General features: G+C 32.5%; 1 protein-coding gene across 1 annotated transcript; it reads right to left on the reverse strand.

The window, feature by feature from the left end:
* Nucleotides 1-18173: 18173 nt before the first annotated feature.
* LOC137399660 (putative cuticle collagen 145) lies at nt 18174-38725 on the reverse strand. The gene is made up of 8 exons (XM_068085844.1): nt 38491-38725; nt 37162-37311; nt 34674-34949; nt 33257-33444; nt 23205-23388; nt 21795-21917; nt 19552-19794; nt 18174-18376 (listed from the first exon to the last, which is right to left on the reverse strand). Exons 1-8 carry the CDS (start codon nt 38723-38725, stop codon nt 18174-18176), a joined length of 1602 nt encoding a protein of 533 aa, XP_067941945.1.
* Nucleotides 38726-72089: the final 33364 nt, after the last annotated feature.

The raw sequence follows: 72089 nt of genomic DNA on the forward strand, positions 1-72089 counted from the left end.
ACTAAAACTAATCACATGAGTGCTCATGTGTTTGAGTTAATGCAGGAATTAACTCAAACATTACATGGTGTTTGAATTAATGCAGGAAGTTTGGACTTATGCGGGAGTTGCCCTACATTAGGCTAACAACTCTAGTGTTACTAACATATTGAGTAAAGGCAGGTACTCTACATGTCAACTCAATGTTGACATGTTTTGCCAACGTGGTAATGTATATATATTTAGTATATATATTTGTATATATAAATATATATATATTTATGTACATTTATTTTGATTATTGATATACAACATTTTATTTGACATTGAGTTATTATTAGAATTCTTCTTTGACCAGTCCGGTCACAAAAGAACTCTAATATTTTGTTTGACTATACTATAATATAACATACAGTACTATACTATACTATATCATACTATATATAATATATCATACATTATATATATATATATATATATACATATATATATAAAAAAAGAAAATTGTTTCCTCACCCCGGATACCCCGTATGGTTGGTAAATTCTGCTCTAACTCGGGTCTCCTACCAGAGACCTGGGAGTTTGAGCACTCGCCTCAAGATCTTAGCTGTTCCCAATAGCGCACTTTTCTGCAACTCACCTGAGTTGATTGTTGTCGGTATTTGGGCAAGCCACATTTTATGCGCACATTTTATTATATATATATATATACTGATGAAGAAGAAGGTTGCATACATATATATATATATATATGTATGCAACCTTATACATATACATATAATACATATATATATATATATATATATGTATGTATATATATATATATATATATATATATATATAAATTGTTTCCTCACCCCGGATACCCCGTATGGGTGGTAAATTCTGCTCTAACTCGGGTCTCCTACCAGAGACCTGGGAGTTTGAGCACTCGTCTCAAGATCTTAGCTGTTCCCAATAGCGCACTTTTCTGCAACTCACCTGAGTTGATTGTTGTTGGTATTTGGGCAAGCCACATTTTATGCGCCGGTGTTATTGCGCCCAGTGCCCCAATCACTACTGGGATTACGGTTGTTCTTACATTCCAGCATTTTTCAGTTTCTTCTCCAAGAGGGAGATATTTTTCTACCTTTTCTTTTTCTTTGCTGGCTATATTGTAGTCATTGGGTACTGCTATATCTATTATAGTAGCCCTCTTGTTCTCCTTGTCTACCACCACTATATCTGGTTGGTTTGCTAGGACATGCTTGTCAGTTTGGATGTAGAAGTCCCAGAGGATCTTAGCGCGGTCATTTTCATTGACCATACCAGGAGCTTCCCACTAGTGTTGTGGTTTATTAAGGCCATACTCATCACATAGACTTCTATACACAATACCTGCGACATGATTATGCCGCTCAGTGTATGCGTTCCCTGCTAGCTGTCTGCATCCACTGATGATGTGTTGGATGGTCTCAGGTGCATCTTTGCACAGTCTGCATCTAGGATCGTCTCTAGTGTGATAGATTTTCGTTTGGAGTTGCCTTGTTGGGAGCACTTGCTCCTGGGCTGCCATGATTAGCGACTCTGTATTGGCCGTTAGATTTCCTTTGTTCAGCCACATATATGTCTGGTGAAGATCGCCAACCTTAGATATTTGTTGGTGGTAAGCACCATGAAGAGGTTTTTTATGCCAGTCAATTCCCTCATCATCAGGGCATAGGTCCGTTGTAAGAGCAGCCGATTGAAATTCAGCTAGCAAATTATCTGAGATGGCCATGGAGGCTGCATATGCTTTGATGCTTCGCTCCTCCTCTTTCACTGTCTGCTGTACACTTTTGAGTCCCCTACCGCCATCTTTCCTATCAAGATACAATCTAATAGTATCAGATTTTGGGTGGAGTACTCCATGCATGGTCAGCAGTTTACGAGTTGCTATATCTGTTTCTTTGATGGCTTCCTCAGTCCACTTTATTATGCCTGCTGGATATCTTATTACTGGCAGTGCGTAGGTATTTATTGCCATGATTTGGTTCTTGGCATTGAGCTGGCTCCGTAAGACCTGCCGAAGGCGTTTCTTGTATTCGGAAATGGCTTTGTGACGTACCTCGGCTTCGTGGTTGATGTTGCTTTGCATAATCCCCAAGTACTTGTACCCTTCTTCTATATCTTTGATGGTACCATTTGGCATTCTTAGGCCATCTGTGAGCATAGAATGGCCTTTCTTAATAATTAGCCTTCCACATTTCTCAATACCGAAGGTCATTCCGATGTCCTTGCTGTATACCTGAGTGAGGTGTATTAGCGAATCAATGTCCCTTTCTTTGTTAGCGTACAGCTTGATGTCATCCATGTAGAAGAGGTGGTTTATCTTAGTGCCACTCTTAAACTGGTACCCATATTGAGTCTCCTCCAGCATATTGCTTAGAGGGTTTAGGCATATGCAGAAGAGCAGCGGTGATAAGGAGTCACCTTGATAGATGCCTCGCTTAATTTGTACACTCGCCAGCTTTTTGCCATTAGCCTCCAGTTCCGTTTTCCATTTGGTCATTGACATCTTGATGAATGCCACAAGAGCAGGGTGAACATTGTACATACTGAGGCACTCAAGTATCCAACTATGGGGAATTGAGTCATAGGCCTTTCTGTAGTCAATCCAAGCCATGGCAAGATTGGTTTGCCTTCTCCTGCTGTCTTGACAGACCGTCCGATCCACCAGTAACTGATGTTTAGCTCCTCGGGTGTTGCGCCCAATTCCTTTCTGAGCACTGGTCATATAGTGACTCATGTGCTCTTCCAGTTTGTCTGCAACTATTCCTGAGAGCAGTTTCCAAGTGGTGGGCAGGCACGTTATTGGTCGATAGTTTTTGGGAATCGGCCCCTGCTTTGGATCTTTTATCAGAAGCACAGTTTGTCCTTTGGTCAGCCATTCTGGATGGTCACCTTGTTCTATTAGGTATTCCATCTGCTTAGCCATTCTAGTGTGAAGTGATGTCAATTTCTTTAACCAGAAGGCTTGAATCATGTCATGGCCTATATATATATATATATATATATATATATATATATATATATATATATATATATATATATATATATATATATATATATAACAAGGCAACTCCAAACGAAAATCTATCACACTAGAGACGATCCTAGATGCAGACTGTGCAAAGATGCACCTGAGACCATCCAACACATCATCAGTGGATGCAGACAGCTAGCAGGGAACGCATACACTGAGCGGCATAATCATGTCGCAGGTATTGTGTATAGAAGTCTATGTGATGAGTATGGCCTTAATAAACCACAACACTGGTGGGAAGCTCCTGGTAAGGTCAATGAAAATGACCACGCTAAGATCCTCTGGGACTTCTACATCCAAACTGACAAGCATGTCCTAGCAAACCAACCAGATATAGTGGTGGTAGACAAGGAGAACAAGAGGGCTACTATAATAGATATAGCAGTACCCAATGATTACAATATAGCCAGCAAAGAAAAGGAAAAGGTAGAAAAATATCTCCCTCTTGGAGAAGAAATTGAAAAATGCTGGAATGTAAGAACAACCGTAATCCCAGTAGTGATTGGGGCACTGGGCGCAATAACACCGGCGCATAAAATGTGGCTTGCCCAAATACCAACAACAATCAACTCAGGTGAGTTGCAGAAAAGTGCGCTATTGGGAACAGCTAAGATCTTGAGACGAGTGCTCAAACTCCCAGGTCTCTGGTAGGAGACCCGAGTTAGAGCAGAATTTACCACCCATACGGGGTATCCGGGGTGAGGAAACAATTTTTTTATATATATATATACACATATATATACATATATATATATATCTATGAATAATATAATAATATAAAGGTGTGTATACCTGTGTCTATACATATGTATTTATAAGCATACATACATATTTACATATTTATATTTACATATTTGTAGTTAAATATTTTTACAGTAGGAGCTCTCACAATGTGAGTAAAATGCTACAGGAAAGTTGACGGTATCAGGATTTTACATTTAGGAAGAGTAAAAGATACTTAAATCGCCTAATCAATGCCAAAAATTTTCCAAACTCAACCCTTTAGCCTTACAAAATAGAAAAAACTTCACCTGACTTTTTTAATTTGTGAGCTGTACTTCAACTAGTGTAGCATTGGGTTGCATCGACAACTTCTCTCTTTTTTGTGATCAAGCTCACTGATTTTATAAACCATATTGTGATAATTTCACGATAGTTCGAAGGGAACCTCACATTTTATACTCTTATTTACAAATATAGGCTTGTTTTTTCTATACAGCCAAGTCTATTCTGCAAAGTAAAACTGATAATAATTAGTTTATATGTCTACAACAAAGCAAAATAACAAAATATATTTACTATAAAAAGTAGTTCTACTTGTTTGCCATCATAACTTCTGCGCACAGTGAACAAGCAAAATGTACACCTTCTAACAAAAGTGTCAATGTACACCAAAATAATTATGGTGAGTTTGAAATGATATGCTAACCACACTTAGCAATGGTACTAACTGCTTACAAAAAAAAATAAACGGACATCAAAATATTATTAACAAAGGCATTGAATTAATAATTAAAGCTAGCCAAACCACACAATATTATGAAATAGAATTTGACTTAAAATACTATAATAAACCGGCTTGCAACAAAAAACAGCAGAAGAATTTTAGAAAAGACTAACAAAAATTATATTGAAGCTAAATATTTATGTTGCAGATATGTTCAAACGCGTACTTCATACTGCAAACTTCCAAATATTTTCTTCCAATAAAATTTTATACTCAACTTTGAGATTTTCATTTGAAATTTCAAATAATGCAGGACGATTACTTGTAATTTTTTTTCTCTTTGCTATAGATGCAGTTTCTTTTAAAACTAGATTTACACCAATGCTTATTTAAAACAACAAACAATTTAGCATATCTCAACTTGATGATGTCATGAATTATTAAACTTTGTCCCTCAAACTCTGATAAGCTTACAAAACAATTATAAGATAAAAACTGAATATTTAAATTAAAAAAAGACCAAATATTGTTTAAATGAATAAATACCATGAATAAAATGCAAAGAGTTAATTTCAACATTGACTACACAGTAATATAAACAGTGATAGATCTGCAGGAATATTTGTGAATGAATAACTTTCTAAATAGAACTGCTCAGTTTTTTTCTAGTTTTATCTGTTGTCAATTGTTATTAGCAGTGAACTTTATTGCTCCAACAGGTATATAGAACTATGTATTAAATTTCATTTAACTTTATAACTCATTAGGCGATTTTGTATACATTGGTATAACCTTTACAACTATAAAAATCATTTGTTGTTTATACTTTCAGCAAACCTTGAGTATTATTTGATCAAGCCTTCATGGTTTAATTTTGGTATCAATAAGTGAAATTTAAAAAAAAAGTTTTCACAAGAGAGTGTAAAAATTCTTCCCAAAATTGTATAAGAATGAAAAAACTTTCAAAAAGCCGCTTTATGCCATTTTATGCATTAAAGCTGACAAATAAATCTTACTGTAAGTGTTTCTAAATATTTGAGTTTTTGCTAGTACTAAAAGTTTTAAAGTTTATTAGAACAATGCACATTCAGGAACTTCTATGACCAAGATGGCACAACTCCAGTCAAAGATGTATATACGTATTGATACACTTTTGCTTGCTTTAGTCTCTCATTTTCCAAAACTGAAGGAGCTGAATCAATTTAATCACCACCTCCCAAATTTGACCAATAAACGTATTAAGAAAGCTGGTAGAAAGATGCATGGTTATAATTGTTAAGCTATAAACTCTACCCTTTAAAGAGTTCATTAATATTAATGGAAATTTGTAGAGAAGTAGCTGATTCGGTAGGTTTCCTTTTTGCTACCACTTTTACCACATTCTTTTGCTAAAGTATGAGTTTTTTTGTCAGCAAGTAATAAAATAAATATAGTTTTAAGTTGCTCTAAATATACTAATATGCACAAAAAACTTTCTAAGACGTTTTAAACTTTGTCTGGGCATAAAGGCACGCAAATTCACAACTCTACACTTTTGATGTTAAGCTCTAGTTATTGTAAGTTATTTTTGGTATTGAGCTGTTCAGATTCATTCAGTCGAAAACATCTGATCTCTGTGTAACTCCACAGTCAAGAGTTTGTTTAAAATTGATTCCAAATCTATATTTAAAATTTCCAATCTGCCCCCATTTTATGCAACATAAATATTATATTAAATTATTTATTTGACCTTTATAATTTTTATATTATAATTTTAGAAAGTCAACAACAAGTAGATAATTTATTTTATATGTTATGCAATGTGAACTGCAAAAATTAAAGTTGTATTTAGAAATTAAATTAGTAACCAGTATGTAACTTAAGGGCAACACTGTCTACAAATATTAAATGTTAAACGTGCGACTCGGAGTTGGCTGGCTTTGATTCTGGTATTTTGTTAAATTATTTTGTGCCCTACACTTTGCTTGTTATTTTATTTTACATACTAGAATGATGCGAACTATACATATAATCATTGCATATATTTAGATTTTACTGACATCCTAAAAACACAAAATGTAATTTTATGAGACTACTTTTTTGTACATAAGATGTTTTAAAATGAGACAAATACTAGAATCAGGCAAGGTCATTATGGTGAAAGTTCAAGGTCAACATAGGAAGGTTCAAGCTTTTTTTATTATATTCTTTAAGGTTATTAAGATTTTTAAATTTTGTTTGTTATTTAATATTATATGATAAAAACTTTTTGCATGGTACATGCAAATAATTATGCTTGGCTTTTTAATTATTGGATGAGAGAAAACCATTTTTTTTAATTAAACAGATTAGCTACCAATTATTTGAAACTATTGTTTAAAAATTGTAGCTAGCCGATAAACTAAAATCTATTGGTAATGGCCATTGACATATAATACTCTTCATTCGTTTTGGCTTTAGTATTAACAGCCGCTTTTGCATTATAAACTTTGGTTACGAGATAAGAATCGTAGCCTCTAAAATTGTGAAATGCAACTACAACTTTATTGAAAGTTTCAGATTACACTTGAAGTGTGCCGGTTCTCAGTACAGACCAGACACGTGATCATGGTCTTTAACTTTATCATCGAAGAAAAACGTTATATATATCCAACAGTGAATAGCTTTTTTAAATCTTTGTTGCGGAGTTATTATAATAAGGGTTTTTTTGGTATGGATTTTACTTGATGATCAATTTCATTTAGTTCTTTATTAAATTGTTTCATAGTCTTTTCCTCTGTGAAGTTGAAATTGCAAAGATTTACCTTGTGAGCATATTGAATGAATCACAAACCCGTAAGGTACGTGAGCATTATCTTTTATAATATACTCAACATCTGAATATACTACATAAAAACCTTTTCCATGTTTGTATATTTTGAAAATTTCAATACGGAACAAATGGGGGCATTTTAGTTTTGCATTTACCGTCGTTTAGCTTTAAGCATCTTATTATGTGATCTTGTAATGCTCTGTCAAAAGTAAAATGGTATAAACATCTCAAACAGTAATATTGTTTTGCTTTGTGATTAGTTTGTTTATAAAACAATGCTGATGCACTTTTAATCCAGATGTAATGCTCTCTATGCCATAAAAAGTTTACAACCAGTAATTCTTCCTTATGAAGCTTGCTAGTAATATACAAATCATTCAGTTCATATTTTCCTTCTTCGAGTTCATCGTTGAGTTCCTTTTTATTTTCATTCCACTCAGAGAAATTTATAACTAAAGATTTTTTGTCCGCAAAATTTTGGCTGATGCCTTCCTTTTTATACTATAAGATATGCAAATTAGTGGAACATAAGGCCAGCCCATGAGGGCGTGGCTAATAGGGAAAAACGTTATTTAGGCCCTACTTGGTGGCAAATCCACCACACTACGCCATAAAAATTCACAACCGGTAATTCTTCCTTATGAAGCATGCTAGTAATATACAAATCATTCAGTTCATGTTTTCCTTCTTTGAGTTCATTGTTGAGTTCTTTTTTCTTTTCTAGTCAGGGAAATTTACAACTAAATAGTTTTTGTCTACAATTTTTGTATTTTATTTATTTTAACGGGCTATTAAACTCTGAGAGACTTAAACTAGTTTCATAAAGTTTATATTTACTCACATGAGTGTGATTGTATTTTATTTCATTGTGATACAAACAAGATAAAACAGCTCACAAAAATCATTTGATAACATCATTTTGTACATTAATTATCGCTTTTTTACCAGCTAGCATTTAGGGTATCGGAACATACGAAGCACTTTTGAGAGGTAGAGGTGGAATGAGACAGGTTTTTAAGTTTGAGACGAGACTCAAGTCACCAATTTTTAAAAATTCGCGACTCGAGAAACAACACAGTAAAATAAGGAGTATTTGGTGATGATTTCACTACACAATGAGTAGCGCATGTCATATATGAAAAGGATAAACCTCTTTTTAAATTGAATTTTCTCCTGATGTAAACAATGTAAATACAATATTTTAATAACAATATGCATGTATTTTTTGTAAACAAAAGTGACACAAACAGCTCTAAAATAGCGAAACTATATATTTCTAAAAAATTTTGAGCTTAAGTTTCTTAAGGTTTATATTTACTCACTCGAGTGTGATTGTATTTTATGTGATTGTGATATGAACAGGATAAAACAGCTCACAAAAATCATTTGATAACATCATTTTGTACATTAATTACCGCTTTTTTACCAGCTAGCGTTTTGAGTATCGGAACATACAAAGCACCTTTAAAAGGTAGAGGTGGAACGAGAAAGGTTTTTTAAGTTTGAGGCGAGACTCGAGACACTGTCTTGTAAAAATTCAAGACTCGAGACGTGAGACACGAGACAGTAAAATATTGAGCAATTGGTGATGATTTGACTACACAAGGACTAGTGCACTTGATATATAAAGTTGATAAACCTCTTTTTAAACTGAATTTTCTCCTGGTGTAAACAATGTAAATAAAACATTTTAATAACAATATGCATGTATTTTTGTAATCAAAAGTGACACAAACAGCTCTAAAATAGCGAAGTTATATATATCTAAAATTTTTTGACCCAGATTGATAACAATTATTGTAAACATATCGCTTTGTACATGTTTATTTTACCATCTATTGAATAGGTCTAATTTTTTATTGTAATGAAATGTGTAATTAAACCTATAGCTGTCGATCTACAAAGTACCGTAACTAAAAGAACACACGATGACACTTTCATTCTTATTGTTTCATTTATGCTAAGTTTTGTTTTGCGTAATAATAAAAGTACGTGAATTATAGTTAATTTGTACTCATGAAATTATATGAATTACCGTATATATTCTTATATTGAACTAACAATGTTGTTGTTCCCCGGAACACAGACTATGGTCAACGCAACCTTTAGTTCGTTTCTCCGCGTCCGGGAAAGTTTTACCAGAAACTGGTAGTATATGAAAGAGTCCCAAATTTTATGAAGGGCAGTTGGTATTTGGACACGATACAATAAAATACAAATATTTTACTCGCAACAGTCTTTTTTTATTATATCGGATTATTCGGAGAGTAATTAGATTCGATCCGGTATTTGTTTTAAGGACACAGAACCGGACTACAATATATTAACAGGGCCGTTATCTAGACTACATGATTAGACTCGGTGGCCAACATAATCAGCTAGAAATTCCCCTGTTATACAGCCCACGACCAAAGTGATAGTGGAAAAAAGAAAGGGTACTGATGGTTGAGAAATACAATATTAGCAGTCAAATGGCACTGCAGTGCATTAGGATAACTGCAATGGTAGCTGTAATGTCTTGGTGTTATTATGTACAACAAGCAGCAATAATGAAAGAAAAAGATTATATGTTTATATCTTTCCCCCTGCAATAGGATAAATGCAATATTAAAAGTAAAATGCACTGATATTATTAGAATAACCAATATTATTATTATAGTGAAGCAGTAATAATGGAAAACCAATGCACAATTTTGTTTACATTTCAAAACGTCATAGCTAACAATATCAAGCAGTTTTGATACTTTTCTAGATTTTTAGAAAATATATCTAGAAAAATTATTTAGAAAAAATAATAACAGTAACATATTGCCCAACATATACTTCAATCTTGTAAATCAGAATGTTGTTCTTATAATTAAGTCTTTTAAAGTTGAGTAATTATTCTTAGAATTAAATATTTTAATTATCTTATAAGAATCTTTAAAAAAATATCATCATCATTTCTTTTACTTTCACTGCTTTGGACATCAGTTGGAATACCAAAGCACTCATTATCAGCGACTAAAATGTCAGTTACTTTGAAATCGGCAAAAAAGAACGATTACTTTTCAGTATTTCTACGTTAGTTACAGAAACCTTCGGCAGTTGGACAATGTCATAGACTGGTGAAATGTGCATGTTTTTATCATGGAATGCGCATGACTTAATGGTTCTACTCTCTGTCGCACGGCCTTATCGGCCTTTCGTCGGCCGGTATTCATTTTGATTAAAAAAGACTTGTCAAAAATTTAATAGCGATTTTAGGCCAAATTAACATGTCTATTTATGTATAATCTAATCAGATAGGTGACGTTTATGATATTATCTACAAATTTCAAACACTTGGTAGCATTCATTATTTAAATAGGTTTATATGGGTTTGGTGTCATTATTATACTTAAACGACTCTATTGAAAAATGGTTACATTTGTTGAGGATATTTTGGTATGAGAGTGTGCGAAGGCCGTTGATGAATAATTTTTGTGAGTTATGTGCACATATGCATTTATCATAAAGCTCCCTAACAATTATTGCTTCACTCGTGTTTGGTCCTGGGATAACAACAGATAGTAATGACTAGGCATAACTTTAAAGACAGTTGCCCGCAATCCATCACAATATATGGAGTTGTTGTTAACGCGAGAAACCATGTTTTAACAGCCGTGCGCAGGCGCTTTAGTTCTATTTCCTGTCTCGAGTTTGGCAATAGCTAGGTCGAGACGAGATTGATCCGAGACGAGACAGGGTGATACTCGAGATGTCTCGTGTCTCGTTCCACCTCTATTGAGAGGTTGATAATTATAAAATTCCCTATACACATGGATTCTCAAAATCTGTAAGATAGTCCAACAAGAGCCATTATTCGTATACGTATGTACTCCGCGCTTAATCGTGTCTTATTGACGATTTATAAGCATACCAATATCTACAGATTTTTGTAAGATTACTTCAGGGCCTCCATTTGTACCCCAAAAGTCACTAACCTTTATATGAACATTTTCTCAAATAAATTTTATTTCATTACTCATTTTAAACTTGTTGTCTATACAATGTACCTATCCGAGCTATAGTAATTGTGATCAGTTGTGGGCGTATCGATTGTACTATTAATACATCAATATCACTCGTACAGAGAGATCTCACATCTAGTGTTAACTTTGTACCGATATCTAGTAACATTTCTTAATAACTACTTACTGCGGGCCTCGATCAAAACTATCAGTTGCTTGGAGAATAGCGTTTATCAACTCTTGTTTTTGCATTTTACGAGGTTTAATATCAAAATCGCTAGCTATCAATTTCACCACACATACTGTTTTCCTTTCTAATGTCAAAGGTAGCAGTACAGAATTATTGTTAACAATATCTTGTAGTTCAGCTTTATTTAATCTACTGCATCCGCGGATGCCCAAGCTTTTAGCACTTTTTAGTAAATCTCTCGATAGTACCTTCACATTGGATGGTGCCATTTATATGAGAGATTTATTTAATACTTTAAAAGTCAATTTTTGTTATCGTAGATATTTATCTCACTTTGAGGATTTGCGGTGACAAAGGTAGCTAGTTTAAAAGTGAGTAACGAAAACTTTATTCACAACACTCTAAACTAACGATTTATGTATACCATGCTCTCAAGTCGCCATCAGAGTTCGAGAAACAAGATTTATTAAAAAATCTCGTTTGCAATAAATCTAAATCTTGTTTTGCGAGAATTTCAGCAAGTCAAATCTCATTTCGGGAAATTTTCAACAAATCTAAATCTCATGTCGCGAAATTTTCAAAATAGATATAACGTGTCTCTGTTATATCTATACTTAATAACATCATTTAAAATTGACAAATTTACTTACAAAAGGTACCCAACAATCAATATCGAGCATTTAGCTAGCAATAATGATAAAATGGACAACTATACAACATACCCTCAATGATTTTGTACCGCTACCTTCGACATTCTTTAGTGCTAGTATAGTAGGAAAATTTGTTCGTCGCACTTGATGCTATATTCTAACAACATCAATGCTATACACATTCTCAAATATATTGACTAGCCGATATGGCCAATATAGAAAAAGCAATTGCAGGGTTTCTATCACAAGAAGCTCCAGCTACAAATTTGAGCATAGATTCTTTAGAATTGTGTAGAGCTGAAAAGAAAGCCCAACTCAGGAAGAAACATGCTTTTATAGCAAAAAGCTATGTATCTGAACTAAAATCTCTAAAAGGAGAACAGTCAGATCTACTGGCTGAAGAAAAGAGTATAGAATCTGCTATACACTCATGTGTGACGGAGGAAATGAATTTGAATGTAATATATGATTGATTGCTGCTATGACCTATTAATAATAACAATAGATCATAACAAATTTTGTCAACTCAGCATTTAGCCCGCAATACAGAGTGATAAGCGTGTCCACTGCTATCGATATTTGTTGCAAGCCGTTGTATACAAATCTCGTGCCAGGTTTAGCGTTATCAGCTATATATTTTGGCATTAAAGACTTTTAGTCTTTCATTAGTATCAGCATGAAAAATTGTGACTATATATGAGTTGTATTTAGTTGGCTTGGGGTTGACTGATCTGATAGTATAAAGAGTTGTTTGATTTAATGTAGCTAGCTTGCTTATTGACTGGTGGTTGCTTTAAATTCTGTACCATTTACAAACGTGCTATTCATGCTTATTTATTACAAGATTTGTTTAATATAAACATTGGCTAGAGTAATATGCTATAGGGGGTTGGCTTATATCATGGTTAGTCCTCCATCTCGCATATCCCGTAACTTATATTATTTTATTTTTTCATGATCTGAATAAACATTGGGGTCATTGAGTGCAAAGTTGGTTGAGTGCAAAGTGAGCCAGAACCCCTGTATAGCGTACTACTCGCTAGACAGGTGTACAAAACATAGTTTTTGGGCGAATAAATTGCTGAGTACACAAACAAATAAAATCCTCTAAATCTCATTTATGGTATTTTTATTTGCAAAGTTACAACTGAAAGTGTGAGTGTTACTCTATGTTTTGTTACCAACAGGCAATCAATCAAATAAATTGCTCTCTTAATCTGTTTGCTAAATTTCATTGGAAATCTTTTGGACTCGGAATGCGTATATTATCATCACAGTAGACTCCAGGGTAAAGGAATTTATCTCATTGGTTAGGCAGGGTTATCACTGACTAAGTAGGTTTCAGGATAATATTGATAAGGTTCTATGATTCTCCATAGGATGACATAGCAGGACTCGGAGTTGTCTTCTTTGGCATCAACAATGGTAGAAAAGTCCATTTTGTGTTTTAATGAGTGTAGTATATGATTGGTTTAAACCAAGCAAGCATACCTATGAGCACCTCTGTTCATCTTCATGTAGCTTAGATATTAATGTTTGTTATCGCATTCCTCTTAAGTGCCAACATAGGAACTCATATCAAGTAATGTGGTATTTTTTATTCTTATTTTTCAATAAAATGATAAAATATGTCAAAGTCTGGCAAGGATGTCATCGCTTTTTTGTGTGAAAGCCATGATATCCTTGCTAGATTTTTCATTTAGATTATTAAAGACATCGTATGACGTGGTACCAACAATTGGTGGGGCAGCTACTTATTTCATCATATTTTTGCTCGAGAGAAACAATGCTATGCGATAACGATTAAAATCATCTGAATACAAAATTTATTTGAGTTGCTAGAACAAATCTAACTTGAAAAATCTTCAGGTTTCAATAGATATAGTTACCTATGAAAATATTTGACAAGTTTTATAAAAATTTCCACTCTGTACCAGCAACCTTCCCGTATTTGTAAAAAGTGAGAATGCTTTTGTCCGTCTATAAACCGTTTATTTGCGGGAAGCTATGTCATCATATGCTGATAGCGAAACCTCAAATAAAATCAAGTTGTGCTGAAATATTGTTAAAATTAATTATAATAATAGTAATAATAATAATAAACAAACCTAATTAGTTCTTTTGTTGTTTTTGTTCGAATGGAAATCAGATTTTCAACTCCAAAACTATTCGGCTGTTTTGATAAAACTTTAAAAGCAACACCATAACAATAATTAATGACTTTATCAAACCAATAGCAGTTTTTTGTTTAATTGAAGCGGTTTAGATACTATGTAAAACGATTTACATTTACAATGGTATATGAATGACTATTATTAGACTAAGAGTTGTGCTTAGCAAGCCAAACTTATACATTGTATTTGTACTAAATGCAACACGCACAAGTTTTGCTCTGCTAAAAAATGTTTAGATGCCAATGTCAAACAGTAATTATAATAGTACTATCAACTAGTTTAGCAGTGCAGAAGAAGAGTTAAAGTCAAAAAAATTGTGGAAAGTATTGACCAGCCAGAAAAATATGAAATCATTCCAAACAAAAGCAACAACCAGAACGCAATTGGCAGAGCAAATGATGCAAATATTTTGGTTTCAAAAATGATAATTTTTGTTGCTGAATGTATTATAAGTATGGTTTGTTTATGTCAGTTGTTCTATAATAGATGCTTGTTGCAGTTGATAGCCTATTAGTCAATTTATAAATTTGCAGATTAATAGCATATTATTTGTTTGCATCCTTGCAGTTATCGTAGCTAGACTTACAATGGCTGACAGCGGTTCATAACTCCTTGTCTATTGCACATAAAAAGCAAGGCTTGGCTGTAGACTGCAGCAAACATATCAATGATTGCTGTGAGCTTTAATGCAACCTTTTTAAATATAGATATAACAAATATGCTTTTCAAATTAGAATGAAATAAAAACCGAAATATCCAACAAAATGCAACTCAGGGTTCAGGCCGTAATATCATTGCGGATCAATTGCAAGCAATACATGTAGATTGCTGGTAGAGAAATACTGGTAGAGATATTTTCAGATTCTAATGCATATTTATTTATAGATCTACCAAAAGTTGGAGATAATTTAGGATATTTATTGCATCCAAAAGGGTTGATGTCACTCTGCCCAAAGGCAAGTGCAAACTATAGACGGCATTCGCTTCGCCTACAAAAGGGTTACCTAAATTGATCTTCTTAAATATCTGACGAGCTATTTGAAAAATACAATGCCACCCTCTATTTGAAAGCCATCTCTATTTGACTGCCATTATAGGAGAAAGGTTGAAAAATAGAGCACCACAGTGGTCATATAGAGGTTTTAAAGTATGTTAGTTAAAAATCCATTTTTTCGGTAAATTACTGACACTTTGGTTTCATTGCTACCAACAAGAACCAACATGTTCATTGGCTAAATAAAAGATGCATTTTGGTTATGTGTATAGCAAGTCATTTAAGAAAACAACTTCAAGCCATAATTCATGTGTACATTTGTAACGCAGGAGCTCAACACTTCTTAGTAGTACTGACAATACACAAAGTTTGTAAACATTTGGCTATTAGTTTGCCGTTACTGTAGCCCTATCCTCACTCTTTCCGAAAGAGGTTATTTGGATTTTTCATGATGTTTATTAATTGTTATGTAATTTGCTTTTAAGCACTTGATGGCTAAAGTTAGAACCAGTACATAAAACTAACCTTAACGTTAGTTTCTTATTTATTAGTTGAGTGGATTTTAGAGGTGGATAAAGAGGTTGATGTTTTGCTTAGTTGAAAAGAAAGGCAATTTTTGATTCGTGTTTTGTTTGTGAGTGAAATTTAGAAGTGATCTCTAGTAACGTCTTAAAAGATGTACTGTAATAGCTGACATGCTAGCTATACAGCCCAAAATAACAAGTCAAAGTATGTCCAACCATGCAAGTGTAGAAAGGCAGAACAAAGGATGAGTCAACAATAACTACTAGAAGTAAACAGCCATCAGCCTAATTGCAACACTGATCACAGAATATGAATACATGTGCCACATGTACATGCCATGCTTGCTGCTGTTTTCTATGATACCGTGACTTTACTATTTGTTCTTACATGATTACTAACAACTATATTATTAAATCTCATTTTGTCATTGTGTGAGTGTGTGTGTTTTCATGTTATTGGCCAATTTTGTTCACACTTTACACTTATATGCTTAAATGTATATAATTTCTACCCTCTGCCATGTGGCTAAAAGTTTTAGTTTCAAAACCTTATCTGTCTCCTGAGAACCAGCCACTTTAACCAATTAGCAACCAGCTTTCATATTACTTTTCCATTTTTTAATTAGATCATAATCATCATTCCAAATAACAAAGAGAAGCTCCAGTCCTTGCACTAAAATGCAAATTTAAATAGAGTACTTCTATGTACTTTGTTTAAGCCCATTTCCAACAAATATCAGTTTTAGCGGAGAACTTTATATCACTAAGCCTATATGAATACAGAAGAAAGAACAGTAAGCAGTTGCTGCAGCGAACCTACTGAAAGAGTGCATACCTTATATACAGACAACCATTCTCTGGTTGCAAGTTGGGGCGGCTGCAAATGCTAGGCAACTAGTTATGAACATCTGGGGGTTTGGAGGCAGTGCTAGCCCCCAACAGGGTTCGGGGCAGCGCTCCAAAGTTCTGGACCTTTTAAACATCAACAACTCTCAAAGTATCCTTAAATGGAATCAATTGTAAGCCTAAAAATTTACATAAGTATATTGTTTATGATTCATGGTGGGCAAAATTTTTTCTTCATTAAACAAACGAAATAAAACTCATGACACTACTGATTTCTGTAAGGGGCATTGACACAACAAAAGCTATTATTTTTTTATTGCAATAAATCTTATTCTGTCAATCTGTCCATGACAGAAATGTTTCACAACTGATTCTGTATCTATTTCAACATTTTCATATATGTGTAATATTAAAAGATTATTTAGACGAGCTTGCCTTATAGTGCTCTTCATCGATGTTTTGATTTGATTATGTTATGATAAAAAAATGCCAGTTTGAGGGTCTCCTTTAAACAACGACTATAAGCAATAAAGTTTAGTTTCTAAGTCTTAACAAAGTTTCACAAAATCACTCATTTGGCGAGACCACCATAGAGACAATAGGATAGATTGCTAGTAGCTAGTAATTCAGTTGGAAATTTCAAGAGAATGAGTATAGACTGCAATTCTTAGTACTTAGCCGCTGAGAACCACTAAAAGGTTGGGGCAGTCATCCCAGGGAATACAGGGCCTCCTCATGTAACAGTCATGGCTCAGCTAAATTATACTTTTTAATACAATTAACCCTAGTTGACACGTTTTCCGAATACCACAGCTAGAAATTTTAAATTATTGCATGAAAAAATTTATTGTGTGTAAATGAAACCACCACATCAGGACACATTTTGATTACTTTTTGGAAAAATTTTTATTCTGGAAGATTTGGAAAAGGTTTATCATTGTATATTTACACGTATATATGTTACATAGAGTTATATATGGATGGAGTTATATGTCTGTATACTGATATCTATATGCGTATACTTATTTGTTTATATACATACTTATATGTATACAATCAACATGCACGCATGCACAGAGTTACTCTCTAGAAAGCTTTGTAAGTACCTATCCATGGCGGGCCCATACCATGCCATGTGGTTAAAACCATCAGTCACACCCTGAAAGTGTCTGCAAAAGTGCTCCAAAAAGCTTTAGAACAACGAAATAGCAGTTTTCGGTTGTTTTGTAAATGAAGACAAATTTCCAATTTTATTTTTCAAGTAAATGGTGTTAGCATTTCAGTAGTATCAGAAGATGTGAGAGCATTTGCTATGGTGATTCTTTTTAACTCAGTGTACATGTATGTGAAATCTGCACAAAAGCTACTAAATCTTTCAGAAAATATTTTTCACAGCATAATTCAAGCAATAACCTTGAGTAAAGTTCTCTACAAAAAAGTATGATCACAGAGTTACAAAAGGCCCAAAGTATAGAGAATATGCTAGGTTTCAATGATGCATGTATGTGTCTATGAAAGTAGATTATTTAGTGCAAACAGCGCAAATAATGGCTTTGTTTGCATTGTACGGGGGGCAAGGAACTCCTTGATTGCAACTAGTTTTGTTGAAGTAAAAAAGTGCACCATCATTACTAGCATGCTCTCCATCGATGTACTCCGGCTCGGCATCAACACACTCAAATGTTCTCCTCCCATTATGCTCATGCTTTGCAGACATCAAGTAGCCTAAAACAAATATAATACACTAGGTGAAGTTTTATTAAATTATTTATATTCAGGAGCAAATATTACAGACTTGATACATTTCAAGTATCTATATTATGTACACAATTATAAACTTAGTGAGCAAAATAAACAGAATGTCAAGCTGAGACCATCTGTTGGTAGCATAGTTACTAGCATGACCTTGCTTTACGACTTCATAAATTTTTAGCATAGTTTCATGGTTTTAACTAAATCATTTCAGATAAAATAACATTTTCAATTTTGAATTAAAACGAGTTTTGTATTTTAAATATTCTGGCTTGAGCACGCATCTTTAAGACATCAATGCCTTACATATGATGTCTTCAGTCAGAATGATCTATTGCCACAATAATCATAATCATGAAGCGATGTGCAGGTTCCTACATTCACATGATAAGCTAATTGCTATACATATTAGTTAGCATTATTACTAGGTAATAAAACTCAGCTGACAGTATTTTTTGACTACTTCTAATTATTACAATATAATCATAATAATTTGTTCTTCAATACTTATCTAGGTGTTAAAAGAACAAAAATTTAATTATTTGGGGAAAAACCCAGAAATGCCCACTCATAACGTGAATTTCCGAGAGTCATTTTGTCGGCAAAACAGACATATAAGTTATGATGCCAACACCGAGGATTATCCAATGCGTGAAAGCAAGAAAAAGCACTTTGTTTGGTTAGGTTTTAATAGATAGTTTTTGTATAGGCCAAAAACTCTTGCAAACTTTGTTCCCCTACAACACCAAATTATATCATTACCCCAATTATACATGTCCTTCCTTCACCTTTTCCTGAGTGTACCAACAAAAACCCTATGCGCGCAAGTTGTAACTTTATAAAAATGCTCGTAAAAATTCGCTATCCTTGAGAATCAATTTTTTAAACCTGTTAAAAGATGCTTAGTTTTTCAGGCACAATGAATTTGAACCCTCAATTTTTGTATAATTTAGTTAAAAACGCTATCAATTTTTAGATAATTACATAATGCTATGGTTAAAAAGCATAAAATCATGTTATTATGTTGTGTCAACATTTGACGGTATTTTGTAATTATTGTTAAGCTTTACATCCTATTTTTGTCTGATTAACTATTTAGCAAACACATAACATACCTTCATATTTAGATGTTCACTTATTGTTAAGGCAGCTTCTTTTACCAGGAATCATGATAACAGATGATCTGGTTTCATCATAGCAGACGGCGCACGGAGCATTTTGGTGATAGGCAGAATTACTGAATACACCAAAGTTGTTACTTTCATATTCTGTACCCGCCATATAGCCGCTATGTGTGACCGTATTATCACTGTTATACACAGCATCATTTACCATGCAATGGTAGTTGCCTCCTCCTCCATGATGGTCATGCGGAGATCCTCCGATAAAGCCTAATCATTGAGGGAACATTGTTATAGCACGACCATTTCAGACTATAGTTATAGTTTCAGTATGGTGTTATAGCCAAGACTGTTACAGTAAATGTGGCAAGTTGCCAGCTAAAACAGGTAAAATATATCAATTCAATTGCTTGTTGATTCGTTCAGCCTTTTTAATACCAACCATGTGTTTTTTTAAATTCGATTTTCAGCCAATCAAACTTTCCATAAACCTATGTTAAGATGAACACGCAGAGATACAGGCAACCTGCTATAATACAGAATACAGCAATTTTTACACAGCAGCTGGCTTATTTGGAAATTCTTACATGTATTATTCAGAAGGTTCAATAGTTTTAGCTATTTTTCTAAAGACACTGACGAAATTGAAATGGATACTTTTTTCTCCACCTTTCGAGTTTAATTTTAACATTTCTAATTATAATGAGCCTACCAATAACATTCAAAATATTAATTTATGCCAGCAATGTTCATATTCACCAAACTATCATCCTATAACTAACTATGTGTAGATAGCTATGCAATAGAGAGAGATGTGTACAGTGGTAGAGAAAGGCAATCCCTCCACATATTAATCTCTGTGGTGATTGCTTCTAACATCACTGTAACTAATCCTGAAGGTGGCGACTAATTGTGTCATAGTAACTCTGACCTATTGCCAGCAATTTTATTTGAGTTCTGTCGTTAGTTTGAAAGTTTTTAGTAGAATTTTGGTGTGTCTGTAAGTTTTGCTTTGAAAATATTAAATGCAAAGGCAGAAACTGCTACAACCCGCAAGATATATCCGTTTTAGGTGTACCTTTGCTAAAAAAGTGTGTCATATTGTAAAGTTTTGTTAATGTTAAAGTTATCAATATCCCAAGTTCAGTCATTTGGTATTAGTTTACTAGCTTTGTAAATAAAACACAGTAAGCACTCCTGCAACATGAATATTGATTCCAGGAATGTTTAAGTTACAGAGATTTTCTGTTACACAAATGGTAAAATACATGTAAATAGCCTAATCTGTTCCAAGAGTTTTTCCAACTCACTCCTTTTGGCATACAAAAAAAAACTTGACTGAACCTTTTTAATATGCTGGCTGTACTATAACTACAGCAATATAAGTTTGTATCGACAACCTTTTTCCTTTTTATGATCAATCTCACTGATTTGAGGTAATGATTGAGGTAATTTATAATAAGTTGGAGAGTGCGCACTTTCGAGGTTCATTTATAATGATTTGCTTATTTTTTCTAAATAGCAGTCTTCTCTGCAAATTAAAACTTATAAAAACTATGTTGTACGTCAACAAAAAAGCAAAACAAAACAATTCAAAAAAGTTGTGCTACCTGCTTGTCATCAATAGGTATCTAAAGGTCAACGTTAGTATAAAAGAAAACTTTTGACAATATTCCAACTCGTGACCATGAAATTGACTGAGCCATATTGTAAGACCTGCACCAATCGATCGCCTTTGTATTTATGGACATTTGCATTTGCAATATGTTTTTGTGCAATTATCCTATTACCTCTTTTGTGGACACATCTGACTCTCTATCATGACAAATTAGATTGTTGCAAAAATGGTATATATAATCAGTATAACTTTAAACTTATGGCGGTTTTTATTTTGCAAGAGCTGCAAGATAAATTAGCGGTCAAATCAAATTGAAAAACTTGACATAATTGACACTTTGTATTATATAAAATATTTTACATAGTTGAAAGCAAAATCTTCACATTATTTCTTTACGTCATCTGGCATTTACGATATATGAGGTACATGTTATAAAAGCGTATACTGTATTATGATACATTACTAAGAAGTGTGAAAAGGAATAAAGTGAGTCACAGTTAGAGCTAACTTGTAACCTAAAATCACAGAGTTAGTTTATTTCCTTGGCAGACACAACCATCTTAATAAACAAAACTACTGCTAAATAGACAATTTACTTTATCATGCAAATCAGGTTTGATCTATTAAACACAAATAGCTCATAAAAGTATACCTTCATAAAGGAGCACTGCATTAGATCCACACGTGGTTCGTCCACATCTAGTGTAAATCGGACCACCAGCCGCTTGTCCAGACTCCCCTTTTGAACCAGGATCATCTGCTGGCCCTTCACGGCCTTCAATACATGATTCACCAGACTTCCAACATCCCCTAAAACAAAACTCAAGTAGACTATGAAAGCATATTGAGCAGCCAGAATGCGGTTCTAGACAAAATTTTCAAGAATTCACATATGATATTTGATGTTTGAGATTATAGCTAAATTACAAAAGGTTAGATTTTAAGTATGAAAGCCAGATTGGATCATCAAAAACATTGACTACAATAAAAACTGGAAAGGTAATGAATTTTGATCAATATGACATTAATCATTATAATGATACTTAATGATATACATGTATGTGTACTAGTCGAATGCTTAGCATTGCACAAGCATTCAAAAACAGCTTACAAACAGTGGCATATAATGTAGTTATCATTTGCTAATTTAAGTAAGCTAGTATCCGTATTGCTCAACTTACGAATAAGAGTTGTGACAGCAAGCTTTAGTGATGTTGCGTGTAGCGCTGAGTTGCTATGCATATTTTAACCCGGAAAATGACTCATATTGACCAATGAATCTATTGCATTTCAGTTAGCATAAAATTTTAACTTGTCGCCTTGTGAATGACAAGTTCCAATGTCAATTCTTCTGCACTACAGACTTTTCATTGCTCGACTTTAATTGCCATAACTGAACAGATATACAGACAAACTTTGAGATTTATACTTTGTGTGTTTATTGACAGTAAGATATTTGATGCGTGAAGGAACAAAATAAATTCAAAACAGTTCAGCTTTACACAAAGTTCATGAAGAATTGGAAAAACAAAATGTTTCCACTCATCGCAAAATATAACCTATCAAATCTAAAACTTACTAATTAGCTTAAACATTGATGTTAAACAATGAGCATTTGCTACAAAAGTTTTACTGTGAGAAGTTCTATTTTAAAATGATGGGCAATATTGCAAAAGTAAAGAACGTAAGATGTATTATTTTAATTTTTAAGTAATTATGCAGATAAGCAAGTTGGTTCGTAGAGATACAATGGCAGTTAGCTAATCTAAATACTTTTTGGCAGTTTTATTGTGAATAGAAAACTAAATACTGAATACTTATCAGTACAGGAGTTTCTTGAGCACTTAGTTCCATGTTAACACAAGTGGAGCAAAAAGGTAGATTGCAGAAAAATGTTTGGCTGGACTACTTGAGTTTCAGTAGCATATTTTATCAAAATGTAGTTTATTGGCAGTTGATAATAAGATAATATTGAGAGGCAAGATTTTTTCTTCTTTAGCTTTCACCTCACAAGTCAGACTCACAAACTCTGACCATTGAAAAGCCTATCAGAAAGTTTCACCTTTTTCTCCATCTCGACCAGGATATCCATCTCTACCTGGCAGTCCATCCGCTCCATCTCTTCCCTCTTTTCCATCATTACCATCTGATCCATCTCTACCATCTCTACCTGACATTCCATCTTCTCCATCTCTACCATCTCTGCCTCCAACCCCTGGTGGTCCAGGAGGTCCAACTAAACAGTCCTACATGTTGTGAGTAAATTAATATTCATAAATACCTAGGGAAGCCAATAAAAGGTGAATATTAGCTGCGATTAGCTGCAGGAATCTAGCTAAGAGTTATCAAAAGATTCATTAAAGACCTTTTACATTGTATTTTTCAAACTGGTTAATCTTCTATAGATGTCTACACTACCAGCCTATGGTTGTCAAGTTAAAGAGTCATAATAAATCAGCAGTAAATCTATAACATTATAAAATGGTTTTACAAGTTTGCTAATATTTTTTTCAAGATTGAAAACTTGCATGTGAATTTTACATTAAACAAAAGGCTATGATTCTTTCATAAAACGTCGTTTAAATTCTTTTAATTTATCGCTCCAATATCAGCAAATATATAAATATTAAAATTTGTCATGCGAAACGTTGAAAAAAACCTTCATTATTTATTACTCTTGTCAGCAGTTGACACAAAAGTCACCAAAAGCTGCAACATCAAGTTTTTTAAAGTAAAATAAAGTAATTGAACAGAATTTGACTATTATAATATTATAATAGTTGTATTGATTAATAATAATTGACTATTATAATAGTTATGCTAATCTTTGATTACATCGGTCACCTTTTGGAATGTTAAATAACAAATGGAAACTGTGGACATGTGTTCTCCAACAACTTCATAAAATTAATGCTAAAGTATTGGCTTTTAGTCAGAAATTATCCAATTTTAACTTAGTTTTTCACTTTAAATATAGGTTAATTTAAAAACATTTGAGCTTTAACATTCACAGTTGTGCTATTCTGTTTACAAAACAGACAGAGTTATCTGAGGCAAGTCTGACCCATACATTAAACAGGTTTTTGTTCAATGGCGTTTCTTACTCTGCAAACAGCTAACTAATATAACAATACCAATTATTTATCTGCAAGAAAGTGAAGTGTATCTATCGTTGTAAAGAAGTAGTATCAAATTGGTCACATTTGATATAGTTTTCAAAAAAACTGTTCTTTTGTTGGCCCTTGACTTTAATCAACCAATGAGTAAAGCCTAAAATGTTACAAAAGATAACAAGTGTAAGCGTAGAACCGCAGCTTAGAGAATTTGATTTACAAAATGAAAGTATAAAGTAGGTATCATTACAGTACAAACTTCTCCATTAACTGAAGGTTGTAGTTCAGATTACGCTTCTATTGTCAGAAGAGTCTTTTCTGTTCAGTCTCATCATATCAAACAAATACATATTAGATACATATTCATCGGAATTTGATTTATGCAATTTGACACATAATCTGATGTTCTTGATATCATTTTCCTTACCAAACTTAAATGAAGCAGTTACAAGCGGCAGCGGTTCACAAAGTTCAGCAGCGCATTGATACTAATATTAAATTATTTATTACATTAAAGCTGCCATTTTGTTCTAGCAAGAGCAATATAGCACCAAGTGTTAGAAAACAAACATGATGGTATTAGCTCATGCTGATATATACTCTGATGTATCTGATGCATATATGGATCATCAGTATGTGCACAACCATTGTATTATGCTTGAATGTGCTCGAGCAGCGCAGCTGGTGGTACACTTTGCTGCAAAGCTGGGTAAGTGAGTTCAATTCCTGTGCACAGCATTTATTTTTGATAACACTCTTAGCGTGACTTCAGACAGGCGTACAGACACGGCTGGTGTAATAGTAAATATTATAGTAAAGATTATTGTTAGCCTTTAGATTAGTTTCTTTACCTTTTCCTTCCCAAGGATTGTTTGCTGCTGCAGCTTCTTCCATCTATAAAATTTAACAGCTTATCTAAATAGGTATTTAGAAGCATGTTCACTTGAACTTTGTTAATATATATAAGCGTAGAAATATATATGTATTTATAAATAAACACACATATATATATATACATATTCGTGTATTTACATATATATATATATACACACACACACACACACACACACACACGCACGCACGCGCGCGCGCGCACGCACGCACGCACGCACACACACACACACACATATATATATATATATATATATTTATATATATATATATATATATATATATATATATATATATATATATATATATATATATATATATATATATATATATATAATTCTTTATATCATCTTTGGTCATATATATATTTATATATATATATATATTATTATATGCATGTATATATGATATATACATTATATACATAAGTATATATATGCATATACAAATATGTATATATACTTATATATATATAATTGTATATATATATATACTTATGTGTATCAATACCCATGCATATAATATATACATACATATATATATATATATATATATATATATATATATATATATATATATATATCATCAGAAATAAACTAAGTGGAAGTGCAAATAGTCTAATAGAGTTTCAGTGTTTTTTACTCTTCGACTCTTTAGCAAGCTATTTAAATAATAAAGTTATCAGCAAAATCATCCGCACAGAACTTGTGACAGGTTGATGGCAGCGTGATAAATTTACTTTAATTTACTTCAATTCAAAAAAGTTTTCAAAAGAGATGATCATGTCAAGTTTATAAGTAAAAACCACAACCAAACATACTGTACATAGATGGAGAGATGACAACACCTACCCGAATGAGAAGACAAATTGAAGATGTAAACCCCAATTGCCTAATTTCGTTATTGGATTGGCCCTACATATATTTCAATCAATTCATGTCTGCCTATGTAAGTCTGGTAAAGCTATGCTGTATCAGATCAGTTGACAGCTTTAGCTATGTGTGCTAGTCGGTTTTTAAAAGCAATCTTTTTATCGTCACATAACTTCTACTTTTCTGCTAAGGCCAAATAAAAAATGTTCGTGACTTTATCTACTGAACTAAACTAAACATCATTAAAGCAAAAATACTAAAAATTGTCTGTTTCAGTGTTACTACGGCTACAGATATAATATTAGGCAAGTTTCAAAACACTTTTCATAGCATGTGTTGCTTGTAAAGATGTGAGGCTATAAAATTTAACTTTTTCTTTATGATGAATCAACTATTAGTATGCGTTGTTTAATTGATTTTAGCTAAATAACTTACACAGCTCTGAATAAGAAAAAATATTCATGTCAGTTTGGTATTAGAATACTTAGTGGTAAAGTAAAGATTTCACATGATCTTTGATTATTTTGCACATGTTGTCAAAGTTAGCACATGAACGCCTTACTTAGATTTTAGTGTACATACGTAAACCAACCATTACTAGAGTGAAAAGAGGGAGCAACTGTTTGTTTTGGCATTAATATATTAGCAATATAGCTACAGATACAGTAGTTAGTACTAAAGATCATTCCTACCGCCTTCTGAGAAACTGAAGATTTAACCATGAAATTTGTATTTGTGCTTTTAACTACCTTTTTTATTAAACTAGTGTTATTATGTCACTTATACAAACCTAAATAAAGATTGTGTTTTATATTTACCTATTCTAGCAAGTTTCAAATGCTCCATTAGGCAGACATTCCTTCATGCAAACTGCACTTATCTCAAAGTGTTTTAAACTACTTTTTAAATTTTATATTCGATTCATTGCGTTTGATATTCTTTGGTATTTAAAAAAAACTGTAATAAAACTACTGCAGTGGTAGAACAACTAGCTTTTGAAAACAAGAAGTTAAGTAAATATTACAAATTTACTAAACAAGTATTTCCTATAATATCGCTATATTAAATCAATGAAAAAGCTTTGAGAAAGTTGTTGTATTTTTAAGGTCTTTAATTAGCTGTTCATCTACTAGGTTGAATACCGAGTGCTCAACTCTAGTTTGGCTGCTCTAGTGTCACTGAGTAATCTTGACTATGTTGGTGAAACACCAGAAGTGCTTGAAGATCTGGTGAGTTAAATAGTTCTTGGTAATTGTACTTGAAGTTAGATTTATGTGTGATGATCTTACTTGTTGAGTGTTTATGTGACTATATAGAGCATCTTCATATTACTAGCATAATTTTAGTTCTTGAAACTATTGTAGAAAATATTATTGGTAAGAGATTCTCAGGTGTAATAACTATGTATACAAGTATTGGTAAATGCTAATGAGAGTTGGAATGGCACAGGTATTAAAGGGATGGTCCATCAAAGTACAAGGCGAGAGTCTCAATCCCGTTTGATGTGAATAATTTTTAACCTCTGAGCGTTGCTTCCCACCGGCAGTCAGATTTGTACCCATGCAGTTTGGTGGGCTGTGAGCAATCAACAGGTTTAATAAATATGTACACTCTTACTCTAATATTTGGTATGGTGGTTGACTAGGATAGGTAGTAGTGTGTTGTTTACCAAGATTTAATTCAATAGTTTCAATCCTGTGTAAAACAATCGTCTTTCTCAACATCTATGCATGGTGTCAGACAGAATAACAAATGGGTACAGTTTTTACTATAGGGTTGATTAGCTTAGCTAATGTTAGTAAACTTCGTTGAAAAAAAATTGCATTATATAAGGTTGTGCGCTGTTAAAAGTAATATTTTAAACCACAATACTTTTAAATAATATTATGTTTTATTTAAAAAAGATAATGGTTGAATGTGTGACATAATCCAATTTTACATTTTTGCAGAGTTCACCAGTAGATGCCTTCCTCAAGTACTACTGTAAGATCCAAAATGTGCACGTATTGAAGAGGCTGCTTTTGCCTTTCAAAGTCAACCTCAAAATCAAGATCTAAATGGGCGTCTGCCTTCTTCTATCAATCAAGTGATTTCAGCAATGAATGTAACAGCTGGAGCTAGTATTACTTGCTCTGATGGCTATGCGGTGAGTTTTTCACCCTGATAACTTTATTAGTATTCGAAATAAGATATTCCTAAGTTTATCACATGCAATTTCACCAAGATATATTGTAGCCGAAATACTAATTACTATTTTCTGATCAAAGTGTATCATCAAAATTTTCAAAAATTACATTTTTCACACGATACTCTTAAAGCTTTGTAGAATAAAAGCTATACAGAGGTCAGAGTTCATCGTCAATTGCCAAAACATTATTAAAAAACGGAGAGGTAAAAACCAGCAGCAACTCTGCTATAGTTACATGTTTCACTCTTACTATTATGCTTGTTTTGTACATTTTGCACAGTTGGATTTTAAGTAACCTTAAAATGCTATTGGATGCATGTATAAATGTTTATTGGATTTATTAATCATCAAAAAATTGTTGGTGTTTGCTATATTCCAGGGAAAAAGACATTATTGATATTTTTAAATACTAATCATGGCTTTAAAGAAAACTTGTCATCAGTTGAAGTACGATTGATAAATCTTACTCTGAATCTTCTCCAAATATTAAAATTTAGCTTAATGTTATCAAGTTGAATATTTAACATACATGTACATGTACTTGCATCATAGGATTCTCATAATTTCAAATTAGCTATTTATATTTATATAGACATCATTGGAAAATTTCAACACAAAGAACCCGATAGTTGACATTTTTAGACCTCTCCAATATTTCATCATTTGTTTTAACCAAACCATTACACCTGGTCAACCATAGATGGTCTCCAGAAAAGAAAGGCTGAGACAGGTAAGAGTTTTCATTATGAAAATGGTATTCTCATAGCTTCATCAAGACACTGATGAAAGTATAATATTACTTAATGTTGTGCAGATAAACTTTGCTTGTTCCAGTGATGTAGTTCTAAAACTATTTCTATTAAAATGTTTCACTACTGTAGAGTTTTTCATTATATTATTGTTTTTAGTACACTATATTGCAGTATTACATTATGGTTATTATAACTCTTTATAGATAGTCTTCCACTTTACTATTATACTTTCTGGCCACATAATCTTCCCAGAATTCTCATCATAAAACAAAGATTTATGAAGAGGAACTAAAGACTACTTCAGCCTCTATGTAGCTCTGTTTTACGTCTTTCCTTCCATCAACAGTCTACTCCGCTTATTACCAAATTATTCAAGGTTTTAAAATTATTATATTCTTGTAACTGTATTTTTTAAATGTCCGACTTAACTATGCGTGTTAATGTTTCTGTTTCAACAAACTAACTTTAGCTTGATCCTTTTATTAATCAAGATAATACATATCCTACAGCAATTCAAAACATGTTGGTTATCTTAAAAGTGGTAAAGATGCTTGCGTTCGACCATTTGCATTTTAGATCAGACTAGAATAAAATTTCTCCTTCATAGCAAAGAGCTGCTTAGTGTAATAGCAGTTAGCTATGATATAATACTCTATAAACTTGCGAATGGCTCCTTCGAGCTTGTAAATACTGAAAGGAATATGTATTCCCTAAATAGTAATGACTACCTAGCTGGGTGACAAGTTTACACTTTTTATCAAATGTTGGTCAACAGTTGTTTTCAGTTCTCGTAATGTTTTTCCAACTTTATTTCGATAAAACTTGATTTCTTTTATCCAACAAATAAAATAAAACCACAATGATAGTTAATTGCATACACCTTGCAGAATATTTTATTATATAATATTAAATAATAAACCAAATGTAGCAAGCCTAATTAGTCAACAAAATATTATAAGTAACGCTTGAATCTTAATATCTTGACCTTGAATTTTAACCGTAATGACCTTATTTTATTTTAGCATTTTTCTCATGTTAAACTATCATACATATAAAAACTAGTCTCATTAAATTTCATTTTTCTTGTTAATTTTTGAGTAAAAGTAATAATTTATAAAATGACTATGTGTACAATTTGCATCATTTTAGTGTGTAAAGTTAAATAACAAGCAAAGTGAAGCCCGCTAAATAACTCAACAAAATATCAGAACCAAAACCAGACAACTCCGACCCTGATGTTTAACATTGAGTATTCGAAGATAGTGTTACCCTTGGATTACTCAGTGCTAAACATTATAATCTCTAATTCCTACTTTTTTTAGTGTTTATGCTGCATAACGTATAAAATAAAGTGGCTACTTGTTTTTCACATTCAGTATAATGTTATAAAAATAATAATGGTAAAATAAATTATACCCTGACCAAACGAGTGAAGCGAAGTTTGAGAGTTTTTATGATAAATGCATGTGCACACAACTTATGAAACTTATTCATCAACAATGAGACGAACCATTGTTTTGAAATATCAACAAATTTAACCATTTTTTTGTAGAGTTGTTAAAGTATAATAACGATACAAAACACATATAAACCTATTTAAATATATTACCAAGTCTTTGAAAAGTGTTGACAGTATCAACTGTGTTAACTTACCCATCTGATCGGATTATGCATAAATAGACAGAGTTTTTCAGCCAAAATCGCCCCAAAACGCTTAAAAGTCTGGGTTTAATAAAGGTTAAGACTGGCCTGCGGTACGCCAATAAAGCCGTGCGACCGATAATAGAACTATTTAGCAGTGCGCATTTCACAAACAAACCTTGCTCATTTCACCAGTCTATGGCATTGTTTACTTGTAATCGAATTCATCCGAAGATTTATGTAATAAACGTAGACCGTTTGAGGCGTAGACCGATTTACAGGTACAAAATTGTGGTACACAGTTTATCAGCCTATGTGTTTTTGTCCAATCACCAAATGTTTCATTAAATTATTTAAAACGTTAGCCGAAATTCTTTACAACTTATGGACAAGCTTAGGTCGAACTACAATGCCCCTTTATGATGAGAACATTTTTTTATTTTGCTGCAGTTTGAAGATAAATTCCAGACGTATTAACGCTGATACTTGCTTTCTGGTTAAGATCACTATCAAAACCATTCTACATTCAACACAACCAACTTGCAAACTATGTATAGTACACAGTAGCTTGTCATTTCACTTCTAATTTTGAATTTCAGAGTTATAATAAACATATTTCCTTATTGTTGTTGTTAAATTACATACATTACAATAGGTTATGCCTACAGCTTTAATCAAGATTTATTTTATTGTTGTAAAATATACGTTGAAAATAGTAGTAGATTAGGTGTGATTTTTTGTGTGAATATATGTGATTTATTGTTGAAAAACGTACTTTTTGACAACTACTTTTTCAACAACCAGCACTGCCATTTTTTTCAATTATTGCTTTTTCCATTATCAGGTCGTGGGCTGTATGGCAGGGGAATTTCTAGTGTAATACAATACTTTTGTTGCATAAAATGGTAGCAGATTGAAAATTTTAAGTTTACAAATTTTGTACATCGGAGATCCATTCCATACTGACTCTTGCCGGTGAAGTTATATGGAGATCATTTTTCTTTCCACTGAAATAATATGAACATCTCAGTAGCAAAAAATAACCTATATTAATTAAAAGTTAACATCAAAATTATAGAGTTTTGGATTTGCTTGCCCTTATGCACAGGAAAAGTTCAAAATATTTTAGAAAGTTTTTTGTAATAACTGACATGCTAGCTGTACAGCCAAACGTAACAAGTAGAAGTACATCCAATCATGCAAGTGTTAAAAGGTAGAACAAAATATGAGTCAACAATAACTACTAAAAGAAAACAGCCATTGGCCTAATTGCAACACTAAATACAGAATATGAATACATGTACATGACATGTTTGCTGCATTTTTTATGTTACTGTGGCTTTACTATTTGTTTTTACATGGTTACCAATACCTATATTAATAAATCTCATTTTGTCATTGTGTGAGTGGGTGTGTGCGGTTTCACGTTATTGACCAATTTTGTTCACACTTTACACTTCCATGCTTAAATGTATATAAGTTGTGCCCTCAGCCAGGTCGCCAAAAGTTTTAGTTTAAAAACTTTATCTGGCTCCTGAGAACCCGCCACTTCAACACCCGCCTGGATTGAACATGAAAGGAATCCTGGGTATTGGCGGCTTTCATATTACTTTTCCATTTTTTCATTAGATCATTATCATCATTCCAATTAACAAAGAGCGGTTCCAGTCCTTGAACTGAAATGCAAATTTAAATAAAGTGCTTCTATAAACTTTGTTTAGACCCATTTACAATAAATATCAGTTTCAGCGGCGAGCTTTATATCACTAGGCCTATATAGATGAAGAAGGAGGAACAGTATGCAGTTGCTGTGGCGAACCTAGTGAAAAAGCACATACCTTATGTAACACTCATGGCTCGGCTAAATTATATTTTTAATACAATTAACCTTAGTAAACACTTGTTCCAAATACGAACACCTAGAAATTTTAAATACATGCATGAAATCTTTTATTGCATATAAATGAAACCACCACATTAAGACACATTTTGATTACTTTTGGGAAATCTTTTATCCGAGAAGATTTGAAAAAGATTTATCATTGTATATATACATGTATATATGTTACATAGAGTTGTATATATATATGGATGGAATTATATGTCTGTATACTGATATCTATGTGTGTACTTATATGTTTATATACATACTTATATGTATACAATCAACATGCAGGCCTGCACAGAGCTATTCTCTAGGAAGTTTTGTATAGACCTATCCATGGCAGTCCCATACCATGCCATTTTGTTAAAACCATCAGTCACACCTTGACAGCAGTGGCCTATAAAAGTGTCAACAAAAATGCTCCAAAAAGCCTTAGAACAACGAAATAGCAGTTTTTGGTTGTTTTGTAAATGAAGACAAATTTCCAATTTTATTTTTCAAATAAATGGTGTTAGTATTTCAGTAGTATCAGAAAATGTGAGAACATTTGCTATGGTGATTCTTTTTAACTCAGTATATGTGAAATCTGCACAAAAGCTACTAAATCTTTCAGAAATAATTTTTCACAGCATAACGCAAGCAATAACATTGAGTAAAGTTGTCTACAAAAAAAATTATGATCCCAGAGTTACAAGGGGCCATAGTATAGAACATATGCTAGGTTTCAATGACGCATTTACGTGTCTATGAAAGTAGATTATTTAGTGCAAACAGCGCAAGTAATGGCTTTGTTCGCATTGTACGGGGGGCAAGGAACTCCTTGACTGCAACTAGCTTTGTTGAAGTGAAAAAGTGCACCATTATCATTAGCACTCTCTCCATCGATGTACTCTGGATTGGCATCAACACACTCAAATGTCGTCTTCCCATTATCAACATAATTGGCAGACATTATGTAGCCTAAAACAAATATACTACATTAGGTAAAGTGTTCCTAAATTATCTACATGTAGGAGCAAATATTACAGACTTGATACACTAATTACTTAAAATTATTAACTCAGGTAGCAAAATATACAGGATGTCAAGTTGAGACCCTTTGTTGGCAGCATAATTACTAGCAAGACCTTGCTTTGCCACTTCATAATTTATTTTGCGTAGCTTCATTAATTTAATTAAATTCAGTAATTTAATTCAGCGTAGCTACTAACATGACTTTGGCATGACTTTGCTTTACCACTTCATAATTTTTTAGTATAGCTTCAGTGTTTTAACTAGTCCATTTAAGATAAATTACGGTTTTTAATTTTGAATTCTAAAAGAGTATTTAATTTTAAATATTCTGCCTCAAGCTTGTACCTTTAAGACATGAGCCTTACATATGATGGCTTTAGTCAGAATGATATACTGCTACAAGAACCATAATATAAAGTGACGTGCAGGTTCTTACAATCGCATGATAAGCTAATTGCTATACATATTAGTTAGCATTATTACTAGGTAATAAAACTTAGCTTAGAGTATTTTTAGAGTACTTCTAATTATTACAATATAATCATAATAATTTGTTCTTCAATACTTATTTAGGTGTTAAAAGAACAAAAATTTAATTATTTAGAGAGAAAAACACAAAAAATTAAGCTCATAGCTTGGATATCAGGGAGTCATTTTGTCGGCAAAACATAGACATAGAAGTTATGATGCCAACATCGAGGATTAGCCAATGTGTGAAGGCAAGGAAAAGCACTTTGTTGGGTTTTATTTTAATACATAGTTCTTGTCTAGGCCAAAAGCTCTGATATTTTTTATTCATCTACAACACATAATTATATTATTACATCAGTACATGTCCTTCCTTCACCTTTTTCTGAGTGTACCAACAAATACTCCATGCCCCCAAGTTGTAACTTTATAAAAATGCTCGTAAAAATTCGCTATCCTTAAGAAACAATCTTTCAAACCTGTTAAAAGATGCTTAGTTTTTCAGGCACAATTAATTTGAACCCTCAATTTTTTGTATAATGTAGTTAAAAAAGCTATCAATTTTCAGATAGCTACATAATGTTATGGTTAAAGAGCATAACATTATGTTATTATGTTGTGTCAATATTTGACGGTATTTTGTAATTATTGCTAAGCTTTACACCCTTTTTTTGTCTGAGTAATTATTTTGCAAAAGCATAACACACCTTCATATTCAATTGTCCACTCATTGTCAGGGCAGCTTCTTTTACCAGGAATCATGATTACAGATGATCTGGTTTCAGCATAGCAGACAGCGCACGGAACATTTTGTTCATTGGCAGAATTGCTGAATACACCATAGGAGTAAGTCTGATATTCTGTACCCGCCATGTAACCGCTAATTGTGACTGCATTATTACGGTTATACACAGCATCATTTACCATGCACTGGTAGTTGCCTCCTCCTCCTTGATGTTGAAACGGAGATCCTCCGACAAACCCTAAGCATTGAGGTAACATTGTTATAGCATAAACCTCAGACTGTAGTTATAGTTTCAGCATAGTGTTATAGCCAAGACTATAGATGTGGCAAGTTGCCAGCTAAAACACTTTTTAAAAATATGATTTTCACCCAATCGAATATTTAATAAACCTATGTTAAGATTAACACGCAGAAAAACAGGGAACCTGCTATACTACAGAATATAGCAATTTTTACACAGCACATGGCTTATCTAAAAACTTTTGCATGTATGATTCAGAAGGGTCAATAGTTTTAACTATTTTTTTAAAGACATTGAAAAAATTAAAATGGATACTTTTTTCTACACTTTTTAAATTCAGTTTAACCAATTCTAATTATAAAGAGTCTACCAATAGCATTGCAAGTACCAATTTATGCCAGCAGTATTCATATTCAACCAAATTATCATACTATAACTGACTAGATATCTATGCAATAGAGAGATATGTGTATGATAGTAGAGCAAGGCAATCCCTCCACATATTTATCTCTGTGGTGGTTGCTTCTAATATGACTGTAACTAATCTTGAAGGCAGTGACTAATTACGTCATAGTAAGTCTGAAATGTTACCAGCAACTGTATTTGAGTTCCGTTTTTAGTTTGAATGTCTTTGATAGAATTTTGGTGCCTGTAAGTTTTGCTTTGAAAATATTAAATGCAAAGGCAGAAACTGCTGCAACCCGCAATATATATCCGTTTTAGGTGTACCTTTGTCAAAAAAAGTGTGTTATATTGTAAATTTCTTTCAAACTCACTCCTTTTGGCATAAAACAGGCAAAACTTGACTAAACACTTTTAATATGCTGGCTGCTCTGTAACTGCAGCAATATTAGTTTGCATCGACAACTTTTTTCCTTTTTATGATCAATCTCACTGATTTTTATAGACCATGATTGAGGTAATTTATAATAAGTTGGAGAGTGCAGACCTTTGAGGTTCATTTACAGTGATTGGCCTATTTTTTCTAAATAGCAGAGTCTTTTCTGCGAAATAAAACTTATAAAAAATACTTGGTACATTTACAAAAAAGCAAAACAAAATAATTCAAAAAAGTGGTACTACCCGCTTGTCATCAATCTGTATCTAAAAGTCAAGGTTGGGATGAAAGAAAACTTTTGACAATATTCCAACTTGTGACATTAAAATTGATAGAGCCACTTTATAACACCTGCACCAATCGATCGCCTTTGTATTTATGAACATTTGCATGTGCGATATGTATTTGTGCAATTATCATGTTACCTTTTTTGTGGACACATCTGCCAATCTACCACGACAAACTAGATTGTTGCAAAATTGGTTATATATATATAATCAGTATGACGTTACACAGGCAAAGTTTTTTATTTTGCAAGAGCGGCGAAATAAAGTAGCGGTCAAATCGAATTTGAAAACTTGTCCAAATTGACACTTTGTATTATATAGAATTTTTTACATAGTTGAAAGCAAAATATTCACATAAATTATTTACGTTATCTGGAGTTTATGATATATGAGTAATTGTTAAAGAAGCGTCTACTGTATTATGATACATTACTAAGAGGTTTAAAAAGGAATAAAGTGAGTCACAGTTAGAGCTAACTTGTAACTTAAAATCACAGAACTAGTTTATTTCCTCATCAGACAGAAACATCTTAATAAACAAACTTACTGCTAAATAAACTATTTACTTTATCATGCAAATCATTTTTGATCTACTAAACATTATGTATTTGAGTACCCTCGTTAGTTTGAATGTCTTTGATAGAATTTTGGTGTGTCTGTAAGTTTTGCTTTGAAAATATTAAATGTAAAGGCATAGACTGCTGCAACCCACAAGATATATTCGTTTTAGATGTACCTTCGCCAAAAAAGTGTCTCTTATCATAAATTTATTTTAAACTCACTCTTTTTGGCATAAAAAAAGAAAAACTTGACTAAACCCTTTTAATATGTTGGATGTACCGTAACTACAGCAATATTAGTTTGCATCGACTATTTATTTCTCTTTTTATGATCAATATCAGTGATTTCATAGACCATGATTGAAGTAATTTTATAATAAATTGGAGAGTGCGCACCTTCAAGGTTCATTTACAATGATTTGCTTTTTTTTTCTAAATAGCAGAGTTTTCTCTGTAAAATAAAACTTATAAAAATAAACAATTTATTTGATCATGCAAACCAGTGATAGCTGATAAAAGTATACCTTCATAAAGGAGCACTGCATTAGATCCACATGTGGTTCGTCCCCATCTAGTGTAAATCGCACCACCTGCTGCTTGTCCGGACTCTCCTTTCGGACCACGTTCCCCTGCACGGCCTTCAATACCAGGCTCACCAGAGTTTCCAACATCCCCTAAAACAAAACTCAAGTAGATTATGAAAGCATTTTGAGCAGCCAAAATGCTGCTCTACTCAAAATTGAATCATCAAAAACTTTGACTAAAATAGATACTGAAATGGAAATGAATTCAGATCAAAATGATATTAATCATTATGATGATACTCAGTGATATAAGTTTACTAACCGAATGCCTAGCATCACACAAATATTAAAAACAGCTTACAAACAGTGGCCGGTAATGTAGTTGCTATAGGTTAATTAAAATAAGCTAATATTCATATTGTTCAACTTACTAATAAGAATTTTGACAGCAAGCTTTAATGAAGTTGTGCGTAAAACGGAATCGCTATGCATATTTTAGCCTAAAAAAATAACTCGTAATGCCCAATGAGACCTGTGCATCCCGTGTAAGTTAATGGGTTAACTTGTTTCCCTGTGAATAGCAGGTTTCGAAGTCAATTCTTCTGCACTCTAAATTTTGCATTGATAGACTACTCGCCGTAGCTGAACAGATATACATGTACAGACAAACTTTGAGAGTTATACTTTACGTGTTTATTGACAATAAGATACATGATTCATGAAGGAATAAATTAATTTTAATATAGTTCAGCTTAACACAACGTTGATGATGACCTGAAAAAAAAAAGTTTCCACTCAATGCAAATCGTAAATTATCAAATCTGAAACTTACTAATTAGCTTAAACATTTATGTTGAACAATGAGAATTGGTTGCAAAATTTTCAGTATGCAGAGTTCTATTTTGTTCTATTTGATGAGCTCTAAATGATGAGCAATATTGCAAAAATACATGAAATTTATTCTTTTAATTTTCGAATAGTTATACAGGTAAGCAAGTTTTATTTGTAGAGATACAATGGCAGCTAGCTAATCTAGCTATATTTTGTTAGTTTCAATGTGTATAGAAAACTAAATACTGAATACTGATCAGTATATGGGTTTTTTGAGTCTTTAGTCACATGTTAACACACGTGGAGCAAAAAGGTAGACTGCAGAAAAATATTTTGCTGCACTACTTGAGTTTCAGTAGCATATTTTATCAACATTTAGTTTATTGGCAGCTGATAATAAAATTCTGTTGACTGGCAGGACTTTTTCTTTTTTAGATTTCTGCTCACAAATCAGACTTACAAACTCTGCTAATTGAAATGCCTATCATAAAGTTTTACCTTTTTCTCCATCTCGACCAGGAATTCCATCTCTACCTGGCAGTCCATCTGCGCCATCACTGCCATCGACTCCATCCCTCCCATCTCTACCTGGCAGTCCATCTAATCCATCGCTACCATCTGTTCCATCATTGCCATCCAACCCATCTCTTCCTGGCATTCCATCTTCTCCATCTCTTCCATCTCTACCTGCAGTTCCTGGCGGTCCAGGAGGTCCAACTAGATAGACAAACATGTCATAAGTAAATCAATCCTAATAAATACCTGAGGAAGCCAATAAAAGGTGAATATTAGCAGTGATTAGATAAATGGGATCATTGTTGGTTAAGATTTACCAAAAAAATTCATAAAGACTTTTCACATCGTTTTTTTTACACTGGTTAATCTTCTATAGATGTTTGCAGACCCTACCTATGGTTGTCAAATTAGAGAGTCATAGTAAATAGTTAGCAGAAAATCTATAACTTTAAAAGTTTTAGCTTTAACATTCCTTGTTGTGCTTTTCTGTTTCACCCAAAAAGCTTCACCTAAACATTAATCAGGTTTTTATTCAATGGCATTCCTTTCTCTGTGAAAGGCTAACTAATCTAACAACACAAATTTATTATGTGCAAGAAAATAAGAGGTATCAAACATTGTGAAGTAGTACTATCAAAGCGGTCACATTTGAATTAGTTTTAAAAAAGCTACCTTTATTTTATTTTGAAACTTGACTCTGACCAACCAGCACGTAAAGCCCTAAATGTTACATAAGATGACAGGTATCTGCGTGAAGCTATAGTTTAGAGTATTCGAAACACAAAATGAAAGTATAAAGAAGCTATGATTTCAGTACAAACTGCTCACTTAACTAAAGGTTGTAGTTCATATTACGCTTCTATTCTTAGAAGAAAATTTTTTGTTCAGTCTCGTCATATCAAACATATATTTATTTGATACATATACATATGAATTTGATTTATGCAATTTGACACACACTCTGATGTCCATTATATCATTTTCCTCACCAAACTTAAATAAAGCACTTACAAGCGGCAGTGGCTCAAAAAGTTTAGCAGCGCATGGATATTAATATTAAGTTATTTAGTATACTAGCCCTGCCATTTTTTCCTAGCAAAACCAATATAGTGCCAAGAGATAGAAAATAAGCATGTTGGTATTAGCTCATGCAGTTATACATTACTTTGTCAGTATTTCTAACAACGAATATTAAGTAACTAATCAATCATATTATAATCATCAATGGTATGCTGGCAGTCTCATGCATCGTGAAAGATTGTCATGCAGTATATGGACCATCAGTATGTGCACAACTACTCTAATATATTTGAATGGTGCAGTTGGTACTGCACTTTGCTGCAAATTTGAATATGTTAGTTCAGATCCTATGCACAGCATTTTTAGTGGTTCATTTAGATTAGTTTCTTACCTTTTCCTTCCCAAGGATTGTTTCCTGCTGCAGCCTCTTCAATCTATAAAATTTACCAGCTGATTGAAATAGCGGTTTAGAAGCAAATTTACATGAGCTTTGTTAACACAACGCACCTTCAAGATACAAAATTCTGGGTATACAAATTTTTCATCTCACGAAGAAGAACACAATGATTTTCTCACCTCTCCGTACAAGTCTTATTACACCAGAGGAGCTCAACAAAGTTGTGGCCAAGTTCAATTTTGACAGTCGGTGTTCTCATTACTTACATCAAAATAAAAGAGACACCAAAATACTGTTTGCCAAAAATATTTTCACAATGCCTGAAAGAGACGCTATAATTGATTCCACTCAGTTCAGCAATTCTTGCTTGTAAAACGGGAATAATTCTCCTTTACAATCAGTGGCAAATTCAGAGTTTGTGATTCCTTCAAGCAAATTGTTTGAAAACTTTCTTTAATCTGCTAAAACAAATCTACTTCATTACGAAAACAGCATCATTCGGGCTGGTTCATACTTGCCGATTTAGGTTGAAAAAAGTTATAAACAGGTCTGCTAAAAGTTATAATGAAAGCGAAGACGCAAACTGATGATTAAATTTTAATGATAAAAAGTGGAAATTCAGTGAAATAGTTAAAAATTCATACTAAAATTTAGCTTTAAATGTGTATGTTTAGTAAGCTAAACTTATTTGAGGGGAGTTCTAAGTTCATGTTATACGTAAATCAGTCTTGAAGGTAAGAACTTTTGGCAAAACGTTAGCACATTGTTCATTATAATGTTACATTTTGTTGCAGATTATAACCACTAACGTTACTGTAGTTAATTATTGTTACTGAGGTTAACACACTATTTTGTTACTAGTTTTTAACATTTACAGCGCTTATAGGTAATATCTTGACTGTTTTTACATAGCATGTTGGCATTATATAATTACTACGGTTTCTATACCACTATACATGCAATCTTTTCACCATATGATGCTAATCCTTTTGAATAAATCAAAATCATATCCTAAGGGTCCACTGGACATAAAGCTAAGTTTGCATGTGCATATCACCACACTGAACTTCAAGTTAGTCATCGGCTGTAATTTTATCACCGATCTGTTTCCTCTTTCATTTTCATTATAACTCATAATTCATTTATTATTTCTGTGCCCAGTTGGGGCAATTAAAATCTCTCAATAATAATCTTACTTTGCAGAAAGTGTGATATCAATACCTTAAGGTCTGAAACTACCACACTACAACAGTTCAACTGATTGTAGCATGAATAATTGTGATTATATTAATTACATTGGTTAAAATGCTCACACTTAAAGCACTTACGGTTATTAACTAGCAAACCTTACTAGCAGAGTTGTTAGCTAGAACAGTTGATAGATATACGTAAGGTAACAGTTAATTGGATAGCTGAACAAACATGCACATTTAAAGTACTTACGGTTATTAACTAGCACATTTGATTGTTAAGTGTAACATACTAACTATTAAGCTGTCTTTAAACACTCTTAAAACATCATCATTGTTTATTAAAGATTTAAAACTCTAGCTAACTTGGTAAGGTACTCAAAATTATTGGGTAATTATTCTGTTACCTTTTGCAGTGCTGAACATTTGGTGAGTGTGATAATAGAAATTAAAATAGCATTAGCACAGGAACAACTGGAGCGATGGGTAGCAGCTACACTGAATAATAACAATTCAGTAGAAGTAACTATTAAAGAAATTGGCTACATCTGTAGTGGCTCTAAAATAGTTCTAACTAAATTATAGCTGCAATAAAGCTAATCAAAATAGAAACATCAACACAACAAGAAAAACCAACTAATGGTTAAGGCAAAACATGTAAAACAGCTATAAATAGACTGCATTGTGAATTTCACTACATCCCTTTAATGAGAGTTTTTTTAAAGGAGTACAGAAACTAAATTAGAGGAATAACTTTGTCATAAACACTACATGAAAAATACTATTCTAGAAATTATATATCAACCTTAAAGTAGGGATTGTGAGAACTGTGTATAACTATATAAACAGAATAACACTTACAAATGTTTTAATAGAGGCCACAACTCCCTTCAGATCTTCGAGGTCTGCCTTCAGTTGAATCATTTCTTCATTCTCTTCCACAGGGTTGCAGTTACACGTAGCCACCAACATCATGGTAAGAAAAGTGACACAAGGTGATTGTTTCATTTTGATCCTTCTCTACAATGTTTGATCATAAATAAATACATATTTTAAGAGATAGATTGTATATTCCTATATTACAAAAAATTTTAAAAATAAAGAAGGCAAACTTTAAAAGTATCTAAAAGTTACAATAGAATTTTGCAAGATTACAATCATTTGAAGCTATATCTTTTCCTAGCTATAGAATCACAGTACTGACTAGTTTATTTGAGAAGGTGCTTAAAGAATTCAAAGAAAAATATGTTACCTCTGCCCAGTTAGCTGTCTAACATAGTCAATACAAAGGTAACTGACTGACTGGTCTATTTGTATTAGCTGTACATGTTTCACGCTTGAATGGTCTCAGAGCACAATCCCTTTAAACCAACACTTGAAAATGCTTTCCAGGAGTTACTGACTGTGAGAATGAACTAGCAAACTCCTCCCATAACAACTCATACTGATATTTTATGATAAAATAATTTAAAGCAAAAGTGGCATGAAGATATTCACTTTATGCTGCAAGTAGCTAAAGTTCTTGTCCTAATCTACTCAAAAATTGGCATGTTAAATATATTTCTTAGGAGTGTCTATTAGGCTTTTCTGCTAAATGTAAATTTGCCTTCAGTGTTAGTCTGAATGATAACACATAGTATTACAAACTCATTGCAATTAGAACTTGGTCTGTTAATTTAGAAAGGCAAACCAAACAATTTACCACACCATAACTATCAAATAATACATTTTAATTGATCAAAAGCAACTAGTGAGTCTTCATCTGAATTATTTTATAAAGTTTTCTGAAGTTGTATAGACTTTTTACTATTCACAAACTTTAATATTTCAGTTACCTCTTGAGATTACCCTATTACCTTATTGGCCAGGATGAAACAAACTGCTAATATACTCTAATATGACTTATTTCACACAAGAAATAAAGACTGCCAAACTTTGGTTTACACATAATTTAAAACAAACTTGATCTTTCCGGTGACCAAGCTAATAGCTAAAACACTCTAGGCTAGTTTCATGGTAAAGAGAAGTATTAGCAATGTCCAGCTAGAGTCATTGAGAATGCCGCTCAATATACTGTAAAATGATATTTTGCTAAACAGCGATGTCTGAAGGCTTTCATCTGTATAACATCTGGTTGTTACTTAGATTATGCACAAAAGAACGCTACACTTTCCATACTAAAATGTAAAACATAAACAACACAAAAAAAACTACCAAAATTAAAAATTTATAATTTTCTATAGACTAAATTTTGTTATTTTTGTACTGTTTATAGATACATATGCTTATTCCCTGGCATATAGTAAATTTTTGAATTATTTTAAGCTAGCACCAAATACTTGAGACTTTTTAGTATAGACACATATATTATTGGTGCTACCACAAAGATGTCATTAATACAAAGAGATAGCGAGGTTAGCACTGATCACTGTGGAAACTTTAACTTGTCGTTGTTTACAGACTGCTGAAGGCTGTATAGCTAAAGTAGATATTTTAGTCCTTGTAGATATTTAGTTCCAGTGTCTTCTGTTTGATTGACCATCAGATTTTTTATATTGAATGGCCCAGTATGAGCTCTAAAATTTAATGTTTCTTATTAAAAAGCCTTCTTAAATACAGTTCCAAAACTAATTGGAAGTATGATAATTGTTACTAATATTTTTCAAATGGATGTCATATTGCCTCAAACCAAGGGTAACACAACTTAAAGAACAAAAAGGAAATTTTTTCGATGATTTTTGTTGCTTTTATGACTGCTATAACTCAAGATTTAACCACTCTGTTATTGTTCAACACATACTGATCATCAGATTTTGCTGCACAAATTTATTTGATTGTTTTTTCATTTTTTAATTAGACGTGCCTCTCTGCCTCGAGCATGCTCATCATTGGTCGAGTCAATTGTTTCTGTTAAGGTGACTCCCTTAAAAATACTTAGAAACTTATGAAGGGTCATTTTAACTTAATAATGCATAAGATCATCAAAGCAGGATAAGACATATGTACCAAGTCATTCACCTTAGTCATAAATACCTATGTGAATGGCTCTATCTTAGCTAAGAAACATGCAGCAGGCTGTAAACAACAACAAGTCAAAGTTACTACAGAGGTCCATGATAACCATTGGCTGTTTTGTAGTGAAGACATTTTTTGTGGTAAAACTCACCACATGTCTAAACTAAAAAGGTCTAAAGTATCCGGCAATAGACATAATTCATAAACTGCTGCTTTCCATCTCAGCCATATTGAAGTTCTATTTAAATTGGAAGGTGCCAAACAATTCCTTCAATACAAAAAGTATTACCTAAGCTGGTCAATACATCAATCTTGTCTGCTTTGCAAACATTGTATCATCAGCCCCTATGTCTCCACTAGTTCCACCTGTTAGGTCTAATTATTACTTGTCATAGAATTGACAAGCACGTCTGCTAAATTCACTAACACAGGTTTGCAATGACAATGACAAATATTTCCACTGTGTATTTATAACAAAAAACTTATATGATAAGGGTAGCCAATTCCGCCCTAGCTAGTCTTTCAAGTGTTCACTCCTGTCCCTCGTAAATCTGGTCATCGTGACTGACTGATGCTCACTTAGAGTTCCATATCTCACCAACCAATAACTACCTTCTTCTCTTGAGAAAAATAAGAGAGACTGATTCAAAGACCGACTCTCTAGCCATTTCTTAAATGTGGTTTATCAGCCTACAACAGTGTTGTTAGCACATGCAGTGATTTTTGTTAAATTGCTTTTAATAATTTGCAAAAGTTCAAACTAAACTGGTCAAAACAATCAGCAAGTTTGGCATACATAGTGTAGTAGGGTCAGTGACCCAGTACTGGTAAAACATGTGATGATCCTCACTTGAAACGTTTTATATACATATAGGTTTCTTGCTTATTGACATTGAAGCTCAGCTGACTGACTCTGCATCATAATAACGGGTGCTCAGAATACTTCTTCATTTGTCAATCGATGCTTGATATTGCATATATTTAGTAACAAGAGATGTGATGAAATCATTTTGGACATTGAACATGGATAGAGGAGACCAGCGGATTAACATTTCTAAAGCGTGTGTCTAAAAAAACTAAACCAGTCGTTGATTCTTCCATAAATTAAAAGCGGCAAAAATGTCAGAGCTGATGTTTCAAATTCTACATACTGTAAGGATCAGGTTAGCAAGAACATATACTCTGGCCTCCATTTAAAAAAGACAATTAGCCCTCCGCCGCCTTTACTTATTAGACGCACATGAAGTCAAAAAGCTTACCTCAAATTCGTGTAACAACATTATTTATGTTTCTAATATTTTTTCAAACAAAAACTAGGTATCATGCCCATAAAGTTTACAAATATACCAGAACAAAATTTTATAAAGTTATCCACCAAATAACCAACCACTTTAATATGTAATTATCAAATAGCTGCAGCAAACACTAAAATATTAATTTATAATGTTTAATAATTAGTGGCAGACACCGCTAGTTGATAGAACACTGTGTTCGTGTTACCAATTGATTCAATTAAACACAAAACTTTGTTTCATTCAATCCATAATTTTGAATAAAATAAAATGATGGAATTAGTGAAACTGTTTGTTTTGTATGGTTACTGAGTGGGAAGCTTAATAGGTTTGAACACATGTTATATATCAAAATATATAAACATTTTGACAGCGTCTATGTATACATATATATATATTTATACATATATAAATATATATAAATATCTATACATATATAATATGTATAATATATAATATGTATAATATATAATATGTATAATATATATGCTAGCTGTACTACTCAGCATTGCCCGAGTAATAAAATAATAATTGCACAGAAAATTTATTTGTATTTCACATATAATAACATTTCCCATTCTAAATTTCAAACTACCTATAACTAGAAAAGTGTTTTGTGTAGTTGAAATAATTAAGTAGAAAATGAAAACAACTGTAACTTTCAAATTTTATATCACAAGAAAAATATTTTGTGCATGTGAAATAAATTAAAAAAGTTTAAACAACTATATAGGGTTTACATACAAATGAGAAATAATTAGCGAGTAAATTAAGTCTGTTTTGCTACTATTAAAATAAAATACAATTCGGTAATGATAGAGTTAATACGAATTGAAAAATAAATCAATAAACATCTTGAATACGTAGAAATAATAACAACAATTCTTGCATAGAAATGTGTGTGTGCGCCCGTGTGCATGTGTGTGTGTATAAAAATATTACTGTTCCACCAGAAGCTATCCATAAAAACTTTGAATACGACAATACTATTATCTTTCAATACCAGTACAAATGTAAAAAGTAGACATCGTACAGTATCTGATCGAAAGGAGAGCAAATGTGGAGGCTTTTCTTATCAATAAAGTATACTTGTGCACGTGAGAAGACTTGGCATTGACCCCAGATACAGTAATTGAACCTTACAACAATACTTCTTAACAGGGCACGGTAAAGCATAGCTGCATTGGTAAAACAATCAGTGTGCACTATAGCTGGAGAGACACACGTATGGATGGGCATACTGACTTAGAGAAATATATATATATATATATATATATATATATATATATATATATATATATATATATAGATGGAAACATCGTATCGTGTGGGCGTGACACTAAAATAATAATAGCCATAGCTGGACCATCAAAACAACGAAAACACGGATACACGAATACACATACGGCCAACTTTGAGAAATATATATAAATAAATATATATAAGTATATATACATGTATAAATATATATATAAATATGTATATGTGTATATATATACACTCTCTTTATAACTTTTGTGGTAAAAGGCACTATTTTTTAAACTACAAAATTTCACTACACCCACTACGCATTTTTAAATTTTGCTAGAGCGCTTTAGGTTAACTTGTCGATGTACAATAATGCCCTGTCCAAAGCGTTGTTTTATGTGAATGCAATATGTTTGTCCGTTTTCTTCATTTACTATTTAAAAGAAAATAGAAACTAGATAATTGTTTAACTGAGTTCAATATGTTGAGATATGAATGTCTCACTATGAAAGTCAAACTCAATTCTTACCATGTATAGAGTTTGAACAATCAGTTGTGGAGGCTTTGCTAAAATCTTTATTGATAGAGAATTAGATGCTACATTTACGTTGTCATACACTTGTTTCTGAAATATAAGTCTATGGATTACATTTACCAAAGTGGAAGATTTCAAAGATACTCTTGACATATTTTTCCACTAAGGTATGTAATATTAAACATAGATCAAAGAACTGGAAAGAGTTTGATTACCTGCTAATCGGATACGAGCTTAGTCAACTGAGCTTCAGATCAAATGAACCAAGATATCTTTTTTCTAAGCATCACATTAGAGAATCATCTGCTGGAGGCATGATAAAAATTGAAGACTGAATGTTAAAGGAAGCTAAATTCCTCTACTAGCATTAAATAACTTGCCCAGAAAAGTGTACCAAACCAGTGGATGAGTTTGAGTAGTACAATCTCTAAACAGCAAGAGAAACTGAGTTTATTTTAAGAAAGCTCACTGTTTGTTTTGTGACATTGAAATAGGATAACAGCATAACTTTTACAAAGTTGACAAATAGTATGAATGGTTACCGTGTTTTCTTTTTTCAGGACACAGAAAAATGGTATGTATGCTGCATTGATGAGGCTACAGAAAGCACTGTCTGTAGCATGAGTATTTGTTACTTTGCTTCAGTTTGGTTGAGCTCTCTGTGAGTGGTGCGGCACTATGTGTTTTCATCCTTCATGTATAGCTCGCCACTTTTGAGAAACACATTGACTTTTTGGTAGTCTGTGAGGCAACTTAATATTTAATGGAAAGAAGCCAACTCTCATTGGCAATGGGATTTATTTTCTTTTCCAGCTCTGAACAGCACTGATAAGGTTTTAATTGCTGAAAAAGGACAAACTACTATTGTTTCAGCTACAGATGTTACCGTGCTACAAACAGTACTGTTATAATGCTGTACAATATGTATATATATATATATGTATATATATATATATACATACATTTATATAATATATATTATATATATATTTATGTATAATATAGCAAAGTGAAAGCTGACTAAAAAAGCTGTATTACTATTAGTTTCATATACATAGTAAAGTGTACAATCCTCAGAGAAAACTTATTTACTAGTGACAAGCAGGTAAGATGTACCTTGAACAACCCAACTATAGGATTAAAACATAATTATATGACAGCCATGTTGTTAAGTATATGGCTAGGTTATATTACTGGATAACAATAATTTTCTAAAGTGGCAACATGTAGAAATGAATTCTTGTCTCCTATTTAGACTGGCCTTATCTGAATGCATAATCCCACGACCAAACAAGCGGAGCGAAGTGTGGGAGTTTTTATGATAAATGCATGTGCACACAACTTACGGACATTTTTCATCAACAATGAAACAAACCCTCGTCAACAAATTACATCAACAAATTTAAGCATCGTTATGTCAAGTCGTTGAAGTATAACAACGATACAAAACACATTTAAACCTATTTAAATATGTTACCAAGTATTTGTAAATCGTCGGTATTATCTTAAAACTTACCCATCTGATCGGATAATACACAAATAGACAGATTAATTTCAACGAAAATCACCACAAAACAATTGAAAAGCTTGGTTTAATAAAAGTTAAGACCGAAAATTGAAACGCCAACAGACAAATAATAGAACGACGAAGTCTTGCGCATTTCACGAAAAAATAACGTGCACTTTCGCCAGTCTATAGCATTGTCGAATTGCCAAAGGTTTTGGCAATTAACATAGGAGTACAGAAATCGTTTCATTTTTGCCGATTTCAATTTGTTCATTTTCATTTGCCGACACATTTGAATACTCTCCCATTCTAATTGATGTCCAACGCAGTATAAGTAAAGAAAATGACGATGATATTTTTTAGCGTTTCTTATGAGATTATTACAATAATTAATTATAAGTTTGGATGACTATAGGACAATGACTACGTAGTACAAATTTTCTAAAAATGTAACGCAGTATAAGTAAAGAAAATGACGATGATATTTTTTAACGTTTCTTATGAGATTATTACAATAATTAATTATAAGTTTGGATGACTACAGGACAATGACTACGTAGTACAGATTTTCTAAAAATCTATATAAATATCACAACTTCGTGATACTGTTAGCTATGCCGTTTTGAAATGTAAACAAAATTGTGCATTGGTTTTTTATAATTACTATATAAATATTATTGGTTATTCTAATAATATCAGTGCATTTTACTTCTAATATTGGCCAATATTGCATTTCTTTTTTTGCAGGAGAAGAGATATAAATATATAATCTTTTCCTTTCATTATTGCTATTTTTTGTATATAATAACACCCAGTACATTACAGCTACCATTGCAGTTATCCTATTTGACTGCTAATATTGCATTTCTCAACCATCAGTACCTTTTCTTTTTTCCAATATCACTTTGTTCGTGGGCTGTATGAGAGTGGAATTTCTAGTTATACAATATTTTTCTAACAAACATAGCATGCATATTTCTGAAGTGTTGTCATATGCTTTCGCTTGCTTTACTGCATTCCATAAATTTGATTGTATACGCTGCTTTGCTCCTTTTCATCTCTCAAATATAATTACTGAGCATTGTTGTGTGTCTTTTTTTGTCGTTGTTGAATGATGGCTTATGATTTGTGAACCTAGCTTTGAAAGTGGTTTTCTACAGCCTAATATATGTTTGGCTGTTTTGCTGGTCATCTGTAACTACTGCCTGGTATATTACGTTTTTGGTTAGGCACCTTCCTTCTAGCTGACGCTCCTCTGGCTTTCTGCAGTTGAAGGTTCTATCGCTGGTGTGGTCTTTCTTCTTTTCCGTGGTTAGTAAATTTTTGTTATGGCCTTCTATAATGCTTTTTACATTTTCCATACAGTTGTAACTTACCTTGAGCTTACCAGAATGCACTCAAGCTAATTTACAGCTGTATGGAAAATGTAAAGAGCATTATAGAAAGCCATAACAAAAAACTACTAAACACGGAAAAGAAGAAAGACAACACCAGCGATAGAACCTGCAACTGCAGAAAGCCAGAGGAGTGTCAGCTAATAGGAAGGTGCCTAACCAAAAACCTAATATACCAGGCAGTAGTTAAAGATGACCAGCAAAACAGCCAAACATATATTGGGCTGTGTGAAACCACTTTTAAGGCTAGATTCACCAACCATGAGGCAACATTCAACAACGACAAAAAAAGATACGCAACAACGCTCAGTAATTATATTTGGGAGCTGAAAAGGAGCAACACAGGGTATACAATCACATGGAATGTAGTAAAGCAAGCAAAAGCATATGACAACACCTCAGAAATATGCAGACCATGTTTATTAGAAAATATTATATCATTATGCATCCAGATAAGGCCAGTCTAAATAAGAGACAAGAACTCATTTCTACATGTCGCCACGGTAGAAAATTCTTATCCAGTAATATAACCTAGCCATATACTTAACAACATGGCTGTCATATAATTATGTTTTAATCCTATAGTGGGGTTGTTCAAGGTACATCTTACCTGCTTGTCACTAGTAAATGAGTTTTATCTGAGGATTGTACATTTTACTATGTATATGAAACTAATAGTAATAAAGCTTTTTTAGTCAACTTTCACTTCGCTATATTTCAGCTCTTGCTCTTAGTAATTGAGCACTCACTATGTTAGAAAAGTTTTGAACTGACATTCTATTTTATATATGTATACTATATGCATATATATATATATATAAATATATATATATATAAATATATATATATATACATTCAGCGCCAATGTTGCAACCAATATCGGACAAAAATTCTTCAGCATAGTTATGACATGCTTCCCAAAAAAACACCTATTCCAAGCAATATTTAATAGACAAACCTTAAAACTGAGCTATTCAGTAATGCCAAACATATAACAATCATTTATGCGAGCAACAAAACCCTCACCAGAACCACTACAAAACAAAGAGAAGACAACGAAAGAATTTGCAACTGCAGAAAAAAGAACAATTGCCCTTTGGAAGGAAAATTCAGAGCCAAAAATTAAATATACCAAGCAACAGTAAACAACCATACAAACAACCACGTATCAACCTCGATAGGACTTTGCTCAACAGATTTTAAAGCTAGATACAGCAATCATAGTGCCTCGTTTAATCACAAAAACAAACAGCACCACGCAGAACTGAGCAAGAGCATTTGGAAGTTGAAAGACAAAAACTCAACATGCAACATAACCTGGAAAATATTAGCCCAAGCACAACCATATAAAAACAAAACAAAGTGATGCAAACTAGGTTTACTAGAAAAATACTTCATAATATGCAAATCACACATTGAATTATTAAGTGCATTGAATAAGAAAAATAAATTGACTCTAATTGCAGACATGCTAGGAGTTATCTTTTCGGCTACACTTAGCACTAAATCACATGCACTAAGCACATTCGGTAAAGCTTTTCATTTTAGTACAACTGCGTCTGATGAGTGCTTCGCACAAAACAAATTTGTAGCGCAATGACTGAAAGTTTACTTTCTTCTTAATATTTTGTCAAAAATATATATATATGTATATATATACATGGTACATATAGAAAGTACATAGAACAATTATACTCTATATGTATACTCTATAAGAGAGTATATATATACATGTATATAAATAAATGTATGAATATGTGTATAAAATTATACACAAAGATACGTATAGGTTTCTCACTATACATGTAATTGTATCTACCTGTATATATATATACAGGTTATAATATATATATACCGGTTGTATTATATATATATATATACATGTAGATACATATACATGTCTAGTGAGGGACATATACGTATATTCGTGTATAAATGTATACACACATTCATAGGTATATTTATATATATATACTCTCTTATAGAATATATATATAGAGTATTTATACTCTATATATACTCTATAAAATAGTATATATATATATATATACTCTCTTATAGAGTACTTGAGAAATATATTGAGAAATGCATGTCAAAAGTCAAACTTGCTGCTTACAATTGTAGGGCTTGAAAAGTCAGGCGCTAAGTCTTTGCTAAATTCTTCATCGATAGAGAATTGGATGATATTTTTATGTTATCATATGCATGTCTCTGAAATACAAATCTATGGATTACATGTACTAGAGTGAAATATTTCAAAGAACATGGTGAAATATTTTTATACCAAGGTATGTAATATTAAGTATTGATCAAAGAACTGGAAAAAGTCTGATTACCTGCTATTCAAATACAAGATTAGTCAACTGAGCTTCAGATCAAATGAATAAAGAAAAATTTATCTGAGGAATCATTTCAATAGAGAAGCATCTGCTGAAGACATGATCAAAATTGAAGATTGAATGTTAGAGGAAGCTAAATTCCTCTACTAGAATTAAATAACTTGCTCAGCAAAGTGTACCAAACCAGTAAATGAATTGGAGCAGTGCAATCTCTAAACAGCATGAGTAACTGAGTTTATTTTAAGAAATATCGCTGTTTGCTTTGTAAAATTGAAGGAGGCTAACCGCATAACTTTTACAAAGTTGCCAAACAGTATGAATACTTATCATGCTTCCTTCTTTTTCTCAGGAAACTGGAAAATTTAGGAAAATGATATGATGGCTGATCCTTTGGCTCAAACAGAGGAAAGTTATTTGGTGTTTTGTTTTTATCACCAATTACAATTGAATGCTTACTTAAATTCTGGACGAAAAACATTAATTTAGATGAGGTACATGGTTGATTTTTCGCAACTGATTAACGTTCATTGTTGCTGGTATTAGGTGCCATGTTTGATGCTTGAATGTTATTGCACTATATTCATTTTTGGAGTACTTTAGAGTACCACCCAATAGAACAAAATGGTCCATCCTTTTAAACAGATAGCAAATGAAAAATACTTTAATTCTTTGTCAATAATGTGAGGCTTAGCTCAGTGCATCACGTTGAACACTTTTTATTTGCTCTACTTATTTGCATGTAAATACCTTTTAGATACTTATCTACTTCAGGAGTATATATAAATATTAAGTAATAATTACATATAAATATATATAGCTACAGATATATCTTTATATTTATAGCTATATATAGCATATATATATAGCATATATCTCATGCATATATAGTGTCAACATATATTTACGCTATAGTTATAAACACATGGATTTTATATATAGCAGGTATATGATATATATGATATATAACATACATGTATATATGATATATAGCATATATACATGTATGTATGCTAAATATATAATATATACTGTATGCTAAATATATTGTAAATTTTGTTTACAATGCGACTAAATTTTATTTAGTTGCAGAAAGCTTTATTTTCTCATGCCTTCATAGTTATTTATAAAATTGGCAAAAAACTACCACAAAAAGCGTTTGAGCGTAATAATAAACACACACAGCAATAGCCACGTAATAATAGAACCATGATGGTTCATATGAAAAACTAACTATGTTGATGAAAACCATGAAGATAAGCCCTTATTAAAAATAAATAAAAACTCATAACAACTGCCTTGTGTTAGAATGCTGTCAAATATGTACAGCTCTATATTTAATTTCGGTGAAACCAGGTCAAAAGCTATTTAATGTTGATTGAACAAGGTTTGTGTCAATGCAATAACAACATTGCCAAGATGTGGTGTTTTTCTAAAGGTACTTTGTAGCATCAGTGAGAAAAAATACTCTGGCTATTTCACTCAATCTGCGAAAGTTTATCTCTACTGAAAGATATTAGCAAAAATTTAGCACCGATTATACTATCGCGCTTGCGAATATTACACACACAGGTCTTTACCCACATCTTCAAAAAGGCAGCCATAAGTTCAAATTATATGTAAGTCACAAAATTTCCTCCTACTGAAAATAACCCATGCATACTGCCAGCAATTACATTATTAAACAACTGCTTTTAAATTTCACGATGAATTTAAAAGTTGACATTCATCAACTCATACAAATCTTTGCATTTGAGCAGTTATTTCATGTGGCATTTCCATGTATAAGTTTTTTTTGTCTAGTTGTACAATTGAAGTTGTTTTTCAACTTGGTTTTATAGCTTGTTTGCAAGGTAGGACAATTTGTAAAAATGAACTTGGAATGCCTAGCAGAAATAATAGTATGTATTTCATTTTAATACATTAGTTCGGATAACTGAGATTTTTCAATCTGATAGATCCACCATTAGGCAAGCAGATGAAGCTAGTGCATAGCTTTTATGGTCTTCTCTTAGAGTGAGTGCCAGCACTCCTGCTTGTTTATAATGCAAAATGGCCTCTCAGAAGTAATGCCAATATGTAGCTGATTTGTTAATTTAACAGAGGTTTCTGTAATGGAGTAGTTATTTGGCCTTCGAAAAAAAACTTGAAAAAATTCATTACATATTTTTTCTACACACAGTATTCCAATTTCATTTCTACATAAGGCAATGAGCTGAAGCAAACAAAAAGTTATTTATTTTAAACGTTATATCACTTTATTTTATTGTATACTTTCTCGTGAACTTCATTCAATCTTATGAAACTTGTCATGTATGCTTTAAAAACCATGCTAACAAAATGATCAAAAGTTTTTACGCAAAACAGTTTAAAAAAACAAAGAATTGAAAGTATTTTCATGACTTCTAAAGTTGTTGAGCAATAACATAGTTTAAAAAAAAAACAAATAATAGCATTATTTCTATTTTTTGCAAATATTTACCATAAAACCTACATCTTGTTGTGCAGCAAAACCTTTGTGCTGCCTTAATTGTAACCTAATTTTAAGGCAGTATTAAGGTCACAAAAGAGATACAAATAATCAAAGTTATCATATTATCATATTTCATATTTATCATAACCATAAATGCCTATGAGATAACTATTAAAGCCTCCACACGCTTGCACGCACACATACACACAGACACACATACACACACGCAGACACACACACGCACACACCCGCACACACTCAGTCTTGTAAACGCATGCAATTGGGGACGCGATATTTTTACCATCACTTTGAGGACAATTTTCATCTATCATTGAGAGCTTTAAAAAACAACATATTAAAACATTTTTTGTTGGGTTTACAAATGCACTGATTTTTGGAGCTGTCATCTTATCCGTTTTTCAGTTATAGCCCGTGAGAATTTAACACTAACTTTGGGGACTTCACCTCACACACATGTATGAATTTTTTATCTAATAAACGGGGACTTTTGCATAGAGAAGATAACTCTGGCTTATTTTTGTTTTTTTCAACCATTTTGGAGTTGTCGGTATGTGATATTCTTCCCACACTTTCATAAATGTGCTTGTAAAAGTTATCCATCACTTAATTTTGTCCTCAAATATCAACTTAGAAGTTTAATAGTTCTTTATTAAACCTATTTAAAGTACTAATTCTACACATGTATGGTGCGCAAAGGTTGAATCGACCTGAGACTTTTATGTTTATTAATAAATTCAGTGTAATCAATTGCTTCACAGAATTTATGGTGATCCGTTCAAGTTAAGGTTTTGAATTGCAAACAGCCAGGCCAAGGTTGCAGGCTGATGTCTATCTAGATTTATGACTTTTCAACATTTAACGCGAGTATGTTCAAGGTAAACATTTTAACATAGTTTTCATAGAACTCTTAAGCCCTGAGATCTGGGCAACAAATTTAATTACTATAATCGATAAAGTATTTTGCTACATCTCAATTTTATCGCTACCAAGAGCAGCCATCAGAAAATTTACATTACGCGATCATGAGTTAACTTTTTTAAACAAAAGTAAAAATAACCAGGCCAGCAAATGTGAGTAATTTTTTTTAAATCAGGAAGCCAAATAAATTTGGATATAGTTAATTTTAGTCGTACTTTTCTGTTTGGTTGCACATGATGATTATCACTTTTAATTTAAATTTTTGCGCAATTCCTTTGTCTGTAAGACATGCATAAAAAGCCAAGCATAGACGGAGACATATTAGAATCAAGCTTTAGAAATGAAGCATTGGTATCTCCAATATGCCTAATGTAAGCCCAAAAACCTTTACCTTATAAAAATATTTTTATGTTTAATAAATCGTGTTATCCGTACCAAAAATTTGCCTTCTATTACATTTTCCTAAAAATATATTGAGTTGCCCATCTTTGCAAAAGCCATACATTTAACTGTAATCTATTCAAATGTTTAATAACAAGATTGACTCAACTTTTAGTGCAGATATGATCAAAAGTTTGCAAAATATTTTAACCATTAGCTTGGGAGTGTTAAATAAATACTATCACTGCACACACTGATTTGAGCTATCTCGGTACTATTGAAATAAACTTTGTTCAATTTGAAGGCGTGTACGTCATCCACATTACGTATGATACTACAGTCAATGTTTTTTGAAGTAATTGGCCAGTTATTGGAACTGCAAACCATCAAAAATAGTCTCAAATATGTTGTCATACAATTTTTCTGATGTATGATGTAAACATAAAACAAAAGTGTCTTTGTATTAGTATACAAGTATATTCATTATTTAGGTACAATTGACCAACTATTATAAGTGCACGCGATATCATAAATTCTCTCAATGCTAGTCTAATAAGGAATCTGTACTTTTCACCCTCAACTATTTAGAGGGCAATTTGAGCACAAGGGAATGTTTGGTACTTTAATCAGCAAGTTTGTAACCATTAGTTTAACAAATTAGTAGAAATATTATTGAGAAAAGATATCCCTATATTGGTTGTAGAAAAATTATCGCAGGTGTGTATGATATTTTTACCATTGATTTGGGGACACTGACTGATTATTTTATTTCATATCACAGTCATCATCATTCCTAATACCATTGCTGCAAGTTGTTCCAAATTTAATGCCAGAGTATAAACCCCAATGAATATACTTCTTAAGCAGTTTCCTGAGCACATTGACCAATTAGAACAAAAGAGCACAGTCATTCATAGAATATGTCAACACCATTGCAACAATATGTCCCCAATTTGATGGTAAAATTATTCTCACAGGTGTGTATGATATTTTAACCATTGATTTGGGGACATTGACTGACTATCTTATTCTATATCACAGTTAAGATCATTCCTAATACCATTGCTGCAAGATGTTCCAAATTTAATGCCAAAATATCAACCTCGATGAATATGCTTCTTAAGCAGTTTCCTGAACACATTGAACAATTATAACAAAATAACTCAGTCAGTCATAGAATATGTCAACCTCATCGCAACGATATGTCCCAATTTGATGGTAAAATTATTCTCACAAATGTGTATGATCTTTTAACGATTCATTTGGAGACATTGACTGATTATCTTATTTGATGTCACAGTCATGAATATTTCTAATACCATTGCTGCAAGATGTTCCAAATTTAATGCCAAAATACCAACCTCAAAAATATGCTTCTAAAGCAGTTTCCCGAGCACATTGACCAATTATAACAAAACAACACAGTCAGTCATAGAATATGTCAACACCATTGCAACGATATGTCCCCAATTTGATGGTAAAATTATTCTCACACGTGTGTATGATATTTTAACCATTGATTTGGGGACATTGACTGATTATTTTATTTGAAATCACAGTCATCATCATTCATAATACCATTGCTGCTAGATGTTCCAATTTTAATGCCAAAATAGCAACCCCAATAAATATGCTTCTAAAGCAGTTTCCCGAGCACATTGACCAATTATAACAAAACAACACAGTCAGTCATAGAATATGTCAACACCATTGCAGCGATATGTCCCCAATTTGATGGTAAAATTATTCTCACACGTGTGTATGATATTTTAACCATTGATTTGGGGACATTGACTGATTATTTTATTTGAAATCACAGTCATCATCATTCATAATACCATTGCTGCAAGATGTTCCAATTTTAATGCCAAAATATCAACCCCAGTAAATATGCTTCTAAAGCAGTTTCCCGAGTACATTGACCAATTATAATAAAACAACACAGTCAGTCATAGAATATGTCAACACCATTGCAACGAAATGTCCTCAATTTGATGGTAAAATTATTCTCACACGTGTGTATGATATTTTAACCATTGATTTGGGGACATTGACTGATTATTTTATTTGAAATCACAGTCATCATCATTCATAATACCATTGCTGCAAGATGTTCCAATTTTAATGCCAAAATATCAACCCCAATAAATATGCTTTTTAAACAGTTTTCTGAGCACATGGACCAATTATAACAAAACAACACAGTTAGTCATAGAATATGTCAACACCATTGCAACGATATGTCCCCAATTTGATGGTAAAATTATTCTCACACGTGTGTATGATATTTTAACCATTGATTTGGGGACATTGACTGGTTATCTTATTTGATATCACAGTCATCATCATTCATAATACCCTTGCTGCTAGATGTTCCAATTTTAATGCCAAAATATCAACCCCAGTAAATATGCTTCTAAAGCAGTTTCCCGAGTACATTGACCAATTATAATAAAACAACACAGTCAGTCATAGAATATGTCAACACCATTGCAACGAAATGTCCCCAATTTGATGGTAAAATTATTCTCACACGTGTGCATGATATTTTAACCATTGATTTGGGGACATTGACTGATTATTTTATTTGAAATCACAGTCATCATCATTCATAATACCATTGCTGCAAGATGTTCCAATTTTAATGCCAAAATATCAACCCCAATAAATATGCTTTTTAAACAGTTTTCTGAGCACATGGACCAATTATAACAAAACAACACAGTCAGTCATAGAATATGTCAACACCATTGCAACGATATGTCCCCAATTTGATGGTAAAATTATTCTCACACGTGTGTATGATATTTTAACCATAGATTTGGGGACATTGACTGGTTATCTTATTTGATATCACAGTCATGAATATTCCTAATACCAAAATGCTGCTAGATGTTCCAAATCTAATGCCAAAATACCAACCCCAAAAATATGCTTCTTAAGCAGTTTCCCGAGCACATTGACCAATTATAACAAAACAACACAGTCAGTCATAGAATATGTCAACACCCTTGCAACGATATGTCCCCAATTTGATGGTAAAATTATTCTCACATGTGTGTATATTTTTACCATTGATTTGGGGACATTGACTGATTATTTTATTTGAAATCACAGTCATCATCATTATTAATACCATTGCTGCTAGATGTTCCAATTTTAATGCCAAAATATCAACCCCAATAAATATGCTTTTTTAAACAGTTTTCTGAGCACATTGACCAATTAGAACAAAAGAACACAGTCAGTCATAGACAATGTCAACACCAATGCAACAATATGTCCCTAATTTGATGGTAAAATTATTCTCACAGGTGTGTATGATATTTTAACCATAGATTTGGGGACATTGACTGGTTATCTTATTTGATATCACAGTCATGAATATTCCTAATACCAAAATGCTGCTAGATGTTCCAAATCTAATGCCAAAATACCAACCCCAAAAATATGTTTCTTAAGCAGTTTCCCGAGCACATTGACCAATTATAACAAAACAACACAGTCAGTCATAGAATATGTCAACACCCTTGCAACGATATGTCCCCAATTTGATGGTAAAATTATTCTCACATGTGTGTATGATATTTTAACCCTTGATTTGGGGACGTTGAATGATTATTTTATTTGAAATCACAGTCATCATCATTATTAATACCATTGCTGCTAGATGTTCCAATTTTAATGCCAAAATATCAACCCCAATAAATATGCTTTTTTAAACAGTTTTCTGAGCACATTGACCAATTAGAACAAAAGAACACAGTCAGTCATAGACAATGTCAACACCAATGCAACAATATGTCCCCAATTTGATGGTAAAATTATTCTCACAGGTGTGTATGATATTTTAACCATTGATTTGGGGACATAGAACAATTATTATGTGTGAACTCACAGTCATGAACAATCTAAAAACCGTTGCTGTAAGATGGCCGTTATTTGACAGTCAAATATCTCAGACATGTTTACGCTATTTTAAAAATTTGTATGGTCGCATTAACCAATTCTGATAAAAGAATGTACAGTTTTAAGACATGTAAATTCATCATGCCAAGATGTCTCAATTTGATGACAGAACTATTATCACATGTGCATATGACTTTACAATTTTTTGTAAGTTCACTTACAGTCACTAATCATTTCAAAGCATTTGGGCTGTGGTAAAATCTCTCTAATTTAATGGCACAAATATCACAGCAAGTTTTTGTTATATTTGAAACATTAGCTTGAAAAAATTGATCTATAATGGTAAGTGCACACTTATTCGTTAACCATCTTAAAGCGAATGTGTGAGAAGATTTCAACAATTTTGTGGCAAAACTATTATTGCAACTGTGAATGATATTGCTTCCATTAGTTTGAAACATTGACCAATTATTACCAATCTACACGCAGTGATCAAGCATCTCATAGCTATTGTGACAAGATGTCCTTAAATAGATGCTAAGATACCATCACCAGTGTTTATAATTATGTAACTATTCTGGGAAGTTGGCCAATTGATGCAACTCCGCTCACAGTCATACAAATATGTATAAACAAATATGTAGAAGTCATATGTAATAAAATGTCCCTAATGCCTGCTCCATTATCTCCACAAAGCGTGTATGATTTTTTAACCATTTGCTCGGGGATATTGAGCAATTATTACAAAAGCAGTTTGAGTGATATAGCATATCAATGCCATTGTGATATGTTGTTGCTAATTTGAGGGTTCCAATATAACCACGAGTTTGCATAACCTTTTAACCATTGGTTTGAAATAATTGTCAAAATTTACTGGTGCATGCATAGTATTAATTCATATCAAGGATGTTATAAAAAGTTTCCTTCAGTTTGTTGTTACATTTGATGACAAAGAATAAAATATTTCTAATTTGGAAAGACGAATACCCCAACAAATACTTATTATATTACAACCATTAGTTTGGAACATTACACAATGATTATAAGAGCAGAATTAGTCGCCACCAATCTCAAAACATTTGTAATAAGATTTTCCCAAATCGATGGTAAAAATATCAGTGCATGAACATTTGCTTGTATGGCCATTGGTTTGAAAACATAAAGCAAATATCATAACTGTACATACAGTCATAAAATTTCTCAATGCTATTTCAATAACTACGAATATTATCAAAACCATTCATTAAAATACAACCATTACTTTTAGAATATTGATGAATTAATTAATTATACTTTCATCCGTAAAAAATTCATTGAACACATATCCTCATTTCGGTTTCGGAATTATTATCATGGGTGTGTATGCCATATAACCTATTAGTTTGGGATTTTTACTAAATCTTGTACGAAAATTATTGGGTGTAATAAAATATATTTATTTGTTTCAAATATTAGCATGATAGAAACTATTGAGCCTATAATTGGCACACGTAAACAAGACAACAACACTAATGCAATACAAATATAATATAATTTGTGTACAGCTAAAAGACAATATTGCAACTAAAGGTGAATTGCTGTCTGCTAAGTAGATATTTGCCAGATTATTTTCAGAACCTGTGAAACAGAATACAACCTTTCAAACACATTTCACTTGCTATGCCTGTTTGGCTTTTAATTCATATTGAAGTTTTTAAAAATAAAAATAGACAGTAACTATCAAATTCTTTAAGTATTTAATAAAATTTTAAGTATAACATTTCAGTGTGAAACCTTCGGCCATGTTTTACTAAGTCAGTATTGTTTATGATGATAATCATCTATGTGAGCAACAACTAATAATATGAAATATTTTGAAAAGGTGATTCGTCGTTACCATTAACTGTTGTTCACTTTATTTTGTCGATTCAAGACGCGTGGCATAACTCTTTGGCAATTGTGCAGTAAGTTGATGGATCGTGAAAGCTGTTTAGATTGGCAAATATGTACGCATGTCTTTAAAAAATGGGCATAGTGGAAACCATGTGATATAAAATAGAAGTGAGCATGACTATCTGATGTTGCAAATAAAGTTTAAAATCTTGCGCCTAGGTAGAATCTTGACAAATTATTTGCAGTGTATGTGAGATTTACAAGCAACCATTTTATTAACAACATGTCTTACTCACTGAATCTGCTTTGTTTCTAGCTAACCATAAATCCTTGCACAGAATAGGATATTATAGAATGGAATAGACAGAAAATATTAAATTCATTGAATATTTGAAAAGTGTATACGCTATTGAGCACAAACTTTATGAGAGTTTAGGATCTTATTTGTCTTTGATGTAGTGTACAAGCATAAAATGTTATAATCTTGTTATTGTGCATGAGCAGTACTGAATTTTACTGATTGCAGTATTGAATAAGTTTCTTTGTTCTCGGAGTTTAATTGGTGCTACTTCAATATTACATAATCATAAGCAAAACACGACATGTTCAATGTATGACAGGCAAAGTTTCAACAGTGATAAACATGTTGGCTCAGAAAAATCTCAAACAGCGCAGAAAGTTTATCAATGCTGCGAGACTTTTTCAAAGCAATTATTAATAAAAAGGGGTGGCTATATACATGTATGAGCTACGCAAAGTAAAGTGAGATGAGTTTTCCAATCTTTAAAACTATATGTAAGCTTTCCAACAAAAGTAGTCAACGGCCAGCTATAGAATATTTCTAAAAAAAAAGGTTAGTTCAAATTAGCGATCCCAATAGAACAATAAGTAGGTTATTGCACTATTGCTATTGCTATCTAAAATTATTTTGTTACAATGCAATTTCTAAAAAGACTTGTGTAGTTTTTTAAACAAAATTACAAATTGACAAAACAGGAATTTTGGCTCGTGAGCTTCCTTGAGTAAAAGACCAAAAGTAATAACTTTGTCAGCAGTAATAAAAACAGTTGACAAGGATCTTCAGGCAATTTTGCAAGTGTGCTTTTGCGAATTTTCAACAAGGGACCTACCAGTTGGTAATTATTGGTGCTCAACACAAGTTTTTGTTTAATTTTGTATCTAAATTTTCAGAAATATTTTTGCAAATTGGTATCATTCCTGCAGACCTTTTATTATTGTGAATTTTATAAGCAATTATCAGCCTCTCTTGCTTCATATAAAATTAGCATTGTAATTAAAACTGTTAAATATTTTTCAGTGTAGTATGTTATGGAGAGCATATCTTAAGAGAACAAATTTCTTCTCTGGATGAGAGACTGTAAAAGTCGCAAACCATATAATCTTATTATTGCCTGCGAGTAACCGTATTGCATAACTTGCTTTGTTCTATTAATAGATCTTGTTGCTGTTTGATGTTGCATCATGATTACCCGGGCCCTTGCTGCTTAATGTTTAGCAGAAAATAAGTGGAAAGTAATAATATTTACTTGGTTCAGGAGATTCTCTAACAACACTGAAAGTATACCAAAACGACGGATATTAAACAAAAATTATTAGAAAAACAACGGCACTAGAAAACAACTTAGCAATAATCGCTCACTATTAGAGTTCTTGCTGTGCAAGCCGTTACATCAACCGAACTATCTAATGTGATGCAAAAGAAAAAAACTTTGTGAGTGTGATATTCCAACAATCAACCTTGAGAATCATGCATTTTGAGTTTAAAAGATTTTTCCAATTGCGATTTAAATTAAAAACTAAAGCAAATCAGTAAATACATGACTTCAAGCCTTCCATAGTTGGGGGTGATATAATTCTATTGTCTATCATAATTTTCTTCTGGTATAAGTTGCTTATGATTAAATTGCATATAAATTGTCAAAATAATAAATTTCTCTTGAGAAATTGAAAAAGGTTTCATAAGAAAGATCCTTCATATTTGTTTTAAAATATAACTGTTCAACTCTTTTTAAATTCGATAGTCTGATTAAAGAATTAATTTGTGTTCCATATTACAGGTTGTTTTTCATAATGTTATCAAATAAATCATTTGACAATATTGCCCTATGTCAGTATAGCGTATGATAATAGTAGTCTATGGGAACAACATCAATTTAGATGAAACATTTTAAAAATATGATTTGTGTTGATTGTTAGCTTTTGTTCATTTTATTTTTTCTATTTAAGACGCATGTGATAACTCTTTGGAAACTATGCAGTGATTTGATGCACTGCGAAAGCTGTTTAGATAGGCAAATATGTACGCATTTCCTTAAAAAATGGGCTTAGTGAAAATCATGTGATCTGAAATGAACGTGAGCATGACTATCATTAATCCAAAACAAATGTAATATTTCCTGTTTGAGGCTAGCTAGGTGATGTTGCAAATAAAGTTTAAAACCTGGCACCTGGGTAGATTCTTAAAAACTATTTGCAGTGTCTGGAGATTTTGAAGCCACCATAGCATTTACAACATGTCTCACTTGCTGAGTCTGCTTGCATTTTAGCTAACCATAAAGCTTTGCGCAGAATAAAATACTGTAGAGCAAAGTAGACAGAAAATACTAAATTCATCGAATATTTGTAAATTGTATATGCTAGCAAGAGCAAACTTTATGAGAGTAAACATTTGATTTGTCTTTGATTGGTGTATAAAGCATCGAATGTTATAATCTTGTTATTGTATATGACCAGCAGTACTGAATAAGTTTCTTTGTTCTCCAGATTTAACTCCTGCTTCTTTGATATTACATAATCATAAGCAAGACACTACAGGCTCAAGGTATGACAGGCAAAGATTGAGAAGCGATAACATGTTGGGTCAGACAAATCGCAAACAGCATCAAAATTTCACTAATGCCGTGAGACATTTTCAGAGTAATTATGGAAAAAAGAGCAACTATCAGTAACACAAAGTACAATTAGATGGGTTTTCCAAACATTGAAACTGTAGATAAAATTTACAACCCAAGTTGTCAATGACCAGTTATAAAATAATTCTCATAAAACTGATTAGTTCAAATTAGCAATCACAATAACAATAGAACAATAAGTAAATTATTGCACTATTGATATCTAAAATTAGTTTGCTACACTGCAATCTATAAAAAATTCTTGCGAATGTCAAATAGGATGTTTCCATGTGAAATATTTGACAACATTGATCTATGTCTGTATAGTTTATGATAACAGTGATCTTTGTGTGCAACATCAATTCAGATGTAATATTTTGCAAATATGATCCGGCTTGATTATTACAGGTGGTTCACTTTATTTTCTCTATTTAAAACATATAACATTACTCTTTGGCGCCTGAGCAGTAATTTGATGCATTTTGAAAGCTATTTATATTGGCAAATAAGTACGCATTTTCTTAAAAAGATTGGCATAGTAAAAACCATGTGATTTAAAATGAACGTGAACATGAGTATCAATAATACAAAACAAATACAATTTGTTCTGTTTGAGGCTAACTGGGTGATATTGCAAAGGAAGTTCAAAATCCCGCGCCTAGGTAAATTATTGACAAATTATTTGCAGTGTCTGTGAAATTTACAAGCTACTATTTTATTAAAAACATGTCTCACTCACTGCATCTGCTTGGTTTTTAATTAACAATAAAGCCTTGTGCCAATAGAATATTATAGAATGGAGTAAATGGAAAATAATAAACTCATTGAATATTTGTAAATTGTATAGCACAAATTTTATGGAAGTAAACATCTTATTTGTCTTTGATTTGGTGTGTAAAGCATCCAATGTTATAATCTTGTTATTACAGATGACCAGCAGTACTGAATAAGTTTCTTTGTTCTCTATATTTAACTTGTGGTTCTGCGATGTTACATAATCATAAGCAAGACACTACAGGGTAAATGTATGACAGGCAAAGGTTGAGAAACGATAACACGTTGGCTCAAATAAATCTCAGATAGCACGAAAATTTTACCAATGCTGTGAGAGTTTTTTAAAGTAACTATTAAAAAAACAATCAACTGTGACCAACAAAAAGTTAAAAAGTCGGTTTTTCAAACATTAAAATGTAGGTAAGCTTTCTAACAGAAGTAGTCAATGGCCAGCTATAGAATAATTCTCATAATACTGTTTACTTCAAATTAGGAATCACAATAACAATAGCACCATAATTAAATTATTGCCCTATCGCTATTGATATTTAAAATTAGTTTGTTACAATGCAATCTATAAAAAATAATTGCAAAGTTTTAGGAACAAAATTAAAAATAGCATCTACTATAGATTTACAAATACTACAAATAGATCTACTATTTGGTATTTTCTGGTGATCAACAGAATTTTTGGTTTCATTTTGTGTTTTAATTATAAAAAATGTATTTCTTTATATTGGTCTAACTTCTTTAGATTTTTTATTGTTGTGAATTTTTACAAATAGGTAGCAGCCTCTCTTGCTTTATATAAAACAAGCAGATTGCCCGATTTTGCATGGGTAATAAAAATGACGGTTTTAAATAAAGCTTTGTTTTATTTCTGCGTACTGCATTTATTTCTGTGTACTGTTTATATATTTGTGTAATTCATACTGTGCCTGTTTCAGTCCTACTACAGCTCTCTACTGATTGTAATATTCTTGCTTAGCATATCAATCAAGCTTATGCGAGAGTCATGTAAGTTATGCATTGTTATGTTAAAACAATGCATACTTGTTATAAATAAACATATAATAAAAGACAAAAAGACGCTGATATTTATATATAGATTTTCAGTATGCATTGCTTATTTGCTGAGACGTTAGCTAAGCACATTTGGCTTTGTATCGTATAACAAACAAAGTTTCATGCATTCACTGAACCGTATTAGGCTCTTACATATATACATTACTGAAATCCAGCTAAAATTATATATGATGAATACTACAACAAAATTAAAAAATTTTTTATTTTTTGCATTCCCATGAACGAAGTAGTAATAAACATTAAAAAAATCATTCATGTCGACGATTTTTTGCGTTCAGTATTTCATACCCATTTAACACCCCAAAAAATCTTTTTATTGTTTGCGAGTATACAAAAAAACTTTGTATACTTAACTTTTTGCCAATTTCATGTGCTCGGTGGACAATTTCATGTGCAATCTTATGTGCACACTTTCATAATTATGCTATTAAAAGTTATGCATGACTTCATTTCTACTTCAAACTCAGTTCAAAAGTTCCATAGTTGTCTATGAAATCTTTGTTAAGTAATAAATATACATGTTATGACACTTTTTTAATTTACTTTTAGGAACTATTAATTCTACACATGTATGATGTACAAAGGATAACTCAGCATTAGGCCATTAGCGATTGGCATAAACAGACAACAAATTTAATTACGTTACTGAATTAATTTGGTTGCCGTATCTCGTTTTATACTGCTAGCAATGCCAGTCATCAACATATTTACATTGCGTCAGCATGAGTTAACTATTATAAACAAAAGTAAAAAGAACAAGTGAGGTGATGACAAGCACTTTTTCAAAAATCCAAAAGCCAAAAATAATTAAATATATTCATTAAATGTTGACACTGCTGCTTAGTTTTGCACATTGATAACCGCAATTGATTAAACTTGAAACTTGTATAATTCCATTGTTTTCAAGCCATACATAAAAAGCAAGCATAGGGACATAGGAGTTAAATTACAATCAAGCTTTAGATAAAAAGATTGGTATTGTCAACATACTCAATATAAACTTGATGAAATATATATATTTTCTAAAATAACTATAAGTATTTTCAATGAGGAGCGATAAATGTATGGCAGAATTTTCCATCTAGCTATTTCATTCTCAAAAGATATACTACCTTGTCAATCTTTGTAATTGACACTGATCTTTTAGTAGCAACGAAAGTTTTTTAAGACTATGTGAAATTAACCTGAGATTTTATGCAGCTATAACTTATGTAAGAAATGTACGTAATGAATTCAAACAAATCTTTTGAATAATAAAGCGCAATTTTTTTTAATTGCATATAAACTACAACCATACTAAAATGAAAGCTAATAAGTGAAGAAGGATGCATATGTGAGAATATTTGAAAAAGTACAAGAGCTCTCAAGGATTATTAAAGGCCTGAACTATTGAAGGAAGCAAACGAGACACACTTTCAAATGTCTGCTGAGCGTGTATAACTGCTGACCAAATACATTATAATGTAAAGAAAACTTTGCAAATGCTAAACTACAAAATACATTTGTAATGCAGAAGAGCAAATATAGCCTTTAGCTAAACATAAGTTCAAAAATAGTGTAAACGCTCAATTTGCTTCCGAAGCTACATTATTAAAAAAACTCACAAATATTGTGACTTTTCACTCACAAATATTGTGAGTTTTCATCTCTTGTAATTTCATTCTTGTAGAAACTTGCAAATATTGTGAGTTTTTACAAGGTAGAAATTAGCTCCCCAATAAGATATAATGTCCCCAATTGTTAGGTAAAAAGTTTCTATGAGAAGAAAACTCCGAAAATATTTGCCTACTAACAAATGGAAACAAGTCAAATGTGTGTGAGAATTTAACAAACTTTATGGGGACTTACATATTTTTTCACACACCCACACTCACAGATGTTCTCGTACAAATGCAGGCAATTGGGGACAGTGCTCAGATTTCGTCGGGAGTTGGATTAAACTATATATTTTTTAGTTTTTTATAAGAAAAAAGGGTTTAAAAGATTGGGGACGTCCCCAATTTCCGAACGTCCCCAATTTGTCTGTTAAATTCTGGTGTGAGTCCCCAATTGCATGCATTTACAAGTTCACTCAAACACGCAAGGCGCGCTCGCCCACACACACATACACACGATCACACACACACACACGATCACACGCAGTTGATCACGTACCTGCACACATACCTGCACACTCACCTGCACACACACCTACACGCTCGCACGCACGCACACGCACGCACGCACACACACACGCGCACACACACCTGCACTCACACTTGAACACACCCGTATGCACACTCACGCACTGTCGAAAATATTCCCGCACACCCCTTCACTACCGCGCATGCATGTGATTTGAATATATAAATATATATAAGTATATATATATGAATATATTTATACAAATCACTGAGATATGTCTTTGCATATATATATATATGTCCATATATACATATATATATATATATATATATATATATGTATGTGTACACATATACCTATATATATATATATATATACATATATATATATATATATATATGTATAAATATACATATACTATATAAACGGCAATCGTTGTCTGTCTGTCCGCTTTATAGAGTACCGTACTTTTCAGACTATTAGCCGCTACTTTTATATAAGGGCGTGTCTATTTTGTGTTTCTTTTCATCGCTAGGGCGCATTAACGGGAATCTCTGGTCAGTACACGCCTCTATTATAATACGTAACCTGCTATTCATCGTAGGGATGGACGATAAATACTGATATGCTAATAGTATGAGTTGTCTTCTCGATATATTTAGTCACCGATAACTCCCAAATATGAGCAGTATAAATAAATTATATGGCGGTCTTTTTTTCGATTCGATCGTAGGAAGCAAACTTAATTGATATGAGTCAGTAGTAAAATTAAATTAGTAGTAAATATTAGTAGTGAATTAAATAAAATTTACTACTCTTTAAATAAATTAATGAGTAGTAAATTACATCTCATTAATATTTACTGCCAACGTGTACCGGGAAGGTCATGCGAACATTTGTTTCTTGCAACCACTAGAAAAACGCTGTTCTCTATCTACTATATAAACGACAATCATTGTCTGTCTGTTTGATTGAGTGTCCGCCTTATAGAGCGGTCTTTCCTTTTGTCGTCGTACGAATTTCGGTCGTACGAAGCGAACTGAATTAATATGTGTAGTAACAGTAAATAAATTATAGAGCGGTCTTTCTTTTTCCATTCGGTCGAACGATGCCAGCCGAACTAATATGAATACTAAATATCGTAACTTCGTAATATGGACTATTAGCCGCTACTTTTCTCTGACGATTTGAGCCAAGCGGCTTATATAAAGGTGTGGCGATTATGTTGTTTTTCTTTCACCGCTCAAGCGCATTAACCGAAATCCCCGGTTAGCACGCTTTTTAAACAGCAAATTTTCTGCCGTGTTAAAGAGCACCTTCCTGAGTGTCTATACAGCTATACAAATGTACTATTTATTAAATAAAATAAATTAACGAGTAGTTATTTACATGCAATTAATATTTACTGCCAACGTGCACCGAGAAGGTCACGTAAACATTTGTTTCTTGGAGCCACTGAAAAATGCATTTCTCACCTACTAAATTTCCACATCAAAAAGGTAAGTGTTTCTTATACGATGTTGTATTGTATATGACTTGCCACATCTCCACTACTTAATAACGTTGGATTTGCCGCTGTTCGTGATAGTGGGTCATGTTCATTTCCTTCAGCAGCCGAGTTACTAATTTTTTTCCAGCTACGAGTAGGCCTTTTGTAACTTACTATTACAGAACTTTCATGAGTACTCCGAGGGTTGCAATATGCTGTTTTGAAAAGAAAGAGAACAGCTGCTATCGACTTACTGTCACCCTGCATCAGCCATGACCAGCTATACGTCGCCTGCTCAAAAGTAGGCACACGCCGAAAACTGTTTCTTCATACGCCCGACAGAAAAAACAAAAATGTTGTCTATCCGCAAGTGTTGCGTTGAACTAAGAGAGAGAGAGAAGAAGGGAGAGAAAGGAAGAGAGAGGGAGAGGGGATAGAGAGGGAGAGGGGGGATAGGGAGAGGGAGGGAGAGAAAGAGGAAGAGAGAGGGAGAGAGCGAGGAGGAGATGGGGGAGAGAGAGAGAAAGGGAGAGAGAGGGAGAGGGGGGAGAGGGAGAGAGAGGGGGAAAGGAAGAGAGAGAGAGAGACAGAGAGAAAGGGAGAGGAGGGGAGAGAGATGGAGAGCGAGTAGGAGAGAGAGAGGGAGAGAAAGGGGGAGAGAAAGAGGGAGAGAAAGAGGGAGAGAGGGGAAGAGAGGGGGAGAGGGAGAGAGAGAGGGAGAGGGGGAAGAAGGAGGGGGAGAGAGAGAGAGAGGGGAAAGAGGGAGAGAGGGAGAGGGGAGAGAGAGAGGGGAGAGACGGAGAGAGGGGAAAGAGAGAGAGGTGGAGAGAGGGAGATGTAACTGCATATTTGGAGTTGTTTTACAGTATGAAAGCCAACTCTCAATAAACCTTATGCTGCCCGTGAATCTGTTACTGTAGGCGGGTAATGCAACTAGTATATATATACATATATATGTACATATACATAGATATATATATAATATATATATGTATATATATGTACATATATATAGATATATATATAATATATATATATATGTATATATATATATATATATATATATATATATGTAGAATGGAATGTCAGTTCAAAACTTTTCTAACATAGTGCTCAATTACTAAAAGCAAGAGGCTCAATTACTAAAAGCAAGAGCTGAAATATGGCGAAGTGAGAGTTGACTAAAAAAGCTTTATTACTATTAGTTTCATATACATAGTAAAATGTACAATCCTCAGATAAAACTCATTTACTAGTGACAAGCAGGTAAGATGTACCTTGAACAACCCCGCTATAGGATTAAAACATAATTATATGACAGCCATGTTGTTAAGTGTATAGCTAGGTTATATTACTAGATAATAAGAATTTTCTACCATGGCGACATGTAGAAATGAGTTCTTGTCTCTTATATCATTCGATGTTGTGAATTTATATCCATCTATAACAATAGAGCTAATGAACCTAGCTCTAGATTATGCCAATAATTTCACCAACATAGATGCTAATACCCGACACATTATCATACACGCCAAGAAATCTATACTGGTAAATAAAGATACTCATTGGGTGAAGAATACCAGACACAGCCCTTTCGATGTAACAATGGGGTCATATGATGGGGCGGAGACATGTGAGTTGGTTGGCTTGTATATGCTACACAAGATTCAGGAGAAATACAATCACAT

This window comes from Watersipora subatra, chromosome 7 (assembly GCF_963576615.1).
Source record: "Watersipora subatra chromosome 7, tzWatSuba1.1, whole genome shotgun sequence".
Classification (NCBI taxonomy): domain Eukaryota; kingdom Metazoa; phylum Bryozoa; class Gymnolaemata; order Cheilostomatida; family Watersiporidae; genus Watersipora; species Watersipora subatra.

What these genes read in the sequence shown, in the direction of transcription:
- LOC137399660 (XM_068085844.1), bottom strand. Translation starts at nt 38,725, where the DNA reads ATGTTTGTCTATCTAGTTGGACCTCCTGGACCGCCAGGAACTGCAGGT. An exon ending in TGCAGTGCTCCTTTATGAAG is followed by an intron (nt 19,795 to 21,794) that starts GTATACTTTTAT and finishes CTCAATGATTAG; the next exon opens with GCTTTATCGGAGGATCTCCG. An exon ending in GATTCCTGGTAAAAGAAGCT is followed by an intron (nt 18,377 to 19,551) that starts GCCTTAACAATA and finishes TATTTGTTTTAG; the next exon opens with GCTACTTGATGTCTGCAAAG.